The following is a 65,120-nucleotide window of genomic DNA, read 5'->3' as shown; positions in this document are numbered from 1 at the left end:
TTCCAATCGTGGTACAAGCACAATGTCGCCCCCTGTGGCCAAACGCACAACTTGTTGGGTGGTGAATGCCAACCGTTAAAGCTTTTCTGTGCTATAAAGTCCTGTATGGACCAATAGAGATAGATAGATATAAAATAATGTACACATAATACTAAACAAAAGACTACTGTGTTTGTTTGCTTATTTGTGTGCCTGTGTTTGTAAACAGCCAACAATGTGCTCCACGCCTCTTGCCTTAAATGCAGCTCAGAGTTTTTAATATTCTCTTATAGGGCCTGTTTTCACCTGGAGGAGAGACAGTGCTGGAGTCTAAGGGTTTATGTTTCCTTTAGATTTGCGCAGCCTCAGTGTCAGTCCCAAGCAAATTCAGTATATGCTGTCTAGAGTTCTGCAAGTTCATAACATATTTAAGCCGCCTCTCTGCCACCCTCATCCTAGCATCTCAAACAACAAGGGGGAAAAATACTGACTCAGGAGCTAGGATAGTCAAAAATATTCAATAGCCAGCTTGTACTTTTATCATTTCTTTCTTTCTAATATTATATTCATATTTATTTGTCACTTTTTCCCACTGAACAGTTTTGAACAATAAAAGTAACAGGAAACATTTTGAATGAGCAAGAAAACAAGACCTGCAAGTCCAAAATGCACACCTCTAAAGAACATATCCTGGCCATCCTGCTTAAAGGGTGAGGTCACAAACGCAAAACCCTAATTATCCTTCCAATGTAGGGTCAAAGGGTCAATAGAGATGGAAGGGACACAAAGTGTTGCTTCATCCTTCCTCTTAGCTCCTGTTCCGGTCAAAAGCATTGGGAGGCTGTGATTCCTTGGTTCCTGCATTCTGGCATTCCTGGGAGATTAATTTCGCTACTTCTTTGTTATAAAATGATGGATGCCGGAGCTCTCAAGTCAATGGCCAGCAATATCCCTCTGTACCAAGAGCCCCTCCCACAGCACAACAGGATTGTTGCAGTTTACCCAATGAGCAGAAAGCACTCTGAACATGCTCAAAGAGACACTGATCATTCCAGGATTAAGACCCAAATGCTTTTTCTCCAATTAAGAAGCCTCTAGGGGGGTGAATCTGTAGTAATGTCCCTGGCTAGTGGGTGAAACTGCCCACTTGATCTGGATCCGTTCTGCAAAAAAAAAACAACTCCACCTGGTTCCTCTTGGTCCAGATCCACAAGCCAGGGAGCAGCGGAAGATCACGGTTGCAAAGCTCAGGCAGACGGTGTCAATAAAGGCAGGAGGACAGACAGTGACATTTTAAGCAGCTGTTCGGAACAAGCAGGGCGCCTTGGAGGGGAAATGCGCACAGGAGTGTTGTGAAGCCAAGCTGGTCGGTAGCTGACGGCACAGAAGGAGAAAGGGCCGTGGGTGGAGAGCTAAGCAAGAGGCAGGCTGGCACTGCTAAGCAGGGAAGTTGAGAGCAAGGACTATCCTGTCTTCTGCTGCCTCAGAGGAAATGAGGAGAAATCGCACCAGCTTTCCGCCTAAGCCTGCCAAACAGTCACATTCATACTTTTCTGAGCATGCCTGCCTCTGAGCACGTGCAGAGTGATGCACAGGCAAAGGTTTTGTTTCAAGAGCAAAGGACTTGTGAGCATGGGCAGAGACCCCCCCCCCCAATGTGGAGGAATATATTTGAAAAGTGATATTTTAAAACACAGTGTCTCTGGGTAGGAAGTGGCTTTTGAAAAAAGGTTGAGGCAAGGCAAATATTTCATGTGGATTCCTGTTTTCCAGCACAGGGCCAGGAGACTGAACCTCTGGCTCCTTACAAGCATATTTAAAAAAATAATAATGCTGTTGTTTTTTAACATAGAAGAGAATAAGATACATTATAGTATAAACTATATAAAAAGGAAAATAACATTTTGTTACAGCAAGTCAAATTCAAGTTTGTTATGGGGCAGGTCCATAATAAATACCTCTGTTTAAGTGATATACTTAGGAAAGTACATCAAGTAAATATCTGAATCTATTTTTTAAGCTTTCCCATTTTCCTGTTTTAGGGTATAAGGATAAGAGATTTAGGTGCATTATAAAGGAGGCATCAACACTGCTGGTGCATTTAATTAGAGTAGGTTAATTAGTGTTGGAGCACCCCGTTGATATGCAGAAAACCCCAGGTTCCATCCACTCCAACTCCTTAAGTTTAAAAAGATCTCAGAAATAAGGCTTGGAAAATGCATATGGGTGATAGAATTTCTCTCCTCCTCCCCTTTCCGTTCCTTTGGTGTGTTTTGCTCCTCCTGGATTCCGGTCTAACTAGAAGAATTTCTGGAATGAATTCTGGAATTGGGAAATGTACCGCTTACGACCATAAGAAGAGCCTGGTGGGTGAGGCCAATGGATCATCTAATATAGCACCCTTTTCCTCACAGAGGCCACCCCTGGGACACTCACAAGTCAAGTACAAGAGCACTCTCTGCTCCTGCGGTTTCCAGGAGCTGGTATTGTGGAGGCAGAGCACAGCCATTGTGGCTAATAGCTGCCCCCTTTTCATTTCTCTTCTGGAGAGCCAGTGTGGAGTAGTGGTTAGGGTGCTGGACTAGGACCTGGGAGACCAGGGTTCGAATCCACACTCCGCCAATAAGTCTGCTGGGCGACCTTGAAGGCCAGTCACTGCCTCTTAGCCTAACCTGCCTCACAGGGTTGTTGTAGGCAGGGCTGTCTTAAGCATATGCGGTGCTGGGGTGCAAAGATCTGCCCAGCGCCCCCCCCCAGGTTGCTCAGTCCCAGGTGCGCAGGAGGGCAGAGCTTGCGGCACAGAGCCACCTGCAGCAGAAGAGCCCACCACGGCCCTCCGATCGATGGGTGGGCTCTTCCCCGGACTCAACTCTTGGCTTGGCACCCCTGAGAGCCCAGCGCCCAGGTGCTCTGCACCCCTGGCTCCTATGGGTAAGACAGCCCTGGTTATAGGGATTGAATGAGGAGGGAGAGGACCATGTGCCATGTATTTGAGCTCCACAAAGAAAATGCTGGGATTTAAATGCAATCAAGAAAGCAGTAGAAGAATTTGCAGCATCTCCCCCCCTTGCGTTACTGAATGCAGACGTCTACACTGAGGAGCAGCACACAGTGTCAGTACCCTCCCTTTGCAGCAATCTTGATATGATGGTATCTTTGGCCATATCAAGATGCTTTTTTGGCGTATCAGTAAAGTGCCACAGGAAAAGAATCTTGCTGTAACCATGGACACCTAGTACAAACTTGCTTTCTCTGTGTAGACAGTGGCTTTCCACCAGCAACGTCCCATGTACCCAGGGCTGGGCGCACAGATGTATTAAGAATCTCAGAGCATAATTTTGTCTGCAGTGGTGTGCTGAGTTTTTCTTTTTTCAGTGGCGCGCAGGAGGTATGAAAGGACCTGCATTTGCTCTGCAGATAATTTGAATATATATATAATATAAAATAAAACAACAGAGTATTCAGTATTGGATGGAAAATCTAGGAGGACTCCAGCACATACCAGGAAGGTAGATTTGCACAACTAGATTCCAGAGGTCTGGAAAGGATAACTCAAATAATAAATCAACTTTATAGTTGCTCTTCACTATAGGCATAATGAAGATAGCTCACTGCTGCAAAGGATTTCTTTCGTTTTATAACTTGTGCCATTCTAAGTTTATTGGTGAGCTTCTCAGCAAGTGCCAATTATGGTACCTTATTACCATACCTTATAACAATTCTTAGTTACACTCAGTCTTGCCATGAACAGTAGATTCCAAATCAGCAGCTCAGAGAGCTCATATCAAGTTCTGTATTTGTATTATTTTGTGATATTGTTAACCAACGGGGAAAACAAACAAACTAGTCCTCATGGAGAGAAATGATCGGCCCCGGTGTGTGTGTGCGTGCGGGTGTATACGAAATACAGCAGTGCCCCCTGGTGGCTACATGTTCCTGCTGCTGTTTCTTGTATTCTGTAACAACCAGCTGCTCAATGATTAGGCATGTGTGGCCTGGAGAGAGTCCTGGGGGCCAGATAGAGAGCACCGGGATGCTAAATGTGGCCCTCAGGCCCCCCACTGCTTCTAACATCAGCCAAACACACCCAGTTCAGTTCCGCTTGGTCTGTTGTTCTCCATCCTATGATGCCCAAGCATCCAAAAGTTTCACCCATTTGTCTCTATGGCAGCCTCACTGGACTTGCAAATGGACATACTTAACTGCTTGGCTTAAGGCCATTGCCTTAACAAAAGAACTTGTCTGACCTGTCTCTTCTTCTAGCACCTAAAACAAACTGGATACAGGATTGCAGGCAGGGGTGCCAACTTTAATAAAATATGGGACGGGGGCAGGTAAGCTCTGCCCCACACAATCAATAATAAGATGCTGTACACACACAATTGGAATGGCAAAGCTCATTAACTGATGGTAGGGGGGTTTCAAATATTTTATTGGGGTCCCCGAAGGGACATTGGCCCCTAGGGGTTGGCTCCTATGGTTGCAGGTTTGGAAGGAACCCCTAGGAACCATCTAGACTGACCCTCTGCAACACTAATAACAGCAAATACCGGTAAATAAACAAGGGGCAACCAGCCAGGCATATGCGTGGTTACAGAGGCTCATGTCATCATTTTGACTTTCCAAAATACCTATTAACCTTTTCTACAACAAAATGGGGCTGGTTATTCCCAAACAAATGTGTTCTAAGTGCCAGGGCAACAGAAGCAAGTGTGTTTTTATCCCTGAGGGCCTGATGGTGCCATGATTTAAGGACGTATAAAATGCACACGTGGCCAGCAAACTATCCTTGCTGTTGCTGGCATCTGTTGGTCTCAAGAGACAATGGAGTGTGCCTCCTGGGGTGAAGTCAAGCCAGTGTGTTAGCATTGAAGTAACCTCCCTGGGGCACAAGCCTGGGCAGTGTGCATGGAGGTCTTGGGCTGCCCAGATGCAGGGCCGTCTTATGCATATCCAGCGCCGTGGTGCAAAGCTCCCTCTAGCGTCAACAGCCCCCCTTTCCCAGAGTTTGTTAGGGAGGACAGTGCTTTTTTAGGGAGGACGTGGCGCCTCCCGGCTCAGCTGGCCGCTTTGTGCCATGGTGGCCATGGTAGATGGAGGCTCCGGACTGCTTCATCGTGGCATGGCAGAGGTGGGCGAAGGCGGCAAGCTGGTGCTGGGAGGCGCCACTTTCAGCCTCTGCCTCTTCCCTGGCACCCTCCAGAACTTGGCACCCCGGCGCCCTGCACCACTAGCCTCTATGGGTAAGACGCCCCTGCCCAGATGACAAGACCCCCACCCCTGCCTCGGCCTGGCTGATGTGGTCCAAAGGAAAGCAGAGCAATACAGTGGTACCTCGGGTTAAGAACTTAATTCGTTCTGGAGGTCTGTTCTTAACCTGAAACTGTTCTTAACCTGAGACACCACTTTAGCTAATGGGGCCTCCTGCTGCCGCTGCCCAATTTCTGTTCTCATCCTGAAGCAAAGTTCTTAACCCGAGGTACTATTTATGGGTTAGCGGAGTCTGTAACCTGAAGCTTCTGTAACCTAGTCCGTTATGATTCACTGGGCTAGAGATGTGGGCCATAGTATACAATTTGAAGATTGGGAAAAACTGTGGAAAGATGGATTAAACTTTACAGCATGTACGACAATAAAAGAAAATGTCATGAAGATGTTTTATAGGTGGTATATAACACCTATAAAATTATCGAAAATGTACAAGGTTTGTAATAAGTGCTGGAAATGCAAAGACAAGGAAGGCTCCTTTTACCACATGTGGTGGGAGTGTAGAAAAGTGAAAGAATTCTGGGAAAAAATATATATTGAACTCAAGAAGATCCTAAAATATACGTTTTTAAAGAAACCAGAAATCTTCCTATTGGGGATACTAGGGAACGAGATACAAAAGAAGGATTGTAAATTTGTGTACTACGCGGTTACAGCAGCAAGGGTAACGCTAGCCCAGAAGTGGAAACAGCAGGAAATACCAACGGTGGATGAGTGGAGAGCAAAATTATTAGACTACGCGGAGTTGGATAAATTGACAGGAAAGATTAGATATTTAAGAGACCAAAAGTTCATTAAGGATTGGGGAAAATATGTAGATTACCTGGAATATATAAGTGAGGGACAAACAACGTTAAGGGGATTTAAAGAAGCATTGTGAAAGACGAAGAGTTATTGACTAAAGGGAATAGAAGAGAGAGATATATATATTGTCAATATAAGCTAGGAAATGCGTAATCTTAATTATTACCACGAATGATTTACGGACAAGCTGAAGGAAGTCTTATAAGAGATGGAAATGTGAAATATCTGATGTGAAACATGTAACGTGTACTATTTTTTTTTTCTTCTTTTCTTTTTATTTTCTTCTTATTTTTTGTTTATCTTTTATTTGTAAATCAATAAAAAATTTAAATGAAGCTTCTGTAACCTGAAGCATATGTAACCCGAGGTACCACTGTATACGTTTGGCACCAAGAGTCGCCGGAAGGAGGAGTACAGGACGCCATCCTTGGGAATTCCGCTCTGGATTTGTGTAGGCTTCACTCCTTAGCCTTTCCTTCTCCCGAATATGTCCCGCAAGGCAGGAGAGGTTTAGGATCAGCTGTGGCACCTTCATATTGCACATAGAAACGAGTGCTTCACAATGGAAGCAATACTCATGGCTACCGAAAGGGGGCGCCATGTGAGACCAGCAAGTTCAGGGTTGAAAATAAGCCAACTGCTGCAGCGTCTAAGACAGCCTTTAATGAATTTGCCATGAGATGCGAGCTGTCACGTCAGCCCTGACCCGCAGCTCATGACCTTTGCCCGCTGTGCTTCCCTGGTGTCGCTCAACAGTTCCCAGGATGCCGAAGAAAGTTAGAAGCTGGCCATTGTCTGCAACAAATTCTTGCTTTTAAACAACGTGCCGGAGAAGCCTAAGAGGCCCTTTGCAAAGGAGAGAGTTTTCTCTGCACTGTGTCCTAAAGTGATCAGCTGGCATCTGGTACCCAGTGGGAACAGACTGAGGAGGCTGGGAGAAAAGCCCCCCCTCCTTGGGTTGCTGGCCATCTGCGCTGTGTCTGGGTTGCTAGAGAGGGACAGAGAAAAGAAAAGAAAGTGGCACCTTTAAATAGAAAAGGTGGAGATGGGAGGGAAGGAGGGAGGAGAGGGAGAGAGAGGAGGACACTGAAGGAAGCAGCACTGTTTCTGCAGTGACCTCCACCAAGGCTGTAACATTGGAAATCCACCACGGCCACTTGCTATCCCGCGATGGCATCAGGCGCACGACGCAGCCCCCAAAGCAGACCTCTGGCATCAGAGGAACTAAGGGGGTAGAGAGGAACTCAGCAGCCCCCCTGCCTTGTTCTTGGAAGGGTTCCCTCCCCCTCTTCTCCTCCCCCCTCCCCATTTCTCTGCAGCAACAGCAGCCCATGGAACTGCGGAAGGAGCAGAGCAAAAGGATGGTGAGTAAGGCCGAGTGTCCCATCTGGAGGAAAGCCATGGGGATGGCGGGGACAGTGGCTGTGGGGACCCCACTAGGGAAATAGATTGGGGTGGGGGAGCATAACCTGACCCGCTGGTGGCTTTCCAAGGAAACGGCTCAAAGATGGGCAGGAGGGATGTTGGTGGGTCACGTGTGGGTCGCTTTTGGTTCGAAAACCTCGCACATGGAGGGCTCTGCATGGGTCATATGGTGTGCATGGCTTTTCTGGTCCTTGGGGCAATTCTTGAGCACCCCAACTGCCGGGAGGGTTCAGGGGTCCTATGGCCCATCTCCCCTATTTTTTTCAGTTCGGTGTGAGTGCTCCAACCGGATGTACAAAGCACTGGTGAAAGGGGTTATTATGACCACCTAGGAGTTCCCTCACATAGTTTTGGTTGTTGTCAAAAGGAATGCCCCTTGCCTGCCACCTTTTTGGCATTCCTGGGTCAGAGACTCATAGAGCTGGAAGGGGCTCCAAGAGGCATCTAGTCCAACCCCCTGCAATGCAGGAATCACAGCTAAAGAATTCCTAACTGAAGGGTGTCCTGCCCCCAATATTCTTCACCCATAAATATCAGATTCTGGTCTGAGAATCGAGGGTGCAACTGCCTGCGCAGCTCAAAACTGCCCATTTTCCGCTCCACAGATCACAATGAATCCTGACGTTGTGATGAAAAGATTCCAGAAAGCTGGTTCCCTGAATAGAGAACAAGTGTTCTGCACATGCTCAGAGGCACTTTGCCTTTAGGTCCCATTTCTAGGTGAAAATACATTCTGCACTCTGTACATGCTTTGGTGATGGTCCGAGGCACCACAGTTTTGAAGGTTGGTGGCCTTTAGTGGGCATGGGAGCTTGGGCTGACTTGTGCCATGTACATTGGTGGATGCTTGTTGCAGTTCATATCAAAAAAGGCAGGAGCACAGCAGAACTAAGGGTGGCCAGATCTGTGGGTTTCAATTACTCTCAACTTTTGTTGCACATTTCTCCTAATATTTTTGCAAGCAATTTTTATTATTATAATGCTATTTTCACTACTATTACTGCCACCACTATTAAATTTACGACCTGCTCTTAAGTATGCATTGCCCTAATATCCACATTTTTGGCTGGAAAACCCACATTGCAGAATTCAGGAAATGTGAAGCGTTGAAAGGTAGCAGAGTTCTGGATTTGTACATTGTTCTGGAAAGTGCAAATCAAGTAGGCTCACACTAAAACATGAAACCAACCCAATTCCCCACTATCCCTAAATATAACTAAGGGACCAAGTAAAGCTCAGGCCTTTGAGCGTTGCTGCTGCATTCTTCCTCAGGTTAGCTATTAAACAAAAAAAGGGCAGGTTGGGGAGTAAAAAAATCAGATGGTTTGGGTACAGAGAATGGATACTCTGCAGTCAATGAGAGCCTGAAAGTTGTGTCGGGAAGATCAAGCTATTATCTTTTCACACCAACACCACCCCTTTGGGGCTATTAGGAATACAGAAACCTGTTAGGTATCATTCATCACGAAACAGGAAAAGGGTGCAGATAACTTTAAGGGCATTTTCTATGAGTTCTGGGTGTGGTTTTCCAGGCTAATTAGGCACAGCTGGTGATGTGTATAAAGAGAGAAGAAGTTGCAGTTTGCAACTGCCTGCAGAAAGAGAACACCCACAAGTTTTGTGTTTGTATTGCCGAAATAAAACTCTTGTTTGAGTACTTTACATCAGTCTTGTGGTTCTGTCTGCCGCCAGGGAAAACTGGCCTCCAATAAAACCTGCCTTAGACTGAGTCAGACTCTTGGTCCATCCACCTCAGTATGCCTGACACTGACTGGCAGCAGCTTCCAGAGTCTCAGACAGTGGTCCTTCCTACCTGGAGATGCGAGAGAGAAATGTAAGGTTCTACACAGAGGCAGGAAGAACCAGATGCACAAATAGAGGATGGGGGACCCCTGGCTGTACAGCAGATCACATTAAAAGGTCTTAGTAGACCACAAGCTTAACATGTGTCAACAGTGTGATGCAGCAGCAAAACAAGCTAATGCCATTCTAGGCTGCATCAACAGGAAAACAGCATCCAGATCAAGGGAAGTCATAGTGCCGCTCTGTTCTGCCTTGGTCAAACCCCACTTGGAACCCCGAGTCCAGCTGTGGGCACCACAGTTTAAGGAGGATATTGACAAGTTGGAGGGTGACCAGGATGATCAAGGGCCCAGAAACCAAGCTTTATGAGAAACAATGATTGCAAGGCACTCACAAGAGCCCTGCTGGATGAGGCCCATCTACTCCAGCATCCTGTTCTCGCAGGGGCCATCCAGACCCCTGGGGGAAGCCTGCAAGCAGGACCTGAGCACTGGAGCACAGTTCTCCCTCTTTGTGGTTTCCAGAAACCAGTACTCAGAAGTGTTACTGCCTCCAACCGTGGCAGCAAAGCATAGCCATCAGAGCTAGTAGCCATTGATAGCCTTGTCCTCCATGAATCTGTCCCCATCCTCTTTTAAAGACATCCAAACTGGTGACTGCTACTGGATCCTGAGGGAGGGAGTTCCGTAGTTTAACGATGTGCCACATGAAGGACTTTCCTTTCGGCTGCATTGAATGTTCACCAGATCTAGTGTTATGAGAGCGGAGGGAAATCTCTCTTCACTTTCTCCACGCCATGTATTGTTGCTTGCCTTTCCTCTAATCTGAGAAGTTTCAGACAACCACAACCTTTCTTCACTGAGGAGTCTCTCTCTATCCCCTTGATAATTTTGGTTTTCCTTTTCTGGACCTGTTCCATCTCTCAGTATCTTTTTTTCCTTTGAGGTTGAAGTGAGCAGAGCAACCTAGCTATGTCTGCATTTGGGAGGTGTGTCTGTATCCTCTTGCAGGGTTTCCCGCTTCCCTTTGTTATAAGAAAAAACTGCTCCTTTATCCCTTATGGATATCCAAGAGCCCGTATAGGGTCCTTATGTAGGTTTTCTATCAGTAGGAGAAAATAACAGAGGCCAGCCAGAGAAAATTGAGAAGCAAAGCAGATAATAAGCATGATCTTTATTAAACTGTTGCAACAGAGTCTCCAACTTCCCCATGCAGGAAGGGAGGAGAGGAACGCCGAACATTGGTGTGCAAGCTCTTATATAGATCTAATGGTTATGGGGTTGCTCGTGCGTAAGTTGCCGCCACTCCTGGCTAGGTGACCTGGTTAAACCTTTCCTGGCTGGACAGCCCCTCACTTCGTGGCTGTTCAGTCGCTGGCAGAATCCGACAGTGGGCGTTTCTTCAACCTTTTCCAACATAAAAGTTGTTTGACGCCCAGTCTCCTCCTAGCCTCCCTGCGCGGAAGCCTTCTGCGCAGGGTGGGCGTGGGTAGCGGAGGACCTGTGCTCTCTCCGCTGGTGTCCAGTGAAGAGTCTCTGAGCCTGCTCTCCGCTTCCCCCATTGGCCCCCCTCCATCCCTGGTGTCACGCTGATTTTCTTCCCCAACAGGAAACCTGTGGAGCTCCTCCTCCTCCTCTCGTTCCGATGGCAGTTCCCTGACATCCATCTCCCCCCCAGAACCCCCTCCACCCCCAGCCCGACCTCTGGATCCAACTTTGTCCCGGTCCTCGGCCGACGATGCGGGAAATCCTCGGAAGGAGCTGTCACCATCCTCAGAGGATTCAAACCCCGCTTCCCACCCTCTCTGATCTCTCCTTGCGGGGTGGGCCTCCCAGTCTGAATCCTCCCTCTCCGACGCTTCTCCTCCCTCCTCTTCGGAGTCAGGAAAACCCTTGAACTCCTCCTCGTCGTCGGTGGTGCCAAATTGCTCCTCCCAGAATCTCGCTGGTGGTTTTGGTTTGCGTGGGAACCGACTGTGGAACTCTTCCACTAGATACCTGTCATTGATTGCCTCCGCGGGAACCCACGTGTCTTCAGACCGGGGTTCCCCCTCCCAAGCGACCAAGTACTCTACCTTGCGCCCCCGCCACCTGGAATCGAGTATTTCCGTGGCTTGGTTGTGGTGTTCCCTCTCCTCTACTTGCGGGTGTGTGGTGACTTCTCCCTCCCGTCCCGGGAATTCCCGCCCCTCCCTGTACGGAGAGAGTAGAGACCTATGGAACACCGGGTGTAACTTCATGCTGTCAGGCAGCTTGAGCCTAAATGCCACAGGGTTCACCTGCTGTGTTACCTCAAAAGGTCCCAGCCGCCTCGGCTGCAACTTCTTGCACCCTCCCTTAAAGGGTAACCCTCAGGTTGACAACCACACCCGGTCCCCCACCCGTATGGTCTCCCCTTCCCGACGGTGCTTGTCTGCCTGCCTCTTGTAAATTTCTTTCGTCCTCTCCAAATTCATCTGGAGTTGCTGGTGCAAGGCCTCCATTTCTTCCACAAACTGCTCTGCTGCAGGTACGCTCCACCCTTCCTCCCCTCTCCCCGGGAAGGCCCTGGGGTGACACCCATAATTGGCCATGAATAGGCTCATTCCCGTGGACACGTGTTCAGCGTTGTTGTATGCAAATTCAGCCAGCGCTAGTTTCTCTACCCAATCGTTCTGTCTCTCGCTGACGTAGCAGCGTAGGTATTGCTGGAGTATACTGTTCGCTCATTCCGCTTGTCCGTTGGTTTCCGGGTGTCTCGCCGTCGAGAACCCCACCTCGACCTGCAGCAAGCTCATGAGCTTCCTCCAGAACCTTGAAGTAAATTGTTTCCCGCAATCTGAGATGACCCTCGAGGGAGCCCCATGCAACCTGAATATGTGATCTACAAACAATCTGGCCGTTTCCTCTGCCGTCACCGCATGCGAGCAAGCTATAAAATGGCACATTTTTGTCAGTAGGTCGACTACTACCATGACTGCTGTCTTCCCTCTTGATTTGGGCACATCAGTCATAAAATCTATGGAGACCTTACTCCCGGTGTGGGTAAGGGTTCCAGTAGCCCTGCAGGTGCCGCCCTCTCCCCCTTTGCCCTCTGGCAGAGGTCGCACCCCCGTACGTACTCCCGTATATCTTCCCTTACCCTTGGGCCACCAGAACTGCCTGGTGACAAGCAGCATGGTCTTGTGCTGACCAAAGTGCCCTGCTGTTGGGTTGTCGTGGAGTTGTTTGAGTACCCTTCCCCTCAATGTCTCCCCCGGTACGTACAGCGCTCCCTTATAGTACAGTACCCCTTCCTTTTCCTCAAATTCTCCCTGGTTTTCCCTTCCTTCCCGTAGTGCCCTGATTTTGGTTCGGGCGAACTCGTCGTCCCTGGTGAGACCGGCCAGTTCTCATTTCCCAACCAACACTCCCCCACACACCCATCTGTCCTTGGGGAACACATGTCGGGCTTCCGGCGGTCCCTCTCCTTCCATGTACTCCGGCTTCCGGGAGAGAGCATCGGCTCTAACATTCTCCGCTCCCGGCACATACCGGATCTCGAAGGAAAACTTGGAGAACTCTTGTGCCCATCGAATCTGTCTCTGGTTGAGTACTCGCGCAGTCCTCCAGTACTCCAAGTTCTTGTGATCCGTGCAAACCTGGATCTTGTGCCGGGCCCCTATCAACAGATGTCTCCACCGGCGAAACGCTGCATAGATAGCTAGCAGTTCGCGGTCATACACCGTGTAGTTCTGCTCCGACTTGTTCAGCTTCCTCGAGAAAAAGGCGCACGGCCTCCACTCTTGCTGGGTTCCGGGTGTTACGAAAAAGGAGCAATGCTGCAGCGAGCTCCAGGTGGCTGGAAAGCCAAACAGGATGTTGATAAATGGGACTGTACCGTGGGAACAAAGGGACAGCCTATTCAGTGTACTGAGCACCGGATGTTAGCTCAGAGTGTCACATGACCCTGTACTGGAAGTACATGGGAGGAGTTTTCTCTCTCTGCTGTTGGTGATGAGAGAGAGCAGTCACGTTTCTCTGTACTGCTGGAAAGACAGGAATAAAGGCATGTAAATACATTTCTGTCTGTCTCTCTCCCCTCCCTGGGAATGAGAGGGGAGGAGTGGTGTGTTCTTCTCACGTTGGGAAGGATCGCCGATTGAGATCTCGCCTGATCTTGCCGGGAGTCGCAGACAGGGAGGTCAACAAGGATTCAAGCCGGCACCTGGAGGGTGGCCAATTCCTCTGACTTTTGGCTTGAAATCAACACCGGGCTGCAAAAGTACGGCTCCTATGGCCCTGTCTGACGCGTCGGTCTCTAGCCTCATGGGCTTCTCCAGATCCACGTGCAGGAGTTGCTCTTCCGACGCAAACGCTTTCTTCAGGCTTTCAAAGGATCGCTGGGCCCCTTCCGTCCAGATGAACTTCTTTTTGCTGCTGAGACAGTCTGTGATGGGTGCTGTTAAATGAGCGAAGTTCTTGATGAACTTCCTGTAGAAGTTGCTGAACCCTAGGAACCTCTGCACGTCCTTCCGGGTCTTGGGGGCCTTCCATTCCAGTACCGCCTGCACCTTGCTGGGGTCCATAGCTAGACCCTTGTCTGACAACTTGTACCCCAGAAACTCGACCTCCCTTGTGTGAAATTGGCATTTTTCCAGCTTGACCCACAACTGGTGCTTCTGCAGTCTCTTTAGCACCTCCCTGACGTCTTTGACATGTTGCTTCTCATTGTCAGAACAAATTAAGACGTCGTCCAAGAAGGCTACGCAGTTTTTGTACAGCAGGGACCCCAACACGTGGTGCATGAAAGCTTGAAAGCAGGCGGAGCCAGACTGTAATCCGAATGGCATAACTAGGTATTCGAAGGCTCCTAGGGGAGTGAACATGGTGGTTTTCCATTCGTCCCCCTCCCTTTTGCGACCTTCACCGGAGTTTGAAACCGCGCACATGCTCCATCTATCTCCATTGGCTCAGCCGGCTGGGGAGACTGCCTCGGCATTTCAGGAATGTGGTAGTCATGGCAACGTTCCCCTTTCCCTCCGCGCTTCTCCTCCGCCCACACTTCCTGGCATACTCCAATCGCAAGCACAGCCTTGGTCAGCTGATCCATCGACTGTGGGCGGGGCGCGCGGGAAAGCTCGTCCTTCACCGTTGGGGACAACCCCTCCTCAAACAACATTTGAATGGGCTCCGAGTCTAGATCCCACCCGAGCCGGTGGATCAACATCGCAAAACGCGACCAGTACTCTCTAACTGATTGGCTCCCCTGCTTGCACCCCATCAGTTCCCGGCGAGTCACATTTTGCTCCACTTGGCTGGAGTACATTGCATCCATCGCACCAAAAAAATTCCTAAGGTCCTTCAAGGCAGTGTTTTGCGTCGCCATTAGGGGCCTGACCCATTCCCGGGCGCCATCCTGTAGATGCCCAATAACATATGCAACCCTCTCCCCATCATCAGCAAAGTCATTATACTGCAGTTCCAAAGCATACTCTATTTCCGTCCAGAACGCGTTATAGTCTTGGGGCTTCCCCCCAAACTTAGGTACCAGTCCCGGTACCTTCCTTGCGACGGGGGTGGTTCTGACCTGTCCATCCTGCGCCCGCCTTTCTTCTAGCCGCGCCGTCAGCAGAGCTACATGCTGTTCCAAATCTCGGTTCCTCTCCACCAGATTTTGCACTCCAGCTGCCTGCTCCATGGCGCCTGCTCCCCCGGTTTGGCTCATGGTGCTGCCTGCCTGTCGCTGCGCACAAGCAACTTCAGGGACTGTCGGATTGCTATAATGGTTATGGGGTTGCTCGTGCGTAAGTTGCCGCCACTCCTGGCTAGGTGACCTGGTTAAACCTTTCCTGGCTGGACAGCCCCTCACTTCGTGGCTGTTCAGTCGCTGGCAGAATCCGACAGTGGGCGTTTCTTCAACCTTTTCCAACATAAAAGTTGTTTTGACGCCCAGTCTCCTCCCAGCCTCCCTGCGCGGAAGCCTTCTGTGCAGGGTGGGCGTGGGTAGCGGAGGACCTGTGCTCTCTCCGCTGGTGTCCAGTGAAGAGTCTCTGAGCCTGCTCTCCGCTTCCCCCATTGGCCCCCCTCCATCCCTGGTGTCACGCTGATTTTCTTCCCCAACAGGAAACCTGCCTCTCTCCCTACTTGGCCCCTCTCCAGCATCGTCGTGGAGCCCCTCCTCCTCCTCTCGTTCCGATGGCAGTTCCCTGACAATAGACTTTTGAAATTGACTCCCCTGTAGCTCAAGACCAACCCCCAAAACATCATACATACGACACAGAAAAAGGTGGTCCCCAGCAGAAATTTGAGTGTGTTGCTTCTCTCCTGTCTGCCAGGATACCAAATAATTCCTTATCTGATGGCCATTCCTTTCAGATGGTAAATACTTAGTTCCTGAATCTCTTACGCATATTGATAGTGTGCTCAGCTTAGCAGATACTTGCCAGACTGTATTTACAGGGAGTTGTAAGCCCCTACAGTCCAAAGACAATTGGAAAGCTTTTCCCATTTCCTCCCACCTTGCAGATAAATATTTGAGGTCAATTTGGGAGAGTCAAAATGGCTTCAGGATTGTTCTCCTGTACTATTTCAGACACGTGGTTTATATACTTATGTGTTTGCCTTGTACTGTACATTTATGAACATTCATTATATATATAAAAGAATTCCTGTAACACCTGCTCATTTCAGCCCAGCATTTGATGAGGATTCGCAGCCACTGGAACTCTTCTCAGGAAACATCCCTGGCAAAGGAGGAGGCAGGTGGGAAGGAAAAGAGGTATCCCCTTTGCATGCTTGGCTACCCACTGGGAGCTGCTGGAAATAGCTCAGGGCCTGTCTTGTTCCTCTTATCTCAGGCTTCTCTCCATTGTTCCTCCGGCTGCACTCAATAAATCAGCGGCTGGCTAGCTAGAAACCACAGCAGCTAAGCTAAAAATAAGCGCCAGTGTGGGCAGGTAGGGTGAAGTGTCTGCGACAAAACCTCAAGGATGGGCGTTGCATTTTAATTGGGAGTCTATTAATTTTTTCGTTCAACAGGATGGGTAGTTTAGGAACTGGGGAAGACACACAAAGAGGTATCTGATTACAGAACGTAGGAAGGAAGCACCCTTCCAGGAAACCTTGCAACAGATCTCCAGGGCATCAGGCTTTCTTCCCCCTCAGGCTTTGCATGCACAGGGTCCTGGGTTCAATTCCCAATGCCATCTCCCCGACTGAAAACCAAGTGAGATGCTGCCAGTCAGAGTAGGCAGTGCTGAGGTAGACAGACCGACAGTCTGACGTGGCATAAAATTTAATAAATAAAAAGATTAATAACATTTGTAAGAAAATAATTGCTGCCTCCTGTGGCATCGAGTTCCAAAGTTGGACTGCATATGAAGAAGTGTGTTCTGTTGCCTGTCACAAATCTTCCAGCGTTCAGCTTCATGGGATGCCCACAAGTTCTAGTGTTCTGAGACACAAAACTTTCCTCTGTCCACTTCTGCCATCCTATGCCATGGCAGGTCCAGGCACTCTGGGAGGAAACCCATTTTCTAAATCTGTTTCAGTTGGGGTTTATTAGGCCTCATTTTGGCACAGGAACTGCTTTGGTCACCTTGTACGATGCCCTCTGTCGGAAGAGAGACGGGGAAATATGTCCCCGTTAATTTTCCTCGACCTCTCTGCAGCTTTCAATACCGTCGAGCATGGTATCCTGAAGCGTTTGATTTGGGGGTAACATGGCACTGCTTTGCAGTGATTCTGGTCCTACTTGGATGGCCATTTCCTGAGGATGAAGATGATTATGATTATTATAAAAATGTGTCCCTTAAGACCTAAAGTTTTAAGTCAAAATCCCGGCAAACATAAAAGTTAAATTCACCAGATACTGATTTTTAGGCAACATGTTAAAATACCCCCGGAAGGAGGGAGTAGGGTGGTAGTGGTGGAAATGGCAATTACGGTATACTAAGCCGATCTGTATTCTGTCCCCACTGCAGGTTCTTGGGCTGTGCTCTCCTTCTTCAGTGCTTTAAGAGGCACTAAAACTGCCCTGAAGAGAAAAGAAATGTGTGGGCTGTGAACTGTTCCCCCGGAGGCCAGATAAACCAGAGAGAAATCTTTGAGAAGGCACAATCTTGGCCACTGACTGAAATGTGTGTTCCTGACATGGCCACAACATTAGAACTACATTAAGTAGACAAATCTCTTCTATTTAATAGAGTATTTGGGATTGGAAATACTAAGATCAAAGACAAGGGATTCTGGACCTCCCAAAGAGAGGTCTCACCTGGCAGCAAGGTGTAGCTGGTCAGCTGACCCAACAGAAAGGACACCTTGCCACCATTCGATTTGGAGCAGAGTTGGGTAGCTCAAGCTCTGTCTGAACAAGGGAACCATGCCCTATACCTGCCAGATCTGCCCCAGTCTTGGAAGAGAAGGGCTTCCCTGGGAACTGGTAGGGGCCCAGCCCAACTGGGAACCCCACATCCAACTAGGATCCGTGTATTTGTTTGGGGCAGGACACCGTCTCCATCTCGGGAAAGCTTGACACTGGCCCAATGAACACCACCACCACCCAGATGAAGCTCAGCAAGATGGTGGGTTCTGGGCTACCCACCACGTCCAACCAAAGTCAATGGAAACCCAACGGCCTAGAGGAGCTCTTGTCCAATGGGGGGACCACCAACGGCAGTGTTCTGGGAGAGGAGGTCTTCCAACTGCCCACTTTCTCAACTGCAGCCAAAGTCCGCGTTGCCATAACGGTGGTCCTCTTCTTCTCTTCCGCCTGCTTCAACATTGCTGTGCTCTGGACTGTCACCCAGAAGTACCAGCGTAGGCCTCACCTCCGGATTCTCCTCATGAACTTGGCGGCTGCCGATCTCCTGGTGACCTTTGTGGTGATGCCTTTGGATGCAGCATGGAACGTCACTGTCCAGTGGTATGCTGGTGACCTGGCTTGCCGGTTTCTCATGTTCCTCAAACTTGTGGCCATGTACGCCTCGGCCTTCGTTACTGTGGTGATCAGCCTGGACCGCAGGGCAGCAATCTTGCACCCGCTCAGTGTCAGTGAGGCCAAGAGGAAGAATAAGGTCATGTTGTCTGTAGCCTGGGTCTTGAGTTTGGTTCTAGCGTTACCTCAGGTAGGTGCTATTTTATATATATATATATATATATGCATTATTTGCATTTATATCCCATCCTTTTCTCCAAGGAGCTCAAGGTGGCAAATTCAGTTCTTCCCGCTTCTCCTTTAATCTCCACAACAACCCTGTGAGGTAGGTTAGGAAGACCTTGGCGGTCAGGGATCTCATTGGCCACTGTGACAACAAGATGGCAGACTAGGTGGGCCCTTGGCCTGATCCAGCAGGTTTCATCTTATGCTCACTGGTGCAATGCTGGTTGTTGTCCAATGCTATTTTCTCCGGATTTTAAAATAAAAAGAAAGTATATAGCTTTTCTCCAAGAGGGGATTGACATTGAATTATATATTAATTATTTGCGCCTAAAAACAACCCATAGATAATGGGACAATAAAGAATTATCATAAAGCCAAACTTCAGACGTGTGACACTGGATGTCGCTAGTCTCCTATGCTTTCCGCAATGCCTGCTTCTCTTCCCCCACAAAAACAACATGAAAGATCCACATGCTGGTATCCTGCCCCAGATTCTGTCACTTTGCTCCCACGATTTTCCGGGTGAAGGCGGGCTGTAAATGCTCCCCCCCCCGCCACCAAATCCAATGGAAATGGATGCTAAGCCGTTAATTTTCCAGATGTGGCTTTTACAGTTGTGTGAAAGCCAAATATAATCTGGGAATTAACAGTTGGGGAAATGGAATTAACTGCTGTGTGAATGCAGCCACTACGTTGAGATGCCTGCTGGATTTTTTTAGATGATTGAGCACTCTGATCTCTCTCTCTCTCTCTCTCTCTCTCTCTCTCTCTCTCTCTCTCCCCCACGGTCCTGTCTCCAGGTGTTTGTCTTCCACACTGTCAGCCGGTCTCAGCCCACCTACTTCATCCAATGTGCCACCGTAGGGAGCTTCCAGGCTCACTGGCAGGAGACCCTTTACAATATGTTCACTTTCTCCTGCCTCTTCCTCCTGCCACTGCTAATCATGGTCCTTTGCTACTCCCGCATCTTCGTGGAGATCTCGAGAAAGATGAAGAAAGCTTGCGGTGAGGTTAACCTGCAGGGCGCCAACTATCTTCCTGGTACCTCCCCAGAAGGGGTGGGTGATTGTCCTTGGTCAGGGTTGATGGGAGCTGAAGTCTAAGGATTTGTGGCTCCGGAGAGGTCCGGAGGATGGCCTTCTCTGCAGTGGCTCCCTGTCTGTGGAATGCTCTCCCCAGGGAAGTTTGCCTGGCATCTTCATTATACACCTTTAGGCACCAGGCATGGCCAAACTTGGCCCTCCAGCTGTTTGGGGACTGCAATTCCCATCATCCCTGACCATTGGTCCTGTTAGCTAGAGATGATGGGAGTTGTAGCTGGAGGGCCAAGTTTGGCCACACCTGCACCAAGCAAAAGTGTTCCTTTTCAACTAGGCCTTTGGTTGATTTGATTGACATCATGTGCCCTTTTAATATGTGGGTTTTTTGTGGGGGTGTTATTGGGTTGTTTTTATTTTCATTATATATTTTGTAGCTTTATATTTTGATTTTGTTCTGAGACCTCCGGGTATAGGGCGGTACACAAATTCAATTAATAATAAATAATAATTGTTAATAAGAACATAAGAAGAGCGTGCTGGGTCAGGCCAACTGCCCATCTAGTCCAGCATCCTGTTCCCACAGTGGCCAACCAGAAACCTGGGGGAACTAGAAAGCAGGACCTGAGCACCACAGAACCCTCCCCTCCTGCAATTGGTGGAGGTAGAGAACAGCCATCAAGGCTAGTAGCCATTGATAAGCCCTCTCCTCCCTGTTTATTTGTACGCTGCCTTTCCATATTTAAAACCATGCTCAAGGCGGCTTACAGCACAGAAAGATTTACAGAGTTACAAAAAATAGAACAGAAACAGTCATATGCAAGAAATAAAACCGGATCAAAGCATACACAAGAAAATCAAACAACCCGCCCCCCCCATAAGTTTTAAAAATAAAGGTGCAAATCTTAGTATCAATTAAGCATCTCCAACTGTGACCCCAACAAAAAACCCGCAACAACTCTGGGCCCAGAGATGGAACGAAGATAAAGTTCCTACCACAGAAGAATGGCAGATCACGTTGATGGATTATGCCAAAATGACCGGAAAAATCAGAAATCAGGAAGAGCAAAATTTTAAGAAGGAATGGGGGAAATTCATAAGTTACCTTAAAAACCATTGTAAATAGTAGGATTGGAATATCACTTGTAGAATTTTGGACACAATGGAGAGGTAAAATATTTTGGATTATCATACAAGATGCAGAAGGAAATGACTAGCAATAGGACCCACAAAGGGGAGGAGGGAAGTCCAAGAGATTCCTTGGAAACTTGTTTTTATGTTGTACGTTGCACGTGTAACTGTAAAATTTTAATTTGAAAAACCAAATGAATTTTTTTTAAAAAAAACCCCTCAGCAATACCCCACCCCAAGAGCCCAGAGGCAATCTAAGATGGTTTCTGGTTCTTTGACAGCCTCAACATATGTAGCTGGAGTCAGGCAGGCAGGGACCTGCTCTCCAAGCAAGGTGGAAGGAGGCCAGCAAGGCCGGGAGCAGGTCTTGCAGGACTCACAGCCAGGATGTTCCAACTCCTCAACTCCCCCAGACCCTTTACTTTTTGCCTCTCACCAACGTCTTACTCCTCCTCCAGGTTCACCAAAGTCCAGGGAGTTCCACCTCCGCCGCTCCTACAACAACATTCCTCGGGTGCGCATGCGCACCCTCAAGATGTCTGCCGTCATTGTCCTGACTTTCGTCATCTGCTGGACTCCTTACTACCTGCTCGGCCTGTGGTACTGGTTCTCCCCGGAGATGCTGACCAGGGAGCAGGTGCCCCCATCCCTCAGCCACATTCTCTTCCTCTTTGGCCTCTTCAACACGTGCCTTGACCCCCTGATCTACGGCTTCTTCGCTATGCACTTCCGGACGGAGAGCGGGCAGGCCTGCTGCTGCCCTCGGAGGGAAAAGGAGATGGAGGGAGCTTCCGTGCTCACCGGCTCCTTCCGAGCTTCCACAATCAGCGGGGGAGCTGCCAGGCAGCTGAGGGAGCCCAAGAAGCACAAGCCGGAATCGGCGCTGGCGAGGGTCAAAAAGCTGGGGTTGAAGAGGAAGAAGATGGCGGAGAGCTTCATTTGAACATGTAGATAAAACATGGCCCATTACCTCACTTGCTGGGATTTGCTTTCACTGCTGGGAGTTGGGTGGAAGGCCGGCACTACTGTTTGGCAAAGTGATGCAGCTGCCTTATGTGCCAGTTATTCAGAGGCAGAGGTGTTGGGGGACGCAGCTGCCAGTCCCAACCAGCCTGCTGTCTTGTCACAAGCACCGGCATAAGAGACAACTGTCAGTTCAGTCAACTTCTGCACAAGGAAGGTAGGCGACATCTTGTCCTTTGCTACAAGTGGCAAATTGTCTTGGTGGCTGGTTGCAGCCTAATTTGAGCTCTGGAGGAGCTTCCATGGCAATAGTCAACACTCCGAATCTCTGACCAACAAATACAGAATATTTTCTCAATGAGGCATCCTCTCTCTTGTCCTTTATTTCTCTTCTAGTGTTGCAGCTATGGAAAAAGGCAGTTGCCCAGGAATCGTAATATGGTACAATCACATCTTATGCACATTTAACTTGCCTCCCAATTTATATTGTGCTCTAGGAGGCTTAGTTTGGTCAGAAGCGAGTATGCACTTTCAGAGTTAACACAAAATGCATTACTTCTGGTAAATGAACCACCACAGCTGCTAGAGGGCTATGAAAATTTGTGTCTTGGGCTTTTGCCCATGTACTATCTGAAACCAAAGGGCCGCATTGGTTGCCATATGTGATTCCCCACCCCGCTCTCCTACCCCGCTATAGTAGCCATCAATAGCCCTGTCCTCTGTGAATTTGTCCAAACCTCTTCCAGAGCCATCTAGGCTGGTGGCCATCACTGACACCAATGGGAGTCCCATAGCTTAACACTGAGCTGCATAGCTAACCTCCAGAAACGTCAGATTTAGGATGGTAAGCTGAGGGGCCGCAGAATGGAAGGTGAGAGAGCAGAGGGCATGAAAATAAGAAATATGTAGGGGGAAGCACCAAATTTTGTCATCAATTTTGCCATATTACCAAAGTCCACCCCTGCCTCCAGCTTCTCCTGGGAATAAAATGCCTGGAGGTTTTGCCCTTTGCTGAGACTATTGCCTCTCAACTTTACTCTCCTCCTTCTCCCTGCCGTGCTGCCTCAGAACCTCCATGGGTTCTTGAATCCCCCGCAGCATCCTAGCCTTTCCTGCCCTCTCTCCCTGCAGCCCCATCTGCTCCAAGGATTGCATCCCTTCCTCCTTCAGGATCCTGGCTCCAGCCACCTACAACTCACCCAAAGTCCTCTGCTGGCTCTTGCCCTCCTGACACAGGCAGCTGCAGGAACAGGTCAACCGACAATGGCACAAGCTGCCTTGGGAAGTGGAAAGCTCTCCTTTGTTGAATACCTCTCACCATCTGGACGTTCCTGCTGCATGTGGCCTGAAATCTGCTTCCCAGCAATTTAGAACCGGGCTGCTCTTTCTTCATTCTAGCTGTCTTTTAGGAGATGCTGTGACTTCACTCAAGCACGGAACAGGAGACATGTCTAGATCCCTTCCTGCTAATGAGCATGGTTTCGGTCTAATAAAGCCACAGCCCCACCTAGTGGCCAAAGGCTACCTGTGATACCTCACTGAAGCAGCTGTTCTTCAACAGCTTATCCATAAAACCATAAAGGGATCCTAGGAGTCATCTAGTCCAATCCCCTGCAATGCAGGAATCACAGCTAATCACTCTTGGAGGATAAGACTGTGTACCACCTCCAGTATCAGAGTGGATACACTCTGAATACCATCTGCTGACTGGTAAGTCTAGCAGTAACAGGAGACCAATACCTTTGTTAGGGACTGAAATCACAAGAGAATGAGCTTTCGACACAAAAGAAAAGGCAGGCGCACAGAGTGACGGGAGAGAAAAGGATGCAGGCATGTGTGTGATGAAAACGCTCCCCAGCTAAGAATTGTGCTGTTGTTCTAAAAAATGAAACAGAAAGGGCGTCTTTGTTAAAAGCCATGATTGGTGGACAGGGATCTTACACTGCACCAAAGGCAAGAGAAGCAAGGACTATTCTCCCTTGGAAAATCTATGCCCCAGGAGCGATGACTCTTTGACTGTAGAATCAAGGGTTTTCTCTTCATACCTAGTCCTTCCCTTCGCTGTCTTCTTCTCCCCACTTGGTATCCAGCCTGAAGGTAAATCTGAGGGCTGTGGAAAATCACTCACTTCTTCAGTTTTTGGTTGACAACAATGAAAAGGCATTACTTTATGGCTGCTTTCAGTTTTCTCCCAGTGGACCAGCAGGCTCAAGAGACTGCCAGAAGAAAAAGAAAATGCTCCACAAATTAGACTGATGAATCTTTTCCCTGACAGATTTTCTGCCTTGAATGAGATGACAAGAGGACCACTGTGGTGTTGTGCTTAGGGCATCAGACTAGGTCCTGGGAGACCAGGGTTCAAATCCTCACTCGATTATGAAGCTCACTAGGTGGCCTTGAGCCCAGCCACTCAGCCTAAACTACCTTACTAGGTTGTTGAGAGGATACAAGGGGAACAGAAGAACTAAACATCCAACCTTGTGCTCCTTAGAGGAAAGGTTAGATAAAAATGTAATAAAATAAATAGAAATGAATGCACAAATTAGATGAGGGCAGCTGTGGACATTGTGCGCACCTTTGTTTTGAACAAATATTGTCCTCCTTCTGGTAGCCAGGATGAAGTGTGGTGGGCAGGCAGAATGCTATGGGGGTCTTGAAGTCTTACCCCCTTGGTTCCAGCCCATTCTCTCCGGCTCTGTAAGCAAAAGCTTTAAAAAAAAAAATGCACCAGGAAAGCGGCAGGAAAGAAATGAAAACCTGCTAGATCCACACAAACTTGCGTGACATAAACATGTGGAGCCCTAGTGCTTTTATTTTTCCCTGGGGCCTTTGATGCGCCACAAAGGACTTACGTAGACAAGTGTGAGCAGGCTAGTAACTTTTTCAGACTGATAAAAAAGGCTAGTTTGGGAATTTTTATGGATGCTCTTGACAATCCAACCACAAAAGAGGCTAACAGCCCAGCAAAGGGGAGGTGCTAGACTATAGTCACTCTGAAGCCGCCCCACCACCTTGGAACACATCCCCCAAGCAAAGGAAAAAAGGTTAAACACAAAGATTGTTTATATAAAAAAGTCCATAATCTTTTTATTCTGAACATTGCTTTCAGACAGTCCCTTCTCAAAGACTAAAAAGCATAATGACTTGTACCAAGACACAGGAGGACTTATGCCCAAGGACACCAATAACAGGAAATCTCATGTAAACTGAGACATCAGATTGAGAGTAATTAAGAAATAGTCAAACTGTGTAAATACAAAATTAACCGGGGTGGGGGGGAGAGAGAAAAAGATGTAAGCATATGGTCTCTTAGTGCAGATGGGCATTTCCTTCTGGTTCGCCAGGGCTTAACATCACAAGCATCGCAAAAAGGAGAACCTCCCTCCCCACCTTTAGCGCCTCCTTCTGTCAGGACTCCTGCTCCTTCTACGGCCACCCCTGAGAGGAAAGAGAAGAGACAAAGAGGTCCATTAAATTATGCTGAGTTTCTCTCCATAACAAGACTGGATGAGGCTCATGAAGTATCTGCTGGAGAACTGGGCTCCATTTATCATGCCACAACGCCACAAATGGAGGACAACTCTAAACACAGTGTGGAAGTGGTAGATGAAGAAGAGAGCTTGCTGCGGCAAAAAACCAGAATTTGGCAAGCCCCAAAGCCAAAAATGTTTGCAATTTAATCTTGTTTATGCAATTACACAGACACCCCCCCCCCGATCAGTGTCAGTGCCTTAGCCCTGGGTTCAGTTCATGCTTGTGGTGCATATAATCAGTCCACTGTGCAGCCTTGACTCAGTTCCCTTTCTGAAATTGGGAACAGTGGCAGGGAGTCTCAGAGATCGTGAAGACAAAAAAACAGAACACACACAAAAGTATGGACAATTAGAAAAGGGTATGTAAAGTGTGTCTTCCGTTATGCTCAAATTGTTTTGCAAAAACAGGTTAATGGGGCCCAGACAACAGCCAGATCTTTTGATTAAATTCATCTTAGCTTTCCAGCTTTAACATATACAGAAGACAGAAAAAAGCTGTAGTATTATTAGTTTGCTGTAAGCACCACCTTTTAGCATACTGTGAGAAAAAAATGTACGATTTCCTCCCACTTAGTGGGAAAATCTCACCTTCGTTTCCCTTTTGGAGGTCCCCTGACAAAACACCAATCCACGCTGATCGGCTGCCCCATAAGGTCTTGTCCATTCAGTCCCTCCATGGCTGCCTGGGCTTCTTTGTACGTTTCATATTCTACCAGGGTGTAGCCCTGTAAAATACGAGGACGTTCAGGGGAAGAAACATAATTCACTCAAACATTTATTGGAAGGGTTTCTAGACTGTTCTTCAGACAAATCTAAAGGACATAACACAGGAGGAAAAGAGAGCAGGAAGGAGAAGGAAAAAGGCAAACTCAGGCACACATTCGTAGTCATACAGTTATTTTAGCAACTGGATGGAATGGGAAACAGTTCAAGAGCACTAGGTGCCAAAAGTTGCTGGTCTCTCAGTTGAACTGATGGAGAGTCCTTGCTTTCCTTCTCTTCCACTGCTGCAGTCTGAACAAACTTCCCCTGGTTAGACTGACTGATCCCAGGACACCTTATTTGTAGCAGGATTCAACACTGACAAGCACACTGGCAAGAAATAAGGCTGACAAAATGCAACAACATATTGACAAAAGCAACCTCCTCTTCTTATGCTTTCCTTTCAATGCCTTTTGTGCATGTCCCATGGCTCTTTTGAGAAACCTGCAGATAGCCCCCACTCCCCCAGCTTCTAGAACCTATCTGTGCCTGCTGCCACAGGGAGAAGATCTGAGGCTTTTGGTAGTTATAGCAATGCACTACTAAGGTGTGTTCCTTGACTATCTCCAGAAAGAACACAAAAGCATCCACCCCTGTACCTTCAGGTAACCTGTCCGCCGGTCAAGATTCAGGTGGAGGTTCTTGATTTCCCCAAACTCTGCAAACTTGTCATGAATGTCCTCCTCGGTGGCCTCCTCGTGGACACCCGTGACGAAGAGAATCCAGCCTTCCACTGCTGTAACAACGAAGAGCAGGACAAAAAAGAGTCATGAGCTGTGCTTGGAGGAACACATCTCAACATGGGCTGCCCCATGCAAAGGAAAGAGAGGTTACCATTGGCCAATTAGGGTGGGCGGGACATGGGAGAGAGAACATGCTCTCTGGACACGTACTCACATCTCTGGGGACCCGGCTCATCCCCATCTTGCTCCACGCTGTCATAATCCTCACGGACACGGGCTCTGGAACCCTCCTCTGATTGTATGCACGAACACACAAAGAAACAAAAAGCAAAGCAACCAGAATATGATTTAGAAAGCAGTAACGGTGCTGTGGAACCCTCCCAACACACCCACACCCTTATTTTAGGTTAATGGCATGTAATTACACATCATCAGCAGAGACAGCTTTCCCCAGGGTTCACCCTCAGGGATACCACAACCCAGATCTCACATCCTCAGTCCCAATAACTAGAAAGTATAACACTCTGCACAGTCATCCCCTCTGAAGCACCTGCAATGATGTTCCCTAATAAAACTCCTTCAGGGAAGGGGCTCTGAGTGCCTCCAAAATGACAACCCTGTGCTTTCCAATGCTTCCCCCAGAGGTAAAACACTCACAGAGGAACTCCCCCAGAAAACAGCCACCTCCCCTCACAGCCACAGCTTGAGAGCCTGCTCATAAGGCTGTCCACTTTTTCTGGCTGTTGCAGCTGTCCAGGAGCAATGAATGTGATTCCTGCACTCTGGCAAGTTGGAAACTAAGCATGAGTGTTGAGCACACCCTTTCTGCTTTGAGGGCAATTATACAGGGCTATGGAGAAAACTCAGTGTGAGGTTGGAAACAACACCATGCCCTTTCCTCCAAGGGCAGTGGTAAGAACAAAATCTGGCTACCCAGCAAGACCAGCTATAACTGGCAGCCCACTGATCCCCCGTGGCAACCAACGGCAGATCAAAGCAACTGGCAATACAGTGGTACCTCCGGTTACGAACTTAATTCATTCCAGAGGTCTGTTTGTAACCTGAAACCGTTCTTAACATGAGGCGCGCTTTCGCGAATGCAACTCCCACTGCTGCCGCGCCACCGGCGCGCGACTCCAGCTTGCATCCCGGGGCAAAGTTCGCAACCGAGAGCGTCTACTTCTGGGTTAGCGGAGCTCGTAACCTGAAGCATTCGTAAGGAGGACGGTACGTAACATGAGGTTCCACTGTACTGCCACTGATATTTTTCAGACAAAGGAAGGGAAGACAATCGAATAACGTAACCTCTGAGATAAACACACACATCTAAGCAACATACATGAGGCAGCCACCTTACCTGACCCAAACCCTCTGCCTTTCCTCTTCTTCGCTTTTTCCTTCAGTTTGTGGATGCTTTCTGCAGAGAGATCAAACAGGCTGGGTCAAAGTGACTATCTAAATGGGTATCATGTCTCTACCTGCATGCACTCTCAAGCCCTATCCAAGGCATTATGTACACATGTTGCCTGGGAGTGGAGGAAACCTTGAGCGAGATGCAGCTTATTCCAGCCTTCACCCACCTGGCTGGGAGTTGTAGTTGAAGGGCACCAGGTCAGCAAAGGCTGCCTTAAACCACTGAGATGGGAAACAACTAATGAAATGGGGTTGGGGAAGAAAACAACACCAGAATCAACCCACGGAAGGAAGTAGAGGAATGTATTGGGAAAGTATAGCATAACTGTTTTAATATTTAGCATGGACCTGTTACCTACTGTATTGTAGCTAGCATGTTCTTAAGTTTTTAATCATGTGTTTTCTATATTGTAATTAGTCTATTACTTGTAAGCCACCCTGCAAGGAAAGCTTTCCCTAAAAGGTTCATGTGTGGCCTCCGGATGTTGCAGTTGCAGTCCAACAACATCTTGAAGGCACCACATTGGCTACTGCTGCAAACGAAGCTCACTAAGTGGCCTTACGTAAAACTTTTATTCCTTGTCCTCAGCTTCCCTCCTTTACAAAACAAGGATACAGTACAGGGCTGTGAAGGTCTCCTAACAATACAGTGCAGCCTTGGGCGGGGGCAGTCCACGACAGACCCTTTTGCAAAGTAGGGGTAATAATAGTAGACTACAATGCGCGGCTGTTCCAAGCGCTTGCTTTCTTCTGTGTCTAGGGCCTCAGCCATGTATTTTATTATTAATTCACTCGCCCTTCACCCCAAGGTCCCAGAGCGGGTTACAGCAACAAAAACACAGTATTAAAAACAGTTATTGGAATTACAGAAACAAGGAGGGTCCTAAAAATGGGTACCTCAAGCCTTCAACACCTCAAGGTGCTGTTTATTTTGATTAAGCGGTATATAAATCGTTCCATCTTTCTCATCTAAACGATAGCGCCACCGTCACCGCCCTCTACTCAATATAGGAAATGGTCACACCGGCCTACCTTACAGGGCTGCTGTGACTAGTGAATTAAATTAACCGTTAATACTAATAATACTGGGGAGAAGCAAAGTCAGAATTCATCAGCCCTCCCCCCTCTCCCTACCGTCGCCATCCTCGTCCATGGCGAAGTCCTCGCCGCCCGCCTCATGAAGGTCCAGTACGTCCGCCATCTTGGCCACTCGAGCGTCTTCCTCGGCTGACGGAGCTAATCTCGCCGCCCGCCTGACGACGGAAGCAGCGCAGTGCACGCCGGGAGAGCTCCACGCCGGCGCAGATAGGTTGGCTGAAGGCCCGCTTCTGGGAAGAAGCGGGGAAAGAGGATGCGTGGAGCGCCATCTTGAGGAGGTCTCTACGCAGCTAGGGCTACTTCAACGCCTGCGCAGATGAGCCGGCTGGGGAGAAGTCTTCTAGCGCGGGAGGGAGGGAGCGTGGAGCGCCATCTTGAGGAGGTCTTTGCGGCGCTATACGAGCACGACGGCGAAAGGAGCGTTGCAAGGCCTCGTGGGAAGAAGGGCCAAAAGAGAAATAGGGCGGGGCAGAGGGCTCAAGCTTGTAAAATGAGGGTGAGGGGGTGTGGCTAAGATTGAACGGGATCTTCTTACAGGGACTCTGAAGGACCCTACCCGTGGCTATCTTTCCAGATAGTGTGGTGCAGTGGTTAGATTGCCTGACTAGATCCTGGGAGTCCAGGATTCAAATCCACACCCGATGAAGAAGTGCACTGGGTGCTCTTGGGCCAGTAGCCTACCCCAAAGGGTTGTTGTGAGGATAAAATGGGAAGAACTATGTGTATGCCAACTAGAGCTCTTTAGAAGTAAGTTGGGAAATAAGTGCAATAAAATAAAAATGTTCCACTGAAGTGTGCAGGTGAGTTAGAGAAATTAGTGTAACTAGCAACTAATTTGCATAATGCAAAGGAATTTGACAATCTTTTGATTTATAAGCAAGTCCCACAGCCATGAGTAGAAAGCCACTTTCCATTTTTGGATGAGGACCTAACAGTACTACACAGCTGGCTATAAAATACCTTGACCAAGGGAAGATGAGAGGTAGATGAGCTTTAAGTGTTATTTGTAAGGGGAAGATAATTGCAAGATGAGTTAAATGACTTTTAGTCCCGGGGGGGCGGGGAGCACAGACTTCTAACGTGAAGGAAGTAGACCTTTCATGTGCTCCTCTGATGCAGCTCAAAATCCAAGGAAAAGCAGTGAACAATGTGCTGAGGAAGGGGTAATTCCCCCTTTTCCATCTCCAGGAGAAGCATGTTTTAAAGGGCACCCAAAAGCATTCCCTCTTTCACTGCAAGAAAAAAGATCATGCATTTAGGAAGAGTGACAAAGGGCAGCCATTCCTGAATGTCAATGCCACTCTAGACCAGGGGTCAGCAAACTTTTCCAACAGGGGGCCGGTCCACTGTCCCTCAGACCTTGTGGGGGGCTGGACTATATTTTTTGGGGGGAATGAACAAATTCCTATGCCCCACAAATAACCCATAGATGCATTTTAAATAAAAGCACACATTCTACTCATGTAAAAACACGCTGATTCCTGGACCGTCCGCGGGCCGGATTTAGAAGGTGATTGGGCCGGATCCTTAGTTTGCCTACCCATGCTCTAGTCTAGACTATCAATCCATGCACTAATTTTGCAGACAGGATGATGTCTGGAGCTCTTAAGCTCTTGCAGCCAAATGGCAAAGGCTTATCATTAAGAAGGTGGGGGAAGGAAGAGAGAACTAACAGATTAGGCTCTAACCTGTTGACAGAACAAGCTTTGGGGACAAATCTAATGGCAGAATTTCCAACTGGGAAAAAACCAAGGGGAGCAGAGATTCAAAAAAATGCTATTTTATTGTATAAAATTAGGCATTACAAAATTAAGTACTGGACTTTATCGCTTATAGTAAAAGAAAAGGCAGACAGTATGTAGAACTATTTAAGGTACGGTAACCTCTGAACTAGAAAAAAACAGCATTGAAAACCTGGACAGTAGAAATACTGAATGAAGAGGAGGATGAGGAGGAAGGCAGCTTATTCAGAAAAGCAGCACCAAAAGGAGGGGATGTGGGGGATCAGGTTATAGGTGACAGCTGGGACCTGCCCAGAGGCAAACATCTGTAGGCAGGTCTCTCCGCAAGGAAAATTCAAGAGCCACATGTTTGGAAAGGAAAAACTCAAACCCTGTACATAGTTTGTTTCTAATAGAAAGTAGTAAGTGAGGCAAGTGAGACATTCATATACAAACTGTCAAAGGATTATTTATAAGCCAACTTTATAAATGCATTTCAACATTAATACTATTGTGTAAACAAAGCTGTATATAAAAATATATATATAAAGGACAAGACTGATTTATTATTTCAGGTATACAAATGGACATAGTGTGGAGGCCAAAATAATGCCACTTCTTGAGCTCCCTATGGAACAACTACCATCTCCACATATCTTCTGCAGCCCTTTGTCTATTCTCCCTTTCTCAGAGTGGTAGTCTGAGCTCCCACAGTTATGAAGTACAGTGGTACCTCAGGTTAAGTACTTAATTCGTTCCGGAGGTCCGTACTTAACCTGAAACTGTTCTTAACCTGAAGCACCACTTTAGCTAATGGGGCCTCCTGCTGCCACCACGCCGCCAGAGTCCGATTTCTGTTCTTATCCTGAAGCAAAGTTCTTAACCCAAAGCACTATTTCTGGCTTAGTGGCGTGTGTAACCTGAAGTGTATGTAACCCGAGGTACCACTGTATTTGTTTGGAGGTGCGACTGCGAAGCCTCACTGAAGGACTATATACTATTATACACCATCTGGCTAAGAGACTAAAGGCCCCCAGCTTCAGTAAGGTGATTCCCAGGTGGAAAATAATCCTGTACACAGAGATGTATCTAGACTAAGTTAGTATGTCTACTTGAAACCAACAGAACCAGGTTAGTCATGACTTAACTTGGATCCCTGTGTGTGTGTCTTGTCCTCAGCTTCTAATGCCCAATTCAGAGTGTCCTACCCACACTTCCTGAAGCACCAAGTTCTTATTCCTGTATATAACTGCATTCCTAAGCAGCACACAAAGGACACAGAATTGCATTAACAACTGACACACCCCTTTCTCCTCACCCACATTTTGCAGGACTACCATTCTTTTAGGACCCAAATGCCAGTTGTGAGGAATGGTATGCATGTGAAAGTTACAAAAAACCTTGGGGGAGCAATCTGGTGTTTTACCTGCTGACGTTGGTTCAAATATTTTGTGGCTCTCGGGCCCCAGACAGCAATTTCACTTTGTACCAATCTCCTATAAGATACAATTATAAGCAAGGGCCTGTCAGTTTTAGTTACTGTATAAAAGGACTCAACAATACTATCACAAACCATGTGTTGCTATATACAGCTGTCAACACTGAGACTGTTTTTCTACTAAATGTCTTTTGCCCTTTGAGTGCTGAACAAGGCAAATTGATCAAGGCAGTATCAATTCAAGGGCATGTTCTAGTTAAAATATAGTCCGAGTGCACAGGTCATCTAGCTCCATCATTCCTGGTGACAATACCCTGGAAGATTATCTTCTGAGATATAATGTGTTTATAGTAATTCTTCTAACACAAAATGACTTCCAGGATGGAGTTGCAGGAAGCCAGGCTATCTTCCCTTTCAGTAGAAAGAATCAATGGGATCCAAGATCTTTGTTCACAGTAAGGGTAAGCTAATGCCTTGCATTAGCTGTCTTCTGCCTCTCCTCATTCCCTCCAGCTACAAACAATCTTCCACGCCCAATGTCAAGACCAGAAAGGCAACATCAGGAATGTTCTGATTAAACTCTTATTCTACCCTGTAAATAGTGAAGTGTTTTTAAAGTGTAACCATGACAATTCATCCCAAGGCTACAGGAATGCTGTTGCACATGGGTTAAGGTGCAACAGGTCTGATGACAAGTCAGACCCTGAAAATCTTGGGTAGGAAACACTCAAAACGGCACTAATGTTAGCCCAATACTCCCCTTCCCCAATCACACAGTCCTACAGTTGTGCTTCTGGATAGCTCCCCACCTCCCGTAAGTAAACTACATAAAGCTCCGAGTCAGAATCACCACTACTGCTATTTTCCTTATGAAATTTTAAAAATAAAGTCAATGCCATGTACACAAAAGATTCCACTGGATTTAGCATCAACCTGGAAGTAACTGTCACCCCCTAGTTCTGTGTTCACAATTAATAAAGTAGATTATAACCCCAATTTCACCTCAAATTACGCACTGAAAATTGGAAGTAGTGCTGTTACTGTATCAACTTAATAAGATATTTAAGTGTTAGGTGGTAACAAAATTATCTTAAGCAAGCTCAATTAGAGCTAAAATCCTGTACCCACTTAAAGGGGAACAAACCCCACTGAACTCAACAGGACTTCCTCAGATTGCACTGTTAATCAGGAAGATTATTCAAAAGTGTCACAACACAGCACTCTTGAGAGGCCTAGTCCCCCTCTGTAACCTATTTTATTTTCCCCCTTTAATCCTTAAACATCACATTTTGCTAGTTCATGATACTGTCTTAGTCCCAAATCTTAAGGGTATGCTTGGAAGGCAGTTCTTTACCAGGCGGATGTGACAAAGTCAGGCACAGAACACGCAATGCTCTCCTCACAGTGCAGATGAGTGATCTTGGCTTTTGGGTGGCTGACATGATTCCCCCTTACATCTACATCAGCTTTCCCTCATATTACATGTGATCTGCAGAGCACTTCTGTCTCTGAAGCTTCAAGCAACTTTCTCTATATACATAGTCAGTATTGCTATTAAGAGTCCTGCTCCTAGTTTCAGTCTCTCTTTTTTATATAAAAGTGCATACATATATAAAGTTTGTATTCTACAAATTTTTGTAACTTTCTAAAGTTGCTCGAACAAAGAGGCATTTCTCCTTGCAGCTGCACAATCACAGTTCTTCACTTACAAACAAGAAGCTCTAGCTATTGTGTGACAGGCTAACTCACAGAGCACTCTGCCGATGCAGTCTCCTAAGACACAGGAGGCTGCTCAATTGGAAATGAACCAAAATAGCATGATTTGTGGACTGCACACATCACAGTTCACAGGAGCAAATCATGGAAGTAGACCCTTCTGAGGCACCAACTGAATCCAGCGCTCCGATATGAAGGTCAAACACAACCATAACAACAAAGTAGTGCTTCCCCCTTTGACTCAAGATAAGCCTATGGTATCTGCAACCCAATCAAAGGATTCTGCACATAGCTGTCAACTTTTCCCTTTTCTTGCGAGGAATCCTATTCGGAATAAGGGAATTTCCCTTAAAAAAAAGGGAAACGTTGGCAGCTATGATTCTGCATTCATCAAGAAGCTGAAGCTAGCAAGGAAAGAAAATGAGTCAGGGCTTTTTCTTTTAAATCAGCTGAGCACCTTAGAAACAACACTTCATCTATCTTCCTTCCCTGCAAGAGGCAAGCAGAGAGAGACTAAAATGCCAAAGGCTGGGAGCTCCTCATTAAGATTCATTATAAAGGGGTCATTCCACGCCAAATCACCTGATTTTAATACTCAACCATGCTCTCACGACTCAAGATTGATACACGTGTTAGTTGTGGTTTGCGCGCTATGGCTTATTGAACCTACCAGAAATAAAATGACAAAAATTCACTTTGAATGGTTGGTGACCCTTTTCTGTGGCACTAGATACCATTTTTATACCTTATTTTTAAAGAGGCCACAATTAGCTTTATTTTGATACCAAAATAAGCCCAATCAGTTGAAAAATAAGCAAAACAGGAGGTTTTTTCTAAACTGACACAGAAAGTGCATTAGCCTAAATCATGCGAAAATCTAAATTGTCAAAAATTCTCCTGCACCCAATTTTGGACCAAAAAATCTTAAAATATTAATTTGAGGTTATCTCATAGGTATCTACACATAATTTTTTTTTGAGGAAAATCTGAGTTGTGAGAGCACATAGATTTGGTGTGGAATGTCCCAAAGTAACTCAAATCTCTAGAACCTGGAAAGCTCCTTTAAGCGACACAATTCATTCGTGAAGCGCAACTAGATGGGTTGTATTTTACTTATGAGAGAGAAAAGCAACCCAGTATCTCTGGTTCAAATGTAATGCTATGTCAGAGATTGTGGTTTGTTGCTCCCACTTGTGCTAGGGGTGGAGTGACATGACAGCCAGCCATTAACAACAGTTTACACAGTGATGCGCAAATTCAGCCACAATGACGAGCTACACCCCATCCCTTGCAGCAATAGGGAACTGCTCAAACTCTGTGGAACCTTGCAATCAAGACACCAGCTAGAACAAGATGCCATTAACCAACTAAATAAAAACCTTAATAGTAGTTCGAGAACAGTGAAGAGGAGTGTTTTAAGTGCTGTGCTTATCAGGTGGCAAGGGGAAAAGGAGTGTATCAAACTACATAAACTGCAGGAATACATTTGCCTAACATACAGTTTATGCCTTATATCCATGGCAAAACTAGTATCCTCTTGGCAATGCTACATTTCCACTTAATACTGTATAGTACCTGGATAGAATTGAGGACTAAATGAGTATTAGTATATTTAACACTAAAAAGGCTACATTTAAAAATGTGCTCTATAGTGAATCAATAAGAAATTCTCTATCCCAAAGAGAAAAAAGATAACTAAGAATATCCAAGTACATTATAAAATCTATAAAGATTTTTTTTTAGCAAAGAGGTTTTAAAAATGTGCAAATAGGCCCCTATTCTTCAAAAAGAGGCATCTGTGCACACTCTTTAAGTGATGTGATTCAGGTTAGAACTGAAGCTCAATTATGAACAAACTCAACCTGACCAAGTTTCAACTTTCAGATTTTGAGATATTTCTCTCTGGCTGAAGTATATTGAAAAATGGTGTTTGTGTGTAAATAAAAAAGGGAGTGGGTGTATCTATCTGCTTGGTGATATAGGTTATTTACTTGCCAAATCTCAACAATCTAAAACCAGATTAGACTTAAAAATCCAAAAAGCATGTTGCATGACTGATAACGTAAGAAAAATTTGAAAGCCAATTAGAAGAATTTGGTTGGACATTTTGCCCCCTTCAATTTTGTAACAAGCTCTAGGCCACACCCCATTAGGAAGTTGGTTGTGAAGTGAGAGTGTAGGGAAGGGAAGGGGAAACAGAACAGCTCTCTGGGGTTTCTCAACAGTTGGAAGAGTGCATGTTCCCCAGCTGGCCAGCTGCCAACATCAGAATGTCTTTCTTCTCCTTGTGGAACCGCAGCTCTTTTCCAGCCAGCCGGGCTTCATCCAATTCCCGCTCTGTTGAGGCCAGCTCCCTTGAAAGAGCCCCTGGGATATTTTGCTCCCGATTGACCCAGTCCATTGCCATCTGGTTCCTTATATCGTCATCGAGAGCACGGTGAGAGTAGTGAGCCAACACTTCCTAGCGGGAGGGAAAGAGAGAGATCAGCAGATGAGCACTTGACTGATTAAGCTTGTGTCTCCCAAACACCAGGGCAGTGGAATGGAATGGAATGAGCAGGGACCAACCACAGAGGAACCACTACAGCCAGCCCATCTGCCACTGAGATGATGGTGCATACTTTAAGCGGGACTTCAAAGACAACTGGGAAAACAGAAATTGATTGGCACAGATAGACATGACTAAGATGCAGTAGTGAGGGCTGGAGCAACAAGAAAGCTTAGGCAATCACCTCTTGCTGGTGTGCCTGCCTGGAAAGTAGATCTAGCCAGAAGTCACTAGCCCCATGAAGACCCAGGTGAGTATACTCAAATAAACTCTGTTGAAAAGGGAAGCTTACCCAGCCTGTGCTGAAGGCAAGTGGTGACATATAAAAGCCCTTACTACAAAGACATTCATGGGTTAACACCTAGGTTCACCCTCCCATACTGCATTGGGAGAATCCACTGCCAGCCACATGAATCCCACACAGAAGACAGGATTGTCAGTCCAAAGGTTCAGGAATCCCATCTGCAGGCTCTGCTTACCTGTCGCGAGCACTGTCTCTCTCGCATGGCTTTGAGGCTGCCATTCCAATGCAGCAGCTGGAAGACGGTCATCAGCTCCTGCCAAAGGAAAGCAGCCCAATTTTAAGCACTGTTTCAACACTAATGAAGCAAAGAGAAGGAAATTAAAGAGATGTCCACTGATGGGTGAAATGCTTCTCAGAGGAAGTGTAACTAGATGTTCTGAGAGAGAAAAAGACACCTCCACCGCCTACTATGGCTCAGCTCTAAGGCATCCCACAAGGCTTCATCTTGCTCCCACCCACCCACTCTTTAACATCTACATGAAAATGTTGAGTGAGGCATCGTCAACATGGGGATGACACCAAACTCTGTTTCTCTTTTTCATCAGACTCTGGAAGCACTGACCAGTGCATGGAGTCTGTAATGTACTGGATAAAGGCCAATAAACAAGGTCAATTCAGACAAAATGGAGGTGTTGTTGGCAATGGATAGCTCATCCATCTATGAAGGTGGTATTTAAATCTACTTAGGCAGCACTCTGTCTAATAAAGCAGGACCAGCATTTGGGAGTGCTCATAGAACCACACTTGTTATTGGAGTTGCTGGTTGCCTGCTTCTGTGGCATGGAGCTCTAGTGCACCAGCTGCTACCTGTTATAGACCAAGATAGCCAAGCCTCAGTTGACCATGTTCTGGTAGCCTTGTCCATTAGACTACTGAAAAAGCATTGTACATGCAGCTGCCTTTGAAAATGGTGTGGAAACTCAAAATACAGCTGTGAGGCTGCTAACAGTGACCAGGCACTGGAAACGTCTCTTGCTGGTGAGAAGAGACACATACATGCAGGTTCCCAGTCCGTTCCAGGCCCGAGCCAAAGTGTTGGGATTTTCCTTTCAGTCCACAGAGGGAGGAGTCAGAATGAAGGATTGCCCTCTCTAAAAGAACTTAACTGCATGAGATCATATTTGGAAGCCCTCCTCTAAGCTTCCATCATTACAGATGTGGTGGGTGGTGATTAGAGAAAAGGGCCTTCAGAGTCGTGGTGCTCCATTTGTGAAATGTTCTCTCTGAGGAGGCTGACAGGGTGCCTGCCTGCTATGGTGTAATTTTGGCAACAGGGAAATATGTTTTGCTTTTCCCAGGCCTTTGAAACTCTGAATTATAAATCCATGTTTATCAGCTTTATGCTGCTTTTAGACTGTGGATTGTTTGTGTTTTATTGTATGCCTTAATTATTTTATACAGGACTTTTGTGTAAACTACCCTGGGAAAGATTTTGATGGGTAGGGTATAAATACATAAAATTGGTGTCCCCTAAACCCTCTCCATTCTCTAAGGGTATAGCTTTCTCAATTTATAAAGCTTTAATAAATCTAAAATGTAGCAATCTTTTGTACACAAAAGCGCTGTGGGAGATGGACATAGAAGCACAAATAGCAAATGAAAAGTGGACAGCTTTGTGGTCCAAGATACCGTTGAAATTGGTTTATGCAAAAATTGGAATCCTCATTAAAACTTCTGCATAAGTGGCACTATACACCTGTGAGGCTATCCCAGATATCTTAGGAAGTCAACCCTAATTGTTGGAGGGGGTGCACAGTCAAAGGTACGTATTTCCATATGTGGTGGCTTTGCGATATCATTAAAATATATTTAAAGAAGTAAGCTTGATATATAACAAAACCACTGAAATATATCATGCACTAGCACTACTTGGGCTTACTATCCTGTCTGCCCAAGATTACCCTAATTATGACCACTTAGCCAGATGTTGGGCTTAACTTCAATTCTTGGTACACCAGCGTATGGCCAATAGCGTTGGGCAAGAAACTAACATGTCAGGTCAGAGCAGGAAAGGACAAACACAATCCCTATTCCTTTTATAACATATGGCAAATGTTACTAAATACATTAATTTTTCAGACTGTGGCAGAAATCCACCCAACGCTCATGGGGAAATGTGGCATGATCTTTTAGAATAATAAAAAGAAACTTTACAGACTTTTGTCATGCTATGTAATAATCATATTGGAACAAGTTGTTTGTTGTTTACTGTTGTAACAATTGTTTTCTCAGAATGTATCTTCTGTACCATGGAAAATAAATAAAAACCTTTTTTTTAAAAATCGGTATCACCCAAAATTATTGGCAGAATTCTACCAAGTGCATTTACCCCTAATAAAAGAAAAGCCAAGAGCCTCCACAAATCTGTTGTAAGTTTTTGGGGTGGGGAGAGGGATTGAGTGCCAGCTTAACTGTTCCCCAGCTGTTTTTCTCCAATACAGTGTCATATGGCAGAGGGATCACAGTGCCATGGGTGAAAACCCCAGCTCTTACAAAGGCCTTTTGTCTGTCCCAGGAGGCTAGCAAAAAATGCAGCATGATAGAGTTCAAGACAATGCAGGCCTGTTGCCTAGAAGAACTATTCCAGCTGCCTTGGGAAAATACCCTGACACTTACACAGAAGGTCTGTGAAGTCCGGCAGAGATTCTCATGTCTTCTGTGTGCATGTACCACTAAGAATCCTAGAGCTACAACACTGCATGAAGGCCAGCAGCAGCCCAGGTCAAAAACTATCCCATAAACCTCCCTCACGTAGGCAGGCAGGTCCATAAATACAGCAAGAGCAGGAGTAATACATAACCAACTGAGTCACTCTGAATAAGCGGGGCCACTAAAATAAACCTTGCTCTGCTAACCTACTGCAATGTTATCATAACTAGAGAAGGAGACATCAGCACCAGGGAAGCTGATTTGCAGTCACAGTCTGAGGCACCTGCCTTCAAAAAGAAAAAGAAAAAACAAATCTGGCTCCTTTCCAGCCCATAGCAGTGAAACTCTGGGGCCCAATTTTCCCTTGACAGAATGTCTCTCTATTGTCTATTCAGTGTGCTGCTAGCACAGTGTGATCATCAGAAATTTCCTAGACACATAATAAGCAACGTTAACATTCCATTAGTGCACTTTAAGGTTTAATTGCTTAGGCATCTTGCATGATACCTCTGCCATTCACAGACACTAAGCTTTCAAGTCCCACTACAGTATAAACTAGAGGTGGGGTTCTCAAACTGTGGTCCATGGTCCATGGGCCACCAATGGCTAATGAGCTTGATTCAGGTAGTCCACAGCATGTCTGTGGATTTTGGTTGAAGAAAGGGGATGGCACATCCATCACGTTAAATATTCATATTAATTATTAATTTTATTGCTTCTTTTATTTCTTATACTATATTTTATTGTATTACAATGTGAATTCTACAAAATTCAAACACCATCAATAAGAAATAAAAGAAGCAATAAAATGAAAATGAAAAATCATATAGCATCTAGCACAGTGCATTACAACTGCTACAACAGACAGAAAAATAATTACTGTATTTTTTGCACCATAACACTCACTTTTTTCCTCCTAGAAAGTAAGGGGAAATGTCTGTGCGTGTTATGGAGCGAATGCCTACGGATGGCGGGCGGATCTGCTGCAGTCGTGAGCAGAGGATCCATGGTTCCCCTTCCTTCCCTCCTCTGTGGTTCGCTTTGAAACAGCAAAGCGGGAGAAGAGCCGCTGAGTGGGGGGGAGGAGAGGGACAGAGAGCCTGCTTGCTTTAAAGGAGCAAAGCGGGAGAGGAGAGGAGCCGCTTACATGAGTGTAAGCGGCTCCTGTCCGGTTGGCTCCTTTAAAGCAAGCTGGCTCTCTGTCCCTCTCTTCTCCCCACTCAGCTGGCTAAAACGCAGCAAAGTTTTTCAGCGAGCCGGGGAGGAGGGAGAGAAGCAGAGCCTGCTTGCTTTAAAGGAGCAAAGCGGGAGAGGAGAGGAGCCTTCTCCTCTTATACCCACCCCTCTTCTGCATTATTAACAGCATCCTTCTCCACCCACCCCATGCGTGTTCCTTGTCCCTTGAGTGCTTTTCCTTCCCTCCCCACTTAAAACGTGGTTACAAAGCACGGATCCACATGGATCCTCAGGATTTTTGCACTGGGTCACCCCAAATTCACCATCAGATCACATAGCATGTCCATGGCTATAGCTTGCACCAAAAAAATCACGCACCCACTGTTGCCTGGGGCCGCAGTGGTGCAAAAACGTGGTTACAAAGCATGGATCCACATGGATCCTCAGGATTTTTGCATTGGGCTACCCCAAACTCACCGTCAGATCACATGTCTGTGGCCACAGCATGAACCACAAAAATCATACATCCACTGTATCGTTTAGAATATTTTTTTTCTTGTTTTCCTCCTCTAAAAACTATGTGCGTGTTATGGTCGGGTGTGTGTTATAGAGCGAAAAATACGGTAAGTGTTCCATCACAACTCTTAGCAATTTTGAAGTGGTCCGGGGGGGAGGGAGTGACAAGAACTAGACAAATTTCTCTCCTCCTAAAAGCAGAATAAATACAAAGCATAAATTCCTTAAATTGTCACAAGATTGAGGATTTAGAGTTGGTAAGAAATTCAAAAGCTATCACTTCATTCTACTCCCCAATCGATTACATGCTTTAATCCCTTAAGTACCTATTTTAAAGCTAACTGCAGAGGTGTTAAGTCTTAAAATATTCATCTTCCTGTGTTGTAGCAAATTAAGCCCTCTGCTGCTCAGCAGTGTGTGTCTGAACTGGAAAAAAATACTGCATTACTAAACCACTTGGGTTCCCTTTCTACTTTGCATTTAATAGGCCTTTTTTTTTTAATGCAGCCTGACTGGTCCCATTATGCATACAGCACACAAGGCTGGAATGAAGGGCTGGCCCAACACATTTTGCTGCCTGTGGCAAAGTACAAGGTGGAGCCACCTCTCATTCCATGTACATAGATTGATCAGGCTGGCAGAAAAATCTTTCTTTAATACTGGTAATGAGAATGTGTCTTCCACAGCGCCAGAGGGCAACAGGCTAGGACAAGGCGGCCGACATGGCACACACTCCTCTTCTTCCCCAACAACTTGCTGCAGCTCCCTCCCTCCTCACTTTGCCTAATGGTAGGGCCAGCCCCGGAGGAATGATTAATCATATTAAAAAGAGTACCTGGAACTCTAACATGGACTTTCCTTTGTTTGACTCCAACATGAAGCGGAAAGCACCAATGCCTGTGCTTGGATTATCTGCTTCTTCTCTATTGCCCTGCAAGAAAGACAAACATTCAAGGAGCTTAGGGCAGACAGACCTCTAAAGAGGCATTTCCACAGCATCTGGATACAAGCAAGGGTGTGATGTTTAATAGACATCCCTTTTTCTCAGACAGGGCAGCCTTGGTGGACTGCTCTGAGTAAAATGTATTTGTGGGGAAAAACAAACTGACTATACTGAGATTAAGAGAAACTGAAACACTGGCAAACTCTGTCTCTTGTCCATACCCAAAAAAGAGAGGGCAGGGTGAATTCACAAGCTCAAGGCTTTGCTCAGGCTCATTCCAGCTCACACACATAGCACTAACCCATGGTTTAGCATAACATATAAACATAGCCATTTTCTTATGGTTGCAGGACAGCTGAAGAAAGATACACAAGCTATTTAAGAATGACTCTTACATCTCAATTTAATGGTTCACAAATAAGCTTCCTCACGCCACACAACAGGCATTCCAGTTACACTCACACAGAAATAACAAAACCAGAGTTCATCTAGTTTAATAGGCATTCACACTTCCAGTCCCTAGAACTGTGGCTCAGCTAGAGTATGGCTAGCAATTTAGCCAAACCCCCACTATTCACCATATTATGCTTCCTAAGATTATTTGGCACCTAAATATGTACACAACAAAAAGTTTAGAGTGTAGATATGCAATGAACTTCAAAACATTTTGCTGTCTTATTAATCAAGCATTGAGTGCTTACACTAGGCATTTAGAGTGGAATTGTCATACATTTTACAGGGCATCATCCAAATATTGTCACCCTGTCCCCCCCCCCCCGGTGGTTTTTCTATTCTCAGACTACAGAAAGTCAGGACTCCCCCCACAACCCATAGAGCAGTAGAGTAGTGCAATTTCTACAGGTGTGTAGATGCCTTTAGCACCACTCAGTTTGGTGTCATCTGCAAATCTAATGAGCATAACCTCTATCCAGGTTATTTATAAAGATGTTAAACACCACTAGGCCTGGGACAGAACTCTGTGGCACTCTACTTCTATATGTAGCAGAATGTATACATAGAAAAAGCAAATGTGTAGAAAGGCAGTTCCAATTCTGCTGGTAATTTACAGCAGAAAAGCAATGGTTGGGTGATAGTTGGAAACACTCCTTCTGGAAGCAGGTAATTAATGCAGAAGATATCAAACACAAAAATATATGAACTTGATTTTCAGATAAACAGGTGTCTAGTGTAATGAAACCTATGATCTCACAACTGCATAGCGCTTTAGGATCTTTATTCTATTTTTCCTCAACACTGAGGTGAGAAAAGGGTGAGGTGAGAGCAATTTGCTCAAGGCTGTCCCATAAACCCATGACAGAGGCAGGATTTGAACCCAGATCAAACATTCCACCCCCACCATGAACCACAAAAAGAAGAGAGTTATCAGTTTTGGTTTTTTTATAAAGTATTTCACAAGAATGTTGATCAGAGCTCAGAAAACTCTGGTGTGCTTTTGCATGGCTCTGGAATTAGAACAGTTTAGTACTCCAGAGAGCTTCCACACAGGGTGTAGTGAAAGTGTCAAGGGCAAATTAACAAAAATGCAACTGGGAAAAGCTCTGCATTCAATACAGAAGAGAGCATGGGCTGGGTGGGTGTTTAACAGTTTATTTTGATGACATTCCCAGAGTTGTTAGAAACCTTGCCAATAAGGGTTTCCAGATGCAAAGAATTTCCCTTCCCATGGAGTCGTGATGCTTCCCAGCAATTCTGTCCCCACCAATTATAGCCGCAGGGCTTTGAAAAGCACTCACATTGAAAGATGCCAGAGCCTCCGAGACACTCTTCTCAATAAACTCGTCTGTGATTCTCCGGGACGGATGCTCATTGAACACTGAATTCATCAGTGCAATTTTTGCTGCACTCCTCCTGGCTTCAGCTTTGGTAGGACAAAACTAGGGGGCGGGCGGAGACAGAAGAACAGGGCATGCTTAAGAACAGGAATCACGAAAGCCAAGATCAGTTAGATCCCACATACTATGAAGTATGTATTTCTACCCCAAATTACTAGGTTGCAGCTATGCATGCTGACATGGTGCTCTCCAACATCCTGAAGTCATTAGGAACGGGCTCTTTAAACCCAGAAACTCCAGTCATCTACAATGCAAGAATTACACAGGCAGCTGAAGTGAGCACATATTATTTGGAGAAGGAAATACCACAGCTGGGTCTGTCAACAAAATTAATTAGCTAAAACCAAGCTGTGAACACCCTATTCTAAACACCCATTGCTGTTCTCTAAGTGGGTAGGCAGTTCAGAAACCAGGATTGCTTGTTTAGGATACCTGTTTTAAGCCCACTACACAGAGCCTGGGTTCAGCCAAAAGTAAGGGCCACCCTGGACTTCCAAGTGTTAAGTCTGTAACCTACCAAAATTGAGGTAGGAAGGAAGATATATTGAAGTTTATGGCACAATGACACTTACACCATAATGCTTCACACACTTGTTTTGGACAATCAAGAGACTTATGATTTACTACAGCAATTGGATGGACTTTAAGGGATAATCCACACAAAAGTTTAATGCAGGCTTGAGGCTGCTTGTGTCTCAGTTTGTCTTTGTAGTATCCATCCACATAACATCCAGCTCTTCTAACTGGCAGCCCACACTTTTCCCAAACTTGGATTTCCCCAAACTGCCTGCTAAGTGTAAAAATGGAATATAAAATTACAAGTTACCCAACCTTGTGGGTTTTTATGTGTATGGAGATGTTTTGCTGGGTGCTATCTATTGCCACACCCCCTACCTCCATTTGCACCTCACTCGAGAACAAGCTAGCCATTTTGTTTCCAATAGCCCAAAGAAAAGGATGCAGCATGCCTATTTCCACCAGTTGTTGCTGAAGGAGCACTGGCAGTATTTTTCATCATTGTGGTGTGTGAAACAATACTATTTCCAATTTTTGCATGCTGAAGTCACATTTGCAGAACAGAAATCAAACATGCACACACCACAACGATGCTCCCGTCAAGGACTGCCTGCTGGTATGAACAGGTAACACTGGTTTAGAAATTAGAGGCAAAAAACTTAAGCATGCCTCTACATACACACCCCTGCACTTGGGAAAATTGGTTTTGAGCTATCCACTGTATGAAATAACACTCCCGTACAGACTGGCCATGCATTTTGATGAAAGGAATGGATGGCATCTATCAAGCAAAACCTCCTAGGTGAGGTGAGCTTAAGAGGAGACACCATTTTTGCCCAGTAAGTCACAATTAAATCCAGAACCATTTTGCTGGGGACAATCAAGCCCTCCCAAACATAATTAGCACCACTGCAAGAGATGCGTGCCCATTTCATGTTAACTGTTGTGCCTACCGGATTGTGCCCGTGATGAATCACACACACATACAGACCACGGAGCAGCTCTCATATCCACAGGATATATTTGTACAATCCTCTAGCTGCCTGTACTAGATCAGGGCTAGTGCCATGGTTGTTGTATGAGGGGAAATTTTCTGGCTTTGCTCCACTAAAACCATCTGTACACAGCCTAAGGAACTTTTAATCGACCCCACCAGATCAGAGTTCCAGACCACCACAACAAAAAGTAATCAAAACATCTAGTTAACACATTCTAACCTGAAAACTGCCAAAACAGCTCCCCCCAGGCAATGTGACATAACAGACATAAGGAGGACTGTTAGATGGGACCATCTCATAAACCACCAGAGCACCATTTTTCAGATCAGCACCACGTGATTGCTTCATCTGCCAGAATTCCTGGAGAGCTTCCACAACGTTGACTGAAAATAGAGAAAGAGGCATATATCATAATAGAGTATTTACACAGAAGGCAGCAAGAGGAATATAATCTACAATCATCATTTGCTGCTTATCACCCCCCCCCACCCCCAAGAGAGATACAAAGACAGGTTCAACCATGACCAAGGGTCAGCAGCCAAAGCTAAAGAACGTTGCCTTAGACGTTCCTCATCCTTGGGACATGTCCAAAGCTAGAGGGGGGGAAAGGAAAGCCTGTGGTGATAGTTACTGTGTAAAAGTTATTCTAAGGGATACAATACCATACTCAGGTTGACTTTAAAAATGCCTCAAAGGACTTGTTTTGAGGCAGAAAAAAGTTTAGAGCATGAAATTGCAACTCATTTCCCCCTAAAAATAGGCACCCTCTTGACATTTAAAAACAAAGATACTACTGCATAATGTCTTATGTGCTATTCTGATGCAACTGAAAATAGTTTGAGAGTGGGCAGGTTAAGAGCATCCATTAATAGTCTGACTGACCTGCCCAGACTCACCTAGCACAATTCATAATATTTTTCTGCGCTAGATTTTGAAACAGACATACAAGAGAAAGCAAACAGCTGATTCAAGATTCATATGTGGTATTTCTCAGCAAATTTAAGGATTTGGGGATAGCACATCATACAAGTATTTTTAAGATGTAAAAAAAAAAAAGAATTAGAAGAAGAAGAAGAGTTTAGATTTGATATCCCGCTTTATCACTACCCGAAGGAATCTCAAAGCGGCTAACATTCTCCTTTCCCTTCCTCCCCCACAACAAACACTCTGTGAGGTGAGTGGGGCTGAGAGACTTCAAAGAAGTATGACTAGCCCAAGGTTACCCAGCAGCTGCATACGGAGGAGCAGAGACTCGAACTCGGTTCACCAGATTACGAGCCTACCGCTCTTAACCACTACACCACACTGGCTCTCTTAAGCCATACTGGACCATAGAAAAAAATATCAGAAATCCACAGAAGGAGAATGCCTTTATTAGGACCACCCACCTCTTTGGGTAGAGAGTTACAAAGCCACAAAAATAAAGGTCTTGCAAACAGAAAAGTTTCACTTGGTGGCAGAACACTGAACTGGGTCTCCAATGAAGAACTATGTAGGTAGGCAGAATCCAACCTTCAAGTGCCCTAGTCCTAAATCATTTCGGGCTTTAAAGGAAATGAGCAGCACTTTGAACTTCACTTGGAAATAAACTGTAAGGCAAAGAATCTGGTACAACAACCATGTTCTATATCTCTTTCTTTAAAAAAAATGTTTTGGTCACAACTCTGCCACAATGTGCACCCGTTAAAATTTACCGTATGTGATCTTTTCAAAGCGCAGCTCCAAGAAGAGCACATTACAATGATTCAACTTATTTTAGTTTTTTTTTATAAAATGCTATGACCTATCTTTCTTGATAAATTCAAGGTTGATTCACATTACTAGGACATGTTTTATAATAGGTAAATCTGCCTTGCTCAGCAAAAGATGCAGCTGGTACACAGGACTCAACTATACAAAACCATTTAAGTCCACAGCTACCATCTGGGTACCAAGGAGCAATACTAGGATCAAGAGCACAAGCATGCATAAACCTGGTTTTTCAAGCAGAGGGCTATCAGCTCTAACAGAAGCTAGATGCCTAACCCCAAATTAGCTTTTCAGATAATTAGAGATACTTTTGCCTTATTTCAATTCAATATCAGCTTGTTCACCCACATCCAGTCTTTCATCAAGCTCATTCAGGACTTCTATTGCTTCCCCAGAATTTAATGTACAGTAACTGGTGCTTGTCATCAGCATATTGATAGCACTCAATCCCACATCTCCAGACAACTTCTCCAAGTACAGTAGCTGCATTTAGATGCTAAGCAAAACAGAGGATGGAGGTAGAACACTGCAGACCTCACTAGCCAACGCTGATGAAGTTGAGTAGTCAAATTCCAACAGCATCTTTGAAGCTCTACCCTCCAGGATGGACTGGAACAATTGCAAAACAGTGTCTTCCAGCCCACCCTAGCTAGGCAATCCAGATGGACACCATGATTTGTGGAAGTGCAAGGAGCAACAGAAATTGATTAAGTGGGGTGCATCAAATCTAGATTTTTCAGAACCACCATCATCTCTCTTCTCCATGCAAATCTACTGCAAATAAAAAGAATTTTCATATTAATGTGAATTAGCTTGATTAGCTCTAGGAAGAAGAGAAATAATAGATGCGTATGTTGCTAAAATAGTTTCAGCAAGATTATGAGGAATGACTATTAATGGAGATTTTTCAAATTTGGGGTTTCCTTTATACACATGTGCATGCACACTCACTCACTCACACACACACACACACACACACAAACAAACACAGCAGTTACTAATGAAATGAACTCACAGGAAACCATAGACAATCTGTGCAGTATGCGGTATGGGAAACCATTGAATGCCTGGAATTCAAATGTGGGCAAGCAAAATTTATTTTTACTAATGTCAAACATGCACTTTCATTCCGAAGGAGACCTAAAGTCTTCTTCTGTAGTAGTTTGTCAAGCTATCACAGAGCAACCGAACCCATAATGCACAATCAAATATATTAGCAGTTTTACGTTACTATGCCTTTTATTTGCTTGCTCAAAAAAATTCAATCGAAATAATTCCCCTAAAGCAGATTCTACCCTGGGTGACACATAAAATATGCACACACACCCAGGTCACTTACCAAAGCCCAACTGTTATTTTCAAAGGGCAGCTTTACTCATGCATCAAAAACTGGGAGAGAAAATTTCAGAGCTGGGTCAATTTAACTGTTAAAAGCAGCCCATCAGCTGAACTAAATAGCTCTGTGGTAAAGAAACACTCTAGATTTATGTTATGATGCTTGAAATCAACAGTAGGATAATCTGGTGCCCACAGATGGCATAAGTCACCCATGGACAGAAGGATGTATATTGCACTGTAATGCCCCCACTCCCATGCATGCAGTGTGAGATTAAGTTAAAAAGCATACCTCTAGAGTATATGGGTGGTATTCAGTGCTAGTCCTACTCAGAGTATACCAAAGATATGACTAACTTAGGTTCATTAATTGCAATGGGTCTACCCAGTAGGACTTGGCTGAATACACACCAAATGAAACAATAGCATTCTAGCTCAGTGTGGAAATAGCTATGGCCAAACAGAGTGAATAGTCTTTAGTAATACTGCTCACTATGCTTCTAAGAATTGTCTGCATGTGTTTGTTCTCTCAGAAATGGCCATTAGCTTGCCCTCTTATCCCACTAAACCCCTACATTATTTATCTAGAATCTTCATGACACAATATCAATTCATCATGTGTCAAGAAAGCAACCAACCGGTTTGTGTCTGTTTGCAATGTTTGAAAGCAGCGAAAATGGTATTTTGTAGCCAGAGCATGGGTGTTCTATTCTCAGCCCAGACAAGATCCCATTACACACTGTCCCCTTTGTACTGCAAAGTGTTATGTTTGTGAAAGAAGCATGAGGCCAGACAGTGGATAATTATGCTAAGCAGCCGCACTCCTTGACTAAAATTAGTACTTCCCTAGAAGATGGAAACCAGCATTAGCAGCCTAAGCACAAATAGTATGAATATTTTGGTTAGAAAAAATACAACAAAATAGTTTCATATTTAAGATTGCAAAAATGCATGAGCTTAGAAACAAAGTCCTGTTTTGCATTTTAATATAATATGTAGAAACAGCGGTGCTACTGTTTTAAATTTATTATTTAAAAGTGAATATGATCTGAGAGAGCGAGAGTGTTTGTGGCAATACACAGATTAATTACCGAAGAGATACTTTTCAATCTGTCAAAATATATTAATCCACTATGAAGATGGAATTCATTCTGCAATATCTAAGGGCCAATGCTTTCTTGGTCACCAGCATTCTTAAGAACCCCATTAATGTGACATCTTGAAAGAAGACAAAAACTGTGTGTAAGCTGTAATGCTTCTCCTAGACCACTCTACTAACTCGTATTTTAAATAAATGCAGCCTAGAGGTTCTGATTTTAAAAGGAAGACGGAAAAGCCCAAGGAAAAATAAAATAATTATTTTGGCTAGAAACATTTGAAAAAGCAAGCAATGATGTCTAAGATGTCCAGGTTTCCATGAAGAATTGGCTGAGCCTTTCCTCAAAGTATGCAAACACCGCATAGGAGATAAAAAGCTTAACGAAGAACAGCTTTCCAGAGGCTGCTTACTGGCTCCAACAAGACTATGGAAAAGCAATGCTGTCCAAAGCACTGTGGAAATGAAGCTGGCTTATGTTAGAATGGAAGTGTGCTTAAAGATTACAACAGGAGCCACTGTCCACACTAGTTTTTACAGTTGGTTTTACACAGTTGTCTTTGGTTCTTGGGAGAAAGTTGTTACTTCAGTTCTGCCTCAGGCTTGGAGCACATACAAACAGTATGAGCTGTGACTCTAGGATGTCTTCCCAACTTCTACAAGCTAATTTATACAAGACTATGCTTATATATACACAGGTAATCTGAAGACTGTGTATATTATGTAGTCCTTCAGAATATAGGGAAATTTGAAGAGAGAACAATTGCTTGTGAGCTGAAGGAAAGGTAGAGGCAATATGCTAAGTAAAGGAAGTATGCTACATGAATCTCCTTAACTGCTGGTTCAGAAGTAGTATCAGACATTTCAATGCCAGGGTTCACAAATATTTGGGTCTAACAGAATGCTATTCTCAATCAGCACCCATGTACCATATTAATACTAGCTGTTTTTATAAGACTGGAATTTACAGAGAAGCAAAAAAGGAAAAAAATTCAAAACAAAACAAAACACAAAGCCTACACAGATTTGGATAGTAAAACGAAACCCAGGTTTATGTTAATTGAAATGAGAGCCCACTCCATAAATACAAACAGCTAGTGTGACTATGAATTTGCCCAATTCCCTCTATTTTCTTCCCAAACTATTCTCATAAAGTGATCCTCTAGTTTCAGCTAAGCTAAGTGTTTCCAGGTTGATACTTTTAGGCTTAATATCATTTATAAAGCCCAATCAGATTGCTATCCGTTCTCACATTCTCTCTGAAGAGGGAGAGGAGAGGACAAATAGAGACCTCTTTCACACACATCCCTAATTTACTTTCTCCAGTATTTCAAATGCTCTTGCTTTCTGGAAAGAGCAGACTGAGTTATCCATGTACTGTACTAGGGACACCAAGTGCTCTACATAGAAATGCATTTGAAGAGAAAACAGAAAATTCAACCAGTACATAATGCAATCATTGGTTGGAACCAGGCAGTTTGAAGTTGTAACACCAATGCTGTACCATTTGCTCTGTATAGCAATGTATTTCTAGGTCCAGTTCATTGAACTCCTAACAACCTTTAAAGCCCTGAATGGTTTGGGCTCGGGTTACCTTACCCTGTTGAGAATACAGAAATGCCACATCTTACAGGTGGGGGACTGCAGTTCAGCAGCAAAAGCAATGCCAATCTTAAACGGGAAACCTCAGCACATCCATAAAAACCTACCCCTCTATTACCCTTGCCCTCCAGAACTTTCCAACTACAACTGCGCTGACTGGGGCTGCCCCGAGTGATTGTTCAAAACCCCCTTTCATTGCATTTCACTGAAAGAAATTATATTTCAAAGACCTCAACAAGTATGAAAAGCAGCAGTTCATTTTTACATTTCCTACCTGAGAGTGAGGACGTTTACAGTCAGAGACCACTGGCTGTTATTTATATCCACTGTTTATGGCCTTGGATCACATACTCTAGTCCCTACCTTGTGTATGACAGCACATCTGACTTGCATATTAAATAGGAAAGAGTAAATGATTCCACATGGCCTCAAAGCCTTTCAGAGCCAGGAAAGCAGTGTTGTGCTTAAGTCACAGATTGCCTGCCAAGCATTTGCTGCTTAGAACCTGCAAGGCGGCGTCTACTGGGCCTGCTGCTGCTGTAGGCCAACATCTGACACCCCAAGCGGCCACAAAGTCGCCCCCTTTGGAGCAGAGGACAACATTTTTCCACATAGATGTTTGCAAAAACTCATTTTAACTGCTTCTTTCCTGCATTTCATAAGCCAACCAAACAGGTCTTGAAGTTGGCCCATTTTGAGGCTACCCTGAATTATGTTCACAATTAGGGCCCTCTGTACTATCCCAGAACAAAAAAATTGTAGCAGGCTAGAAAACATTTCCCAAAACAGACAAGAAGAACCTGGGCCCCATTTCATCCAAAAACAGGGACAAAACATTGCTAAAAAATACAGCCAAACTGAAAAAAAGGATGGGAGGGAACATTATTGATGGGAAGCTTTCTCAGGGCGGGAGAAGACCCCTTCATTTAACATTAGCTGAAAACAAACATTCTAGACATCTACCCTATGGTTGGACTCAACATAAGCCACATAACACATCAGGCTACAGAAGAAACAATGGTTGCTTCAGATGTGTAGGATTTAAATAGCTTATTTTTACTTCGAATAGTTAGAAGCTAAAAATGCTAACTTCCGTACTTAAATCAATGAACAAATAAAATTCTCAGCGGGGAAGCAAGCAATCTTAGCAAGCAATCAAGGGCTGGAGATGGGAAGAAGAGGGCCTCTCTACCCAGAACTGCAGGTGCACAACACCTGTACCAACACCCCCCAATTGCTGTCTTCCCTCTCCAAGATCCCCCGACTCAAGAATCCACACCACTGGGGCTCCCCAGTTCACCAGACCACAACACTCCCTTACTGAAATCCACAGGACAATTTTCCTCCAGTAGTCAGTTGCTTGTCACCAAAGAAAGACACTCAGCTCACCTTTTAAATGTAAACAGCTGACTAGTAAAAAGTCAAGTCAATTTTTTGCTCAGAGGCATTTTGACTTCATTTCTTACATTTCTACCTCACTTTTCCTCTAAGAAGCTGTAGGTATTCTGCAAGTCTTCTCCCTTGTTCTGCTTTACTTATTTTTTGTTTCATAAAATTTGTACACTGCTTGATTGGTTTAAAAAGAAAGCAATAACCTGCAAAGCAGTTTACAGAAAAAGACACCAAATTATCAGGTATTTAAAATGCTAAAAAATAACAAACAAACAATAAGCCAAAAAGAGATTAAAACACACATCAACATTCCTACACATCTAAATAGGCTTATCTAAACTTTTTATGCTGTGAACCACCCCGAGATCTACGGATGAAGGGCAGTATATAAATGTAATCTATAATAATAATAAAGAATGACTATAAACAAAATCATTTTTCATGATAATAATAATTTATTATTTATACCCCGCCTGATGGGGTTTCTCCAACCACTCTGGGCAGCTCCCAACAGAATATTAAAAACACAATAAAACCTCATACGTCAAAAACTTCCCTAAAGGGCTGCGTTCAGATGTCTTCTAAAAGTCAGATAGTTGTCAGATAGCAGGCACCAAAATGAGTGCAATGAAGTTTTCTGCCTGATGTCACAACAGCACTGCAAGGCAGGCTGCGGTTAAGAGAAGGCAACTGAATTCTGCACATGCTTCAGCCCTCGCTTCTAAAAAGCTGTCCATCAGAAGAGACAGGATGCTTACTACATGCTTACTACAGTCTTTTTTAAACAGCTGGCTAATGGGAAGGCGGGACCATTTTCCCTCAGGGATACATTGGACCTCGTTCCTTACATTTTTCACCCCACTTTTCCTCCTAGAAACTCTGGGCCTTCTGTAAGGCTCCTCCCCGCCGCCTTTATCCTTACAAGAACAAAACAACTCTGCCAGGTAGACTCTGCCCTAAGCTTATGACACGGTAACAGCTCCCCATATGCGAGCCTGGATGGGTGAGGCAGGCACTCTGCACACGCCCAGAGGAGAAAAGCAGATAACGGTGGCCGAGGCAGCCCTTCATCCTCACCGCGGCCGTAGCCTTGCGTGTGCTTGGCGAAGCTCCTGACGACGGCCTCGACGGCCTCCCTCAGCACGGCGGGCGGACCCGTCGCCGCGGCTCCCGGGGGGCTGGATCCGGCTGTCACGCCCGGCAAGAGCGACGGCGGGAGAGGCGGCAGCGGAGGCGGCGGCGGCGGGGGAGGCCCCAGGGTGAGCGACAGCCCGAGCGGCGGCGGGGGCGGCGGCAACGGCGGCGGGGGAGCAGAGGCAACCGCCAGGGACGCTCCCGCCGTCACGCCAGGCCGCAGCGAGCGCAGCGTGCCCCCAACGCCCGGCTGCAGCCGCTGCACGCGCAGCGACTCCATCATCATGGCGAGCGCGGAGGCGTCGGCGGCCCGTCGAGCGACTGAGGGGCGAAAGAAATGTTCGGCCCCCGTCTCCTCATGCCAAAGTGTCCGTCACCGGAGCGGGGGAGGCGCCCGAGCTAAGGGCTCAGCCAATGGGAGCGCCCTCCACGAGCCAGGAGGCGGGGCTTCGGCCTCGTCGCGGTCGCGGACACCTCAGGAGCGGAGGCGGAGGATGGAGCAGGAGGGGCTGACGAATGACAGCTCGGCCGGAGCGGGGGAGGTGCCTGAGCTGAGGACTCAGCCAATGGAAATGCAAGGTGCCCAAGCTAGGAGGCGGGGGTATTCGGAGGACCTTCCTCCAATCGCCGTCGTGAACACCTCAGGGGGGGAGGAGCCGGGAGGCCGGCGAATGGCTGCCAAGCTTGGGTAGATAAAGAGAAGGCCGACCCAGCCTCTTAGGATCAGCCAATGAGAACCGTGCGAACCAGGGAAAGCGTCGGGATTTCCCCCAATCGCCTTTAAGAGAGGGGCGGGCGGAGGAGCCAGTTAAAAGAAAAAAACAAAACCCCCGCAACAACAACAAAGCCTTTGCCCATTATCCGTGCTTAAATTTGTCCCTCGGGCGCTGCCGTACTGCCCCCGGAAGTGACCGCGATTTCATTTGCCCGCGGCCGAGGGGACGGGCGGGGGCGGCCCTGAGGGAGGCGCGGCCCTGCGAGGCCGAGGAAAGAGCTGCCGAGGGCTGCCTGCGAGCCTGGAGGAGGCGAGGGAAGGAGGGGGCCCGCCGGTGCTGCCTTCGCCGAGGAGAGGCTGCTGCGATGGATTCCTGGGTGCGATTCAGCGCCCAGAGCCAAGCCAAGGAGCGGGTCTTCAGGTGCGGCGGAGGGCGTGGAGGGAGAGGCAGGGGACCGCGAAGGGTATCAAGAGCCAACCCGCTCCCGGTGCTTTCTCTTGGGGCGCCTTTCGTTTTGGGGAAGGGGAGCGGGGGATTCTTGTAATGATCGTGGTTCGTTATTATGATCCACATTATTAATACTGTGTTGTCACTAGGTTATTGTTACTGTATTCTTAAATATTTTACATTTCTTTAGTCATTGTTATTTTGTTGTTTCTTTTGGTTTATCATTTATCATTATTTGTACTTTAACCAGCCTCCTTTCATCCCAAGGTGGGCCAGGGTGTCGGGTAGTGATTAGAAGTGTCGGACGAGGACCCAGGAAAGATCAGAGTTCAACACACACACACACCCCTCGGCCACGACTTTTGCCCAGTCTCTCTCTCTGTCTCTCTCTCTCTTTTTCTTTCTCTCTCAGCCTAACTGCCTCACAAGGTTGCTGTGAGGGTAACATGGAGCGGGAGGAGAACTTTATGTACCCCCTTGAGAACTCCTTGGAGAAAAAGGATGTGAATGCAGTAGCCAATAAAACTCAATATTAAAAACAATTTAAGACAACTCACAATCTTAAAACAATAAGGTGTGCCTTTAAACTATATAACCTCTCAAATGTCAAAAGCCATATTTTTTGGGGGGTGAGTTTGAGACTTCTTGGTAGAGCCACCAACCTGTGGTACCAGGTGTAAAAGAGAGAGAGAAAAGACTTTTTGTTTTTATGTCTTTGTCACATTTATATCCTACCTTTTTTTTCTCAAAGGAGTTTAAATTGGTGCAACATGATTCTCCTCCTCCTCAGTTAATCTTCAGTTAATCCCCACAGCAAGCCTGGAAAGTAGGTTTGGCTGAGAGGCAGTGACTGGCCCAAGATCACCCAGAGTGAGGATTTGAACCCTGGTCTCCCCCAGGTCCTAATCCAATACTCGAACCACTACAGCATGCTGCCTCCTTATTGATTATTATTAGACTTCCTTTTTAAAAAATGAAAGGAAAATACAATTGCATTTTCAATTTTACATACAATAAGCAAAAGAAAAATAAACACCATAAAAACATAAAATCCCCTTTGACTTCCCTCCCCTCCCCCTTTGTGCATCCTCATATAATGATTTTCTCTCTGCATCTATTCCATAACACTATTTTACAAATCCTTTGCCAATCCATAGTTCAAATTTTTACTACATGTTTTCTGTCAAGCTTACCAATGAATGTAATTGTTTACAATAATTTTTCAAATAAGTTATAAACTTTCCCCATTCTTTATTAAAATCTGCCTCTTCCTAGTTTCTAATTCTTCCTGTAAGTTTTGCCATTTCAGCATAGTTCATCAATTTTAGTTGCTGCTCTTCTTTGGCCGGAATTGTGCCGCCTTTCCATCTCTGGGCTAGAAGAATCCAGGCTGTTGCTTCCAAGTAGTCCTTCCACACACTAATATGCTTCAGTTTACCTTTGCACACGCACACACCTTCCTGTGCAATTTCCTCATTTCACTAGCATTGTTTGGGGCACGTGGTTCATTCTGTTGTTTTCCTTGTTATAACAGCTGTAGGTCAGAAATCCTTCCCAAATTGTGTGACAGTAGGTCCTGATTTGTCATCTGGCTACTTTCTGACTATATGCCTTTTAAATCGATTTTTATTGTGTGTTTTTTTTAAAGAGAGAAATAAGGGGGGATTTTTCCAGGAGCGGGGGCAAAGTAAATGCTCCAGACAAAGATAATTGGTATTGGTATTGTAGAACACGTGTAGCCTTTTTGGTAGATCTGTTGACTGAGCAGTGATGTGACCTGGCACGTCTGTCTCTGAAAGACTTGTACTGCAGGTTTGCTCCTCCCTTGTTTCTCAGTGGTGGCCAAATAATTCCTTCCCACTCACCACTGACACCCTCAGTTCTTTCATCTCCCCCAACCCATAATTAATTGTACCAGCAGTGCAATCTGCTTTACAGTTGCTTCCCCCTGCATTTCCATACCCCTCCCTGCCCAAAACCAGGATAACTATGCTGGATGCAGCATTGTGTAATATGCTACTCTTAACCACCCCCATCAAAATGGGTTCCATTGCAGGGGTGGTTTAATCCACACACTCTCGGCCACACCCTGTCGTCTGCATTATCGGACTAAAGATGATGAACTTTATCTCATTGGCATTAGCAGAGCTATTTTTTATTTGTTTAAAAAGTTTACAAACTCAGGGGAAGCACACCCTCTTTTGATGGAAATAAACTTTAAATTAAAAAACCACGAACGTACTTCTCTTTCCTGCTACTTTTTGCTTTGGGCCGACACAATCCCCTCTCCCCATCACAGCTGCACTAAAAATCTCAGATTGTTCAATTTTCTTCCACTGGCCAGTAGCAATTGTTTGGTTAGTGGTTCCCAAACTTTCTCCCCTCCACAATCCATTTGTAAGTCATGCACCTTAATGTTTCGCAGGGTGCATTTGCTTTTTCCCAGCTGGGAATACTCCTGAGCAAAGGAGGCTTTTCTTAAAGTTCAGGATTGTACAGTTAATTTGTTAAGATGCTCTTTGCAAAATGATTCTACTTGTAGAGAAAGGGTCTGTCCACAGAGTGTTTTTGCTTCTGTTCATGATACAGTAGCAGCAGGAATTTATGGTGATGCAATGACTCCTTCACTCCTCTCACATCTTATTGCATACCCTTAGGATGGCCAAGAGCTCCTCCAAAGTTCAAACTTCAAGGACGTAACAAGCACTCTGTGTGGTTGCCTTTCTCCCTTCCCTTCTGGAGGCTTGCCGGAGCTTGAGAATATGTTGGTTGCACTCTCTGTTTGGCCTGGCAGTGTGTGATTGGTGGTCTTAAGCAAGCCTTGCATTGCCATCCACTGCCCTCCAGATATTTTGGGTTACAACTTCCTTCATCCCTGACCATAGACTGCGCTGGCTGAGGCTAATGGAAGCAGCTGCAGTTCAGAACATCTGGAAGGCATCAAGTTGGAGAATGTTGATATTTATGTGACATATCCTAATTTGAAAACCCTCCTGTATATATCTATATATTTAATTATTCCAGGAAGCTCTCATGGACCCACTTACGCAGCACAAGTATATACCTCCCCTCCTTTTTGCTTTAATAATAATAATAATATTTATTTATACCCCACCCTCCCCAGCCAAGACCGGGCTCAGGGTGGCTAACAAGCAATAATAAATACTTTTTGCCTCGTTTGCCAGCTATTGCAGTAGGGCTATTTCATTGGGGCCTCAAGTATCTTCTCTACCAGCCTAACACCTTTCCACTGTTTGTTTCTTTCCTCCTAGGGCTGCCCAGTATGCCTGCACTCTGCTCGGCTACTCACTGCAGAAGTATGGGGCCAGCCCCGATTTCATTGCTAGGATCAAGCAGCTGGAGGCTCACATGAGCTTGGGGCGCAAGTGTGAGTGCAAGAGGGGTTGACTGGGACCTGAGAGGGTTGGGGAGGGATTCATTTTTATTTATTTGAGGAAATTGCTGTAGCACTTAGTATACATCTATGCAGTGCAGGACAGATTTTTTGAAAAAAAACACATTTTACAAACATGCAATAAAAGCATCGATGCAAATGCAATGCAAATATATACAGTGGTACCTCGGATTAAGAACTTAATTCGTTCTGCAGGTCTGTTCTTAACTTGAAACTGTTCTTAACCTGAAGCACCATTTTAGCTAATGGGGCCTCCCGCTGCTGCCGCACCGCCGGAGCACGATTTCTGTTCTCATCCTGAAGCAAAGTTCTTAACCCAAGGTACTATTTCTGGGTTAGCAGAGTCTGTAACCTGAAGCGCATGTAACCTGAGGTACCACTGTATTTGGATATTAGTACTGTAACTGAGTACTGATGCTAGCCCCTCCTTTAACACACCTCCCCACACTCAGCACCATTCAAGCCTCCTGCCTCTCACCCAGGACCCAAGCAAACCCACAGACCACCCCAAAACCTTACAGAAAAGAGGGTACTCCTGAACCTGCCGACTTAAGAGCCTAAGAAGATCCTACTGGATCAGGTCATTGGCCCATCTAGTCCAGCATCCTGTTCTCACAGCAGCCAACCAGCTGCCTGTGGGAAACCTGCAAGCAGGACCTGAGCACAGGAGTCTTCTCCACTCCTGTGGCTTCTAGCAACAGGTATTCAGAAGCTTTGCTGCTGCCAACTGCAGAGGAGCAGCATAGCCATCACAGCTGGCAGCCTTCTCAGTGATTTTGTTGGATCTTCTTTTAAAGCCATCTGAGTTGGTAGCCACCTGTGGGAGTGAGTTCCATAGTTTAGCTATGTTCTGTGTGAAGAAGGACTTTCTGACTTAGCCCCAGTTCCTCACTCTAGGGCTTACATGCAGGCACTAAGGTCTCATTGCCTCCTCAGGCTTCCCACAACTGTGTCCCCTCCAGCAATCAGTCAGCTGCTCTCAGCACACCCAGTTCCATTCCAGGATCTGGTGGACCTAGGGCAGTGGTGGCCAAACTTGGCCCTCCAGCTGTTTGGGGACTACAGTTCCCATCATCCCTGGCCACTGTTCCTGTTAGCTATGGATGATGGGAGTTGTCCTCCAAAAACAGCTGGAGGGCCAAGTTTGGCCACCACTGACACTGGGTATTAAAAAAGGGCAGGCTTCATTTATTCATGCTAAATTGTTTCTGCATCATTTCGCCCTTTTTTCGAATTTGTAAAATGCTTCAAAGTACAGTGGAACCTTGGTTTTCGAACGTCATCCATTCCGGAAGACCGTTTGATTTCCGAAACGTTAAAAAACCGAAGCATGCATTTCTGGAAGCATTTACGTCTGGAAAACTCAATATGGAAGCTGCATGGCATGTTTGGCTTCCAAAAAGTGTTCAATAACCAAAGCAGTTTCTTCTGGGTTTTTGGCGTTCGAAAGTCGAAACATCCAACTTCCGAGACGCTTGAAAACCGAGGTACCACTATACAGGAGAGCAGCCCTCCTAGATCATATTGAAGAGCCACCCACCCAGCCTCTAGTCACCCACATAGTTCAGCCAGACTTCCTCCAGTAAGCCTCAGAGGCCCCAAGTTTCTCCCCATGTAGCAGCTCCCTTAGGAACTGCTTTTCAGCACAGCTTACTGTTTAAGGTTGTTCCCATTTTACAGATAGGGAACGTAGACTGATAAAGCAGGTTTCTCAAGGCTTCCCAGAAAGTTTGTGCCTGAGCTCTGTTAGTCCAGGCTTGTAAGTAGCCAGTTGCCTGGTCCACTCTGGCAAGTAGGAACCTTCCCCCCAGGTAACTAAATGAAGATGGTGATTTTGGTTTTTGCCACAGTTGGTTACTTCCAGCCATGTAGGATAGGGAAACCTATTTGTTGGATAGTAACTTGTACAGCATTATGCAACCTTGTGATCCTTACAGCCATCCTATAATGTAGACCTATATTGGGCCTACTGTGCAAGGTTGCTGTAAGGATCCTCCCCCCACATGGCAGGGGTTTATTGGTGCTGAGAATGGCCTACCCAGTCTAATGAGGTCATATCAGCAGTAAAATGCAAACCAGGGACCTAATGATTCCTAGCTCCCCTGTCTCATAGCTGCTGTGTTATCCTAGTTAGCAAAGCTGTCCTAGAATCTGGCCTCTTGAAGATCCCCTTGGTCTGTCTGGCCCCATCTCCTGCCACTCCTAAGGCAAACGCATGTTGTAAGGACACATTCAGACAGCCAGTTGACACCAAATCGGATTGCAGTTTGGAGCTTCTCCTTTAAAGAGCTGCAGGCCAATGTTGGACAAGCACTTTAACTTGGGATTCCTTTCCAGTGTTCCGGCTGGGGAATTCTTCAGATGCCCTGGAGGCGGCCAAACGGGCCATCCACCTGTCAGACATGGTTCTTCGCTTCTGCATCACTGTCAGCCATCTAAACAGAGCCATGTATTTCGCCTGTGACAATATCCTGTGGGCAGGGAAATCAGGTCTCGCCCCGCACATGGACCAGGAGAAATGGAGCCAGCGGTCTTTCAGGTGAGGTTTTTTTAATTGTATGAATGTGTGCTTTTATTAACACTATTGATGGGCATAAAATGTTGCAGCGGTCTGCTGACTGCAAATAAAGACACTGTGTAAGACGGCTGTCACAGCTGATATCTGTTGATAGTGTTGGGATACTGCCGAGGAGACGGGGGCATTTGGCAGGCCCCCAGCTGGCTCCAGCCACCGGCCGGCAGCTGGGCGAACTCTGGTTCCCGGAACAGCATCAATCAGCGACACAAGCCTCAGATACCTTTAGAGACTTGGCACGCTCTAATCAGCAGCGTGAGTAACTTCTCACAACAGAAGTGGCAGACAGAGACATGTGTAAGCATTATTTACAGGCATTTATTCAGCATAGTTCAGGAACAAAGGAAAAAGCATGTCTGCTTCCCTTCGTGTCCAAGCACACAGCAACAAAGCAAAAGCAATATACAAACGGAAGTTCCCAGCAAGCCTGTCCTGGAAGTAAACAGGCACCTGACACACAACAGTCATGCCTGTTCCTTTTAAGGTGGAACGGAACGATATTCTAACAGATAGAAGTTAAGGACTTTTCTTCCTCCCCACCCCTTTGCCTTTTTTCCAGGTATTACCTCTTTGCACTGATCATGAACCTGAGCAGGGACGCCTATGAGATCCGGTTGCTGATGGAGCATGAGGCGAATGGGAAGTGCCAGCGAGGCGGTGGTGGAGACAGCCCCAGAGTGGGGGAAGACCACCGGCTCCAGCAGCTGATCTTGAGGCTGAAGCTGCAGGTCCGCCTCCTGTGTCACGTGCTGAGGGACAACCCCCCTCTGCTTCTGGACCTGGCAAAAAACGCCTGCGACATTTTTATCCCCATGGACAAGCTGGGCCTGTACAAGACCAACCCAGGGTTCGTGGGGCTCTGCGGCTTGACGTCTTCCATTATCTCCATCCTTACCATTGTCTTCCCGTGGCTGAAGCTGAAGCCTTGAAGGGCGGGAACAGGGGGGCGGGGCGGCTAGCTGGTGTCTGTAGAGCAGGCCACATGTCACAGGGCTTCCTCTTTCTACGTGTTCCACTTCCAGGAACCAGCACAAGGTGTTTGCGACTTTGTCAGCCTTAGGCAGCCGATGGCCATTTGCGTAGCATGGGCTCCTTGGTACGTGGGGACTTGGGCCTGTTGGCACTTTGGGGGGACATCTAATTTGCACTCATTTTTAAGTGGGGGACAGCAAATTCGAGACCAACTTTCCTCACTCCTCTGGGCCACCGTACTACAACCCTCCTATGCAGATGGTCCTCAAGATCTATCCTGCCCCTGGCTTGCCCCTCCTCTGCCCTTCCCACTCCACAATACCTCTCCCCGCAAATCCCACCCACTCACCTGTTCTTTTTAATTCATCCTGGGCTGCTCTGCAGCGGTTAAGCCTCCAGTGAGCTGTGGGAATGCATCCTTCAGTGCTCTGACATTGGAGCCCTGGGGAAGGGATTGGAGCTATTCTATGCCCCGCCACACCCAGCCTCTTCCACTCTTGAGCAGGAGGTGAAAAGCGAAGGTCTGTCCTTGTGCATAAACCTAGTGACCGGCTGCCTCATGGCATGGTGCCTCGGTGCCCCTTGGCAAGGAAGGAAGGTCTGGGGAAACGAGGCCCTGTGGCATTCTGCATCCTCTCTGCCTCTTTGCGGGGAGGCCAAGGGAGAACAGCTGTGGAGCTGGGGCCACGTTTGGACTGAAGAGTAAGCACATGCCCAGTAAACGGGCTTCTGGTATTCCTATCGAGCTGTCGCTCCTATTTTTTTAGGCTTCAACACTCCAATAACAAGCAGAGCTTTAATGTCTGCGTTTCCTCAACCTGGTCCTCCTCCAGATGTCCTAGACCCCAGCTCCCATCAGCCTGCAGCCAGCATCGCCACACTGAGCATGTTGGAAGTTGGAGTATCCACACAGCATGAGAATTAGGAAGGGCTGTTCTATGCTATGCCTTGATATTTGGCGCTGTTAGTTCCTTTTCCTGATTTTGCAAACCTCTCCCCCATTCCCGCGTCTCATAAACAACTTTTGAAATCGAGTGACCTGAAGCTAAATGTAGTCAGCCACAGAGAGTTTTCTTTGGTATTACTATTTTTAAATGGTGGATGGCTCCTGTTTGACTGGGTTAGGTTCTGAGTAGGGATGCTGGTTTTCTGCCAGGCAGCTCACAGGGCATGGCATGTGCTCCAGATCTGGTTATGATCTGATACTTTATATAAAGTCAGGTTTCTCGCCGTCATTGTTCTACAGCGAGAGCTGGCAAATTCAGACCCTGAGAAAACTCCTGTCAAAGAACTTTGGGGGATAGGGGAAGCCTTACCCAGCAGACTTCTCTGCTAGGTATCTCCTTCTCTGCCGCTCTTGAAACATAGGAATCTTCTCAGAGTATGCACATAGCCATCTTACTCCTCACACCCTGTGCTGCCACCTCATTTCCCTCCACAGGAGCTCTGTGCCTTTAGTAGTTGCACAACAGACAGAAATTCCACCTGGGCTGCTTCCCCTTCCCTCTTCACTGTGGCCTCTCATTTCTGGGAGAAGCTGCACAGGTTGAATTTCTGCCTGCCACCCATCTGTTAAGAGCTACAAAGCTTTGGGCTTTGCGTTCTCATTGGGATGCCCAACCTGTGTTTGGGTGGCATCCCATCAGACTGGCGTGGAGTGGGTGCTCCCCTGTGTTGGGGGGGTGGGGGTGAACTAAACATCTCCACATAAAAGAGAAGTTAGCATGTCTGGGGGGTGGGACTAGGCAAGGTTCTTTCCCCTTGATTTCTGAGTGGAGGGAATTATTTTTATGGGGGAAGTAGTCAGGAACATGACATACACACACATGCCTCTTTGCTGTCTGAAAGAATGCATTGCCAACTCGGTCTGAGCTTAGGCCATTTTGGGGAATCCTCAGGGGTCCGTGTTGATCCGTTGTTTTTTTTGTCATCTTTTTCCATCTCTAGCCCAGGTCTCCTTTCCCCTTTCAGTACTGCTTCTTAATCTCCACCTTCAGGACCACCCGTCTGCCTTGCTCATAACCCCATTCCTAGTTTTGAAACAGGTGTTCCCAACCTGGAGCAGGTTACCCTGTTCCTCTGCTAATACAGTGCAATACCCTCCAGATGTTGTAGAGCTTGCAGCCTCCATCCTTCACCACTGGCCACACTGGTTGGGTCTGAGCAGAGTTTGGGGAGGGGGGTCCTCCAGCAGTATCAGAAGGGCACCATATTGGCTACCCCAGGATTAAAAATGTACCATTTCTCCCAGTCCTCAACTACACTTCTACCTTTCCCTCTTACTAGTGTATCAAATAAACAGGGTTGATCATTTGATCCAATAAATTAAGGTTGGCATCTGTTGTGTAGCCTGGGTTCTTTTTCTTGAACGAGTGATCTCAAGGGAACACCCCTGCAAACCAATTCCTTTGGGGGCGTGGGAATCGCTCCCTTTGCTTTCCCTGGTGCCCATTCCTCTGGGCCCCCACTGCAGCTGGATGCTCCTTTTTCTTTTAAGGGAGTCTCTATAAAAGCATGAGAAAGCACCTGACTGCTGCATCACGCCAAAGGCCCATGTAGTCCAGTGTTCTGTTCTGCAGCAGTGGTTCCCACCCCCCCCAACCATGGCTTCTTTGGTTCCATAAACTCATCCCTAGTGCCCCCATCCTAGAAAACATTCACAGTAGTGGTTTGCACAACCCATGAAGGAAGATGCAAGACCGTAACCCATCAATTGCACATTGATTCAAAATCCAGTTAAAACTATTTATGTAGTTCTAACTGTAAAGTTGATCCAGCACCCCCCCACCAGCCCCTTGTGTCTTAGCACCCACTTAGATACCTCCTCCTGCCCCCAAGTCTCATATTACCCACTTTGATAGTATGAAAGCTTTCTCTGCTCCTTATCCTCTGACCAAGAGTTTTTCATGGGACTCAGAACCAGTGGTTTGCATTAAAACAGGCACCCCCTGATCACTGGTCCTGTTAGCTAGGGATGATGGGAGTTGTAGTCCGGAAACATCTGGAGGGCCAATTTTGGGGATGCCTGCATTAAAACGTCAAGCAAGTCAGATTTCTCTCATCCTTGCCTTCAGACATCGCCTGGTGTAGCAGAGGGTGCTGCGGCAATCAGAAGTTTGGGAAGCCTGCTATGTCAGCCCAAGTGGATTCATTTCCCCTTCTCTTCCAACTGTGCTGTGGAGATGACAGAGGTGCTGCACATGGGTGGCAGGGAAAGTGGTGGTTTGTGATAAGAGTAAAAGCCCAAAGGTCTGTTCCTTCTCTCTGGGGGGTGTTGCCAGCTGCTACCT

The 65,120-nt window shown here is 46.2% G+C and overlaps 4 protein-coding genes across 5 annotated transcripts; 2 read left to right on the top strand and 2 right to left on the bottom strand.

Annotated features, from left to right (window-relative positions):
* Positions 1 to 6,637: 6,637 nt before the first annotated feature.
* Positions 6,638 to 22,540, top strand: LOC128403409 (gonadotropin-releasing hormone II receptor-like). 2 transcript variants are annotated; one of them, XM_053368157.1, is made up of 5 exons: positions 6,638 to 7,415; positions 15,930 to 16,017; positions 17,222 to 18,364; positions 19,200 to 19,404; positions 21,026 to 22,540. In XM_053368157.1, the coding sequence occupies exons 3-5, from the start codon at positions 17,783 to 17,785 to the stop codon at positions 21,508 to 21,510; spliced, it is 1,272 nt and encodes a 423-aa protein (XP_053224132.1). In that variant the 5' UTR covers positions 6,638 to 7,415; positions 15,930 to 16,017; positions 17,222 to 17,782; the 3' UTR covers positions 21,511 to 22,540. The 2 variants fall into 2 exon arrangements, with proteins under 2 accessions (XP_053224132.1, XP_053224131.1); XM_053368156.1 differs by lacking the exon at positions 15,930 to 16,017.
* A 2,051-nt stretch (positions 22,541 to 24,591) lies between these two features.
* RBM8A (RNA binding motif protein 8A) lies at positions 24,592 to 29,187 on the bottom strand. The gene is made up of 6 exons (XM_053368168.1): positions 29,056 to 29,187; positions 27,866 to 27,925; positions 26,723 to 26,800; positions 26,425 to 26,561; positions 25,652 to 25,788; positions 24,592 to 24,968 (listed from the first exon to the last, which is right to left on the bottom strand). Exons 1-6 carry the CDS (start codon positions 29,120 to 29,122, stop codon positions 24,923 to 24,925), a joined length of 525 nt encoding a protein of 174 aa, XP_053224143.1. The 5' UTR covers positions 29,123 to 29,187; the 3' UTR covers positions 24,592 to 24,922.
* A 5,758-nt stretch (positions 29,188 to 34,945) lies between these two features.
* LIX1L (limb and CNS expressed 1 like) lies at positions 34,946 to 54,169 on the bottom strand. The gene is made up of 6 exons (XM_053368159.1): positions 53,649 to 54,169; positions 45,617 to 45,780; positions 43,785 to 43,925; positions 41,923 to 42,018; positions 36,922 to 36,999; positions 34,946 to 36,355 (listed from the first exon to the last, which is right to left on the bottom strand). The coding sequence occupies exons 1-6, from the start codon at positions 53,989 to 53,991 to the stop codon at positions 36,113 to 36,115; spliced, it is 1,065 nt and encodes a 354-aa protein (XP_053224134.1). The 5' UTR covers positions 53,992 to 54,169; the 3' UTR covers positions 34,946 to 36,112.
* A 501-nt stretch (positions 54,170 to 54,670) lies between these two features.
* On the top strand, positions 54,671 to 64,168 carry PEX11B (peroxisomal biogenesis factor 11 beta). The gene is made up of 4 exons (XM_053368164.1): positions 54,671 to 54,841; positions 58,141 to 58,256; positions 60,621 to 60,822; positions 61,418 to 64,168. The coding sequence occupies exons 1-4, from the start codon at positions 54,786 to 54,788 to the stop codon at positions 61,785 to 61,787; spliced, it is 744 nt and encodes a 247-aa protein (XP_053224139.1). The 5' UTR covers positions 54,671 to 54,785; the 3' UTR covers positions 61,788 to 64,168.
* Positions 64,169 to 65,120: the final 952 nt, after the last annotated feature.

The sequence above is a fragment of the Podarcis raffonei genome, chromosome 16 (genome assembly GCF_027172205.1).
Source record: "Podarcis raffonei isolate rPodRaf1 chromosome 16, rPodRaf1.pri, whole genome shotgun sequence".
Classification (NCBI taxonomy): domain Eukaryota; kingdom Metazoa; phylum Chordata; class Lepidosauria; order Squamata; family Lacertidae; genus Podarcis; species Podarcis raffonei.
The sequence above is the reverse complement of the archived record's forward strand: the minus strand, read 5'-3'. Positions and strand labels throughout refer to the sequence as shown.

Bases quoted from the DNA above. Each gene is read 5' to 3' on its own strand.
- PEX11B (XM_053368164.1), top strand. From the start codon at position 54,786: ATGGATTCCTGGGTGCGATTCAGCGCCCAGAGCCAAGCCAAGGAGCGG. The intron at 54,842-58,140 runs GTGCGGCGGAGG...CTTTCCTCCTAG, and splicing joins GCCAAGGAGCGGGTCTTCAG to GGCTGCCCAGTATGCCTGCA. The intron at 58,257-60,620 runs GTGAGTGCAAGA...ATTCCTTTCCAG, and splicing joins CATGAGCTTGGGGCGCAAGT to TGTTCCGGCTGGGGAATTCT.
- LIX1L (XM_053368159.1), bottom strand. From the start codon at position 53,991: ATGATGATGGAGTCGCTGCGCGTGCAGCGGCTGCAGCCGGGCGTTGGG. The intron at 43,926-45,616 runs GTTAGAATGTGT...CCCGCCCCCTAG, and splicing joins GCTGTTTTGGCAGTTTTCAG to TTTTGTCCTACCAAAGCTGA. The intron at 37,000-41,922 runs GTACTCTTTTTA...TTCCTTTGGCAG, and splicing joins AGTCCATGTTAGAGTTCCAG to GAGCTGATGACCGTCTTCCA.
- RBM8A (XM_053368168.1), bottom strand. From the start codon at position 29,122: ATGGCGGACGTACTGGACCTTCATGAGGCGGGCGGCGAGGACTTCGCC. The intron at 27,926-29,055 runs GTAGGGAGAGGG...ATCTCTCTGCAG, and splicing joins CATGGACGAGGATGGCGACG to AAAGCATCCACAAACTGAAG. The intron at 26,801-27,865 runs GTAAGGTGGCTG...GCATACAATCAG, and splicing joins AGGCAGAGGGTTTGGGTCAG to AGGAGGGTTCCAGAGCCCGT.
- LOC128403409 (XM_053368156.1), top strand. From the start codon at position 17,783: ATGAACACCACCACCACCCAGATGAAGCTCAGCAAGATGGTGGGTTCT. The intron at 18,365-19,199 runs GTAGGTGCTATT...TCCTGTCTCCAG, and splicing joins TGGTTCTAGCGTTACCTCAG to GTGTTTGTCTTCCACACTGT. The intron at 19,405-21,025 runs GTGAGGTTAACC...CTCCTCCTCCAG, and splicing joins AAAGATGAAGAAAGCTTGCG to GTTCACCAAAGTCCAGGGAG.